Raw genomic sequence first — 72,089 nt, forward strand, 5'->3', positions numbered from 1 at the left:
TACGATAACACAAAAACTTTTCTTTCATGTTTGGCTGAAGCCATTTATTATCAATGAAACTACCCAACTACCCAAATGACCATGATCAAAAGTTTACATACCCCAGTTCCTAATACAGTGGGGGTTATTTACGAAAGGCAAATCCACTTTGCACTACAAGTGCAAACTACAAGTGCAAAGTGCACTTGAAATTGCACTGAAAGTGCACTTGGAAGTGCAGTGACTGTAGATCTGAGGGGGACATGCAAGGAAAATAAAAAAACTGAATTTTAGCTTGCACATGATTGGATGATAAAATCAGCAGAGCTTCCACTCATTTCATATCTATCCCCCTTTACAGCGACTGCACTTCCAAGTGCATTTTCAGTGCAATTTCAAGTGCACTTTGCACTTGTAGTTTGCACTTGTAGTGCAAAGTGGATTTGCCTTTCGTAACCCCCAGTGTGCTGCTCCCTTTAACATCAATCACAGCTTGAAGTTCCTGGAAATTCTTGGGCTGTTTTGCATGAACTGCACTTTTGAGATCTCCCCAGAGTGGCTCAATGATATTGAGGTTAGAAGACTGAGCTGGCCACTCCAGAACCTTTTTTTTTTTCTGCTGTAGCCAATGACAGGTCGACTTGGCCTTGTGTTTTGGAACATTGTCATGGTGGAATGTCCAAGTACATTCCATGCGCAGCTTCCTGGCTAATGAATGCAAATGTTCCTCCAGTATTTTTTGATTTGATAAATTTTTACCAAATTTCTTGTGCCTTTGTAGCTCACACATCCCCAAAACATCAGCGATTCGCATCAGTATTTCACAGTAGGACTGGTGTACCTTTCATCATAGGCCTTGTTGACTCCTCTCCAAATGAAGCCTTTATAGTTGTGGCCAAAAAGCTCAATTCTGGTCTCATCACTCCAAATGACTTTGTGCCAGAAGGTTTGAGGCTTGTCTCTGTGCTGTTTGGCGTATTGTAGGCAGGATACTTTGTGGCATTTGCATAGTAATGGCTTTATTCTGGCAACTCGACCATGCAGCCCATCTTTCTTCAAGTGCCTCCTTATTGTGCATCTTGAAACATCCACACCCCATGTTTCCAGAGTCCTGTATTTTACCTGAAGTTATTTGTGGGTTTTTATTTGCATCCCAAACTAATTTCCTGGCAGTTGTGGCTGAAATTTTAGTTGGTCTACCTTACCGTGGCTTGGTTTCAACAGAACCCCTAATTTTCCACTTTTTGATTAGAGTTTGAACACTGCTAATTGGCATTCTCAATTGGATATCTTTTTACAGTAGGTGCCCGCAATATTGTGTCAATCTCGCTGCTTTTATCAGTGAGATTGACACCCTGGGAGCCCCGTCGCGGGAGCCAGTGCTGAGCCGGCTCTCTTCAGGAAAGGAAAATTTTTTATTTTATTTTCCCAATGAGTGACAAGCATTGCTGACATTGAGGCCGGGTTCACACTGGTGTGGGGATCCAACTTGGATTCCCGCCAATACCAGGCACTGTGTTTGGTATAAATCTTGAGGGAGAACTCCACGCCAAATTTTAAATAAAAAAAGTCAGGTCTGGTATGGATTTTAAGGGGAACCCCCCTATGCCAAAAAAACAGCGTGGGGGTCCCCCCAAAATCCATACTAAACCCCTCCTGAACCGTACCAGGCCGCATGCCCTCAACATGGGGGGGTGGGTGCTTTGGGGAAGGGGGGTGCCCCCACCTTAAAGCACTTTGTCCCCATGTTGGTGTGGACAAGGGCCTCTTCCCGACAACCCTGGCTGTTGGTTGTCGGGGTCTGCAGGCAGGGGGCTTATCGGAATCCAGGAGCCCCCTTTAATCCCCAGATCCTGGCCCCCCACCCTATGTGAATGAGTATGGGGTAGGTCATACCCCTACCCATTCACCTGGGGAAAGAGTGTCAATAAAAAAAAACACAACACAGGTTTTCAAAGTAATTTATTAGGCAGCTCCAGGGGTCTTCTTCCAACTCCGGGGGTCTTCTTCCGATTTCGGGGGTCTTCTTCCATGCTCCGATTCTTCTGCCGGCTCCTCCGCTATCTTCTTCCAGCTATTTTGCTAGCGGTGGCCCAGTCTTCTGCATGCTTCTTCCCTGTTCTCTTCTTCTCTTCTTCCCTCTTCTCTTCTTCTGATGTTGACACTCTCTCCCACTGTAATGCCGTGTGAGCGCTGCACGATCACTTATATAGGAATGGGGCATGGTCACTGGGTGATGTCACATGGTGGCCCCACCCCTTATGACATCACAGTCCCAGCAAGCCCTGTCCCCACCCCCTTTTCTGACCAGCTGGGCTGCATGCTCGGATAGGGGTCTGGTATGGATTTTGGGGGGACCCTCACGTCGTTTTTTTAGCGTAGGGGGGATCCCCTTATAATCCATACCAGACCTAAGGGCCTGGTATGCCCCTGGAGGGAAAGCCATGCCGGCTCAACTAGAGAGGCGACATTGTCGCTTCTCTCTCATACTGGCAGATCGCTCTTGAAACACAATCTTGCGGTCAGGTACTGTATATCCCTTTTCTGTTTTATACAGTTCAACTACCTTTTCCCAAGGATCCTTTGACAATTCTTTTGCTTTCCCCATGACTCAGAATCCAAGAAACATCAGTGCAGCACTGAATGAAAGATGCAAGGGTTTGTCAGGAGTCCAGAAACTCATTGACCTTTTATATACACACACACACACTAATTACAAGCAAACAGATCACAGGTGAGGATGGTGACCGTTAAAGCGGTGTTCCACCCATAAAATTTACAGAAATAAACATCATGATCCTTCAGCAACAATAATTGGACATTTTTTTTTTTTTGTACTCACCCCTCCATCACTGTTGCTATGGGATCTTTGTATTCCGCCTCTTCAGCTCTGTGGCGATTTACGTCATTTCCCTTGGTGCCTGTGCTCACTAGGGCTCCTGGAAGATGTGTGTCATTCTTTCCCAGGAGTCAGTGGGCAGGGCCGAGGGCTCTCCTTGATGCGATGTGTGCTTACTGCGCATGCACGAGAACGGGCGGTGCATGCTGGTTATTCAGCAGCACCGTAAACCCAGAAATTTATACTTGTGGGCTTCACCTGCCCACAAGCAAGGTGGGAATGCCCAAGCAGGAGAAATATAAGGTTAGTTTTTCAATAAAATAGATACAAAATAGGCACAATTTACCAGCCTAATGAATGCAAAATTAGCATACTATGATTGTAACAGATGGATTTAAAAAAATAAATGATATATGTGGTTGGAACTCTGCTTTAATAACCATTCAAACCCCTTTGTGTCAACTTGTGTGCACATTATCAGGCCAAAATCACCAAGGTATGTAAACTTTTGATTAGAGTCATTTGGGTATTTTCTGTTGTGATTATGATTTGAAAATAGTAAACATAGTTGATTGATAATAAATGGCTTCAACCAAACACTAACCACGAGTGAAAGAAATGTTTTTTTTGTTATCATTAATTTTCTCTGAAAAATGGCCAAGAAATCATAAATTCTGCCAGGGTATATAAACTTATGAGCACAACTGTATCTACAGTGGAGATCTAATCACAAATTGTATCTATCAGATTTTTGAAGTGATTGGTAATCTCCTAGGCAGTGAGTCAATTAGTGAGTGGAGGCATTGGAGGACGAAGTAGAGGTTAAAGGTAGAGAAGAGTTGACGAGGACTCGATGACAGGCTGTTAATAAGAGATAAAATATGTCTGACAACTAATATGATCCATTCACAAGCTTAATACATGCAATTATTCTATTAGTATGTTTTATATTCTGTTTTAATTCACTAAAATTATTACAGCTTGGATCTGCTGACTGCACATACGATGTTTGGTAAGTTCTATCGTATTTTCTATGTAACCATCAATTCAAAAAAGTATTGCATGGTTTGCTGTGTTAGCTTCAGGTCAAATGGCTGTAATTTTCCATTTTATTGAGGAGAATAAGCAAAATGAGTGTTAAAAAAACCCCAAAAACAATTTATGAGATAAAATTACAATTAATAATAAAATTAGGCCCATAAGAAAATTAGGATTTCAATCGTTAAATGGCCAAAAACATTCATGAACTGAACACTTTAGTGAGACATTATGTTGAGATAAAAACATTCAAAGATATATTCAAGTTAAAATATTGGCCTAAGACTAGCAAAATCCCTTTAACTTTCAATTAAAATGTTATTTTACTAATGTTTTTTCATTTAATAAAAAATACTACAGAGTGTATCCTCTTCATTTTCAGTTGATTTTAATTTACCACTCTCTCATGCAACTTTTACTGCATTCTCTGCTTTATTTTTACCGATCTTTGTGTTTGTCAATATAACCTAATTTACTTTATTTGTTTTTTTTTACTTATAGATCTAACCTATATGAAACTTTTTTTTCTCTACAGGGCTCAATGCTTTAGATTAACCAAGGTGAAAAACAATTCTACATGGAAGATAGTAAACCATGCTAACGACATCCAATAAAGCAATGTACACATAACAGTAATGGCTTCATTACAACGCTATGTAGAATGCATCATAAAGGAAAGTCTTACCTTGTCTATAGAGAGAGAAGATTATGTTTGCCCAACCTAACCATTTAAGGCGATTTCCAGGGACCTTCATATGAAAATAAGGTCTTCCTAACTGTGGAAGACATCTTCAGGCCAAGTCTTCTCAGACTATATCAGACAGCTTTGCCTTTGCTTATTACTACATGCCCCCAAGGATCAGACCAATGATCTTTTGATAGAGGAAATGTGCATGCATGACTTGCCTTTCATATCCCCTAGCTGCTTTTCTGTATACAGTATTTGTTGCCAAAAAAACAACACATAGCAGTCCACCTAGGCTACAGATACACTAGTAGTTTTAAGTAACTAAATTTTTATACTACTGTATGCCCTCTACTTTAATAGAAATTCAAATTGTAGTAAAGTCTTCTTATATACTTGTAGCTATTAGTAAGCTTATAATAAGGCTTACCTGTAGGTACTGTGAATATCTTCTAAACTTAGAAAACATTCACAGTGTCTGCAGCAGGTGATGTCACCTTTCAATCAATGCAGAGAGCACTGTGCCACAATCATGACTCTTGTGTCCATGCGATCTGGCCATTCAAATCCTTGGAAAGCTCTAGACCAGAAGGAAGACCAGTGAAGATAGAAGCACTGGGAATGGTCACAGATCAGCACTGGGTGGCGGCACATGACAGGTAAGTTTGCACCATGCTGTGCATACAGTGCCTTGAAAAAGTATTCCATACCCCTTGAAATTTCCACATTTTGTCATGTTACAATCAAAAACTTAATTTTATTTGGATTTTATGGGATAGGCCAACACAAAGTGGCACATCATTTTGAAGTGGAAGAAAAATTATGAATGGTTTTCAATTTTTTTTACAAATAAATATCTAAAAAGTGTGGCGTGCATTTGTATTCAGCCCCCTTTACTCTGATACCCCTAACTAAAATCTAGTGGAACTAAGTGCTTTCAGAAGTCACCTAATTAGTAAATAGAGTCCACCTGTGTGTAATTTAATCTCAGTATAAATGTGGCTGTTCTGTGAAGCCTTCAGAGGTTTGTTAGAGAACCTTAGTGAACAACCAGCCTCATGAAGGCCAAGGAACACACCAGACAGGTCAGGAATAAAGTTGTGGAGAAGTTTAAAGCAGGGTTAGGTTATACAAAAATATCCCAAACTTTGAAAATCTCACAGAGCACTGTTCAATACATCATCGGGAAAATGGAAAGAGTATGGCACATCTGCAAACCTACCAAGAAATGGCCATCCACCTAAACTGACAAGCCAGGCAAGGAGAGCATTATTTAGAGAAGCAGCCAAGAGGCCCATGGTAATGCTGGAGATGCTGCAGAGATCTACAGCTCAGGTGGGAAAATCTGTCCACAGGACAACTATTAGTCATGCACTCCACAAATCTGGCCTTTATGGAAGAGTGGCAAGAAGAAAGCAATCAGTGAAAGAAGGGCATAAGAAGTCCAGCTTGCAAGAGGCCATGTGGGGGACACAGCAAACACGTGGAAGAAGGTGCTCTGGTCAGATGAAACCAAAATTAATCTTTTTATCCTAAAAGAAAAATGCTATGTGTGGCGAAAAACTAACATTGCACATGGCCCTGAAAACACCATCCCCACAGTGAAACATGGTGGTGGCAGCATCATGTTGTGGGGATGTTTTTCTTCAGCGAGGACAGGGAAGCTGGTCAGAGTTGATGGCATGATGGATGGAGCCAAATACAGGGCAACCTTAGAAGAAAACCTGTTAGAGTCTGCAAAAGACATGAGACTGGGGTGGAGCTTCCAGCAGGACAACGACTCTAAACATACAGCCAGAGCTACAATGGAATGGTTTTGATCAAAACAAATTTATGTGTTAGAATGGCCCAGTCAATGTCCAGACCTAAATTCTATTGGGAATGGCAACACTTGAAAATTGCTCTCCATCCAATCTGACAGAGCTTGAGCTATTTTGCAAAGAGGAATGGGCAAAAAATTTCATTCTCTAGACAGATAAAAAAGCTGGTAGAGACATCCCCCAAAAGACTTGCCGCTGTAATTTCAGAAAAAGGTGGTTCTAAAAGTATGGACGCAGGGTGCTGAATACAAATGTACACCACACTTTTCACATATTTATTTGTAAAAAAAATTGAAAACCCTTTATAATTTTCCTCCCACTTCACAATAATGTGCCACTTTGTGTTGGCCTATCACATAAAATCCCAATAACATACATTTATATTTTAGGTTGTAACATGACAAAATGTGGAAAATTCCAAGGGATGTGAATACTTTTTCAAGGAACTGTGCTAGCATATAATGGCAAAAACATGCAGGGGTCCATTAAAAAAAAAAAAAAAACACAAAGAAGAGTTCACTACTGCTTTAATAACTGCATGTGTTATGTTTCTTTTTTTTTCATTCAACCTAGCAGGCTGAACAAAAAAAACTGAGAGCTCACTGTACTAACTGTGATGCAAGTGTGGCGATCTTCTCCACCAAGCTATTGTGTTCTGACAGGGGGACTGACCGCCATTACACACAAATCAACGCTCACAGGCATTGGCTGCCAGCATCTGCACCGGTTGATACTCAGATAGTGTGTACCCAGTTTAAGATTAGTGACTGTTCACTGACAAATGATCCCTACTACAAACTTGGAGCTTACATCCTAGGGAGACCTTTTTTCTATCTGTTCAGATTCACATATGATTACAGTGTATCATCAGTGTGTTTTCTGTATTTATTTATTTTTAAGGATCAAGACAAATTACTAACCAAAACTCTTTTTTAAATATACTGATATAAACGGGTGTATCCCACTTGAAAGTTGGCTAAAGGCCATACCTAAGGGCCAATTTCAACGTATTCAGCAAATAAATTGCTCTAGAAAAGAGGACTTTACATTGCATAGAGAAATCTTAAAAGAGTGTTTTGTTGAGAAAGGTAATAATCAGGATAATTTAGGACATGAATAACAAAAAGTTTCAGCCATTGATAGAAACCTATTATTAGTTCCTAAAGTTAAGGAATAAAACCGCGTACACACGTAGCCGTCTGTCCGACGTACTTAGTCTGGCGGACTTCCCCACACACGGCACCCCCCATGTTGAGGGCACGCGGCCTGGTACGGCTCAGGGGGGGGGCACTCGCTCGCCCCTCCTTTCCTGGCCAGCCGGGTAGCGTGCTCGGACAAGGGTCTGTTGTGGACTTTGGGGGGACCCCCACGCCGTTTTTTTCTGGCGTTGGGGTTCCCCTTTAAGTCCATACCAGGTGGCGGGGCCGGCGGCGTCTCCTTGGCGGGCCCTGCCTACCTGGAGACCTGCTCGAACTGAGCGGACTTTTCTCCGGGTGGGAAAAGTCTGCTCATTTCAAAAGTACGGCGGACTGGCATACACACGGCCGGATTGTCCGCCGAAATGCGAGTCCGGCGGGAAGATTGGAGTGTAACACGACATTCTAAGTCCGCCGTACTTTCGGGTCAAAAAAGTATGCCGGAGGCTACACACGGGGGGATTGTCCGGCGGACTTGAGTTTGCCGGACTTTTCCACCCGCTTGTTTGATCGTGTGTACGCGGCATTAGGGGAAGTATATTGAATTGAATGGGCGTTCATTACCACTTTTTCATCCCAATATTGGTGGGTTAATAAAATAATGAAGAAACACTGGCAGGTTCTCAAGAATGATAGAGTTTTAGGTCTTAGCCCTTGTACATACGGTCGGAGATTCCGTCGGAATGTTTCCTATCGGAGCGTTTTGTCTGATATTCCGACTGTGTGTGGTTTGCATCGGACTGTTTCCATCGGAATATCCGTCGGACCAACTTTTCCAACTTGCCGGAAATATTTTCCGACAAAATGCTCCGATCGGACATATTCCGATCATGTGTAGCCTACTCCGACGGACAAGGTGCCACGCGTGCTAAGATCAAATTCGTAGACCAAAGCTATTGGCTACTAGTCTGAACGTAGTCCAGTCCTAACGAAATAACGCCATCACGTTATGCACAATTGGATTTTCCGACAACTTAGTCCGACCGTGTGTATGCAACATCACTTCCGGACCTCTTCCGGAATTAATCCGTTGGAATTACTCAGACGGATTTGATAGTCGGAATCTCCGACCGTGTGTACAATGGCTTACACTTCCAGATAAAACTAATGTTATTTTCAGAAGACATAACACACTTAACCACTTAAGGACCGCCGCATGGCAATGTACGTCGGTGCAATGGCACCGACAGGCACAAGCACATGCACATGTACGTGCTCGCCTTCCAGCGGGTGGGGGGTCCGATCGGACCCACACCCGCTGGATGCAGCGGTCCGTTTCGCTGCAGGAGCGATCCGGGATGAGGGGATGGCCGTTGGTTTCTGGCCATCCCCTCTCAATCGCTCCTGGCCAATGAGAAGCTTCCCCCGCTGTGTATAGTAAACACAGGCAGGGAGGAAGTGATGTCATTCTCCTCGGGGCGGTCTTTTTGACTGGACTACGAGGAGAACAGTGAAAGTAAGTGTGCACCAACACTACACTGACATGTAGGCACACATAGGCACACAAACCCCCCACCCCCCCCCCCGATCGCGCCCAGCTCCCCCTCCCAGTCACAGTGTCACTGATTGCAGTGATCATTTATTTTCTGATCACTGCATTTAGTGTCAGTTGTGACAGTAAAAACTGTCAGGGCAGTTAGTGTTAGGTCCAGGGTAGCCCCATACCCCCCCAATAAAGGTTTAACCCCCTGATTGCCCCTAGAGTTAACCCTTTCACCCCCTTTTGCCAGTGTCACTAAGCGATCGTTTTTCTGATCGCTGCATTAGTGTCACTGGTGCCGCTAAGTAGCTAGTTATTTTTTTAGATTCACTGCAAGGTTTTTATAGCGCTAGGTACCCCGATATACTACCCAATAATGGTTTTAACCTCCTGATTGCCCCTAGTTAACCCTTTCACCCCCTTTTGCCAGTGTCACTAAGCGATCGTTTTTCTGATCGCTGCATTAGTGTCACTGGTGCCGCTAAGTAGCTAGTTATTTTTTAGATTCACCGCCAGGTTTTTATAGCGCTAGGTACCCCGATATACTACCCAATAATGGTTTTAACCTCCTGATTGCCCCTAGTTAACCCTTTCACCCCCTTTTGCCAGTGTCACTAAGCATCACCGTATAAGTGTCACTGGTGACGCTGCTTAGCCAGTTAGTTATTTAGGTTCCCCGTCAGGTTTTTATATAGCGTCAGGGACCCCCATATACTACCTAATAAAAATTTGAACCCCCTGATTGCCCCTAGTTAACCCTTTCACCAGTGATCACCGTATAAGTGTTACAGGTGACTCTGGTTAGTTAGTTTGCTTTTTATAGCATCAGGGCACCCGCCATTTATTACCCAATAAAGGTTTAACCCCCTGATCACCCGGCGGGTGATATCAATTCGGTTTTAGGGTCAGAGACTGCGTCGCCCCAGGCAGCGCTAGGTTAGTGCCAGTACCGCTAACACCCACGCGCAAAGCATACACCTCCCATAGTGGTATAGAATCTGAACAGATCAATATCTGATCTGATCAGATCTATACTAGCGTCCCCAGCAGTTTAGGGTTCCAAAAAAACGCATTGTTAGCGGGATAAGCCCAGATACCTGCTAGCACCTGCGTTTTGCCCCTCCGCCCAGCCCACCCAAGTGCAGTTTCGATCGATCACTGTCACTTACAAAACACTAAACACATAACTGCAGCGTTCGCAGAGTCAGGCCTGATCCCTGCGATCGCTCACACTTTTTTTGGTAGCGTTTTATATTTAAATCCGGAAGGCAGTGCTTAGATTTCGGGGTCCCGTAAGTGGCTAGGCTGCCAAAAAGTCCCCCACATGTGGTATCCCTGTACTCGGGAGAAGTAGCAGAATTTATTTTGGGGTGTAATTTCACTTATGCCCATAGCATGTGTGAGCAATATATCATTTAGTGACAACGTTGTGCAAAAAAAAAAAAATTTTTAATATTCCTGCAACTTGTGGCAAAATATAAAATATTTCATGGACTCAACATGCCTCTCAGTAAATAGCTTGGGGTGCCTACTTTCCAAAATGGGGTCATTTGGGGGGGTTTTGTGCTATTTTGGCATTTTATGGCCTTCGAAACTGGGACAAAAAAATAAATATTCAATGGGCTCAACATGCCCCTCAGCAATTTCCTTGGGGTGTCTACTTTCCAAAATGGGGTCATTTGGGGGGGGGGGTTTGTGTTATTTTGGCATTTTATGGCTTTCGAAACTGTGATAGGTAGTGAGGAGTGAAATCAAAAATTTGCACTCTTAGAAATCCTAAAGGCAGTGATTGGTTTTTGGGGTGCCGTACGCGGCTAGACTCCCAAAAAGTCCCACATATGTGGTATCCCCGTACTCAGGGGAAGCAGCAGCAATTCCACATATAACTATGGCATGTGTGAGCAATATATCATTTAGTGACAACTTTTTGTAAACTTTTTTTTTTCTGTCATTATTCAATCACTTGGGACAAAAAAAAAATATAGGCTCAACATGCCCCTCAGCAATTTCCTTGGGGTGTCTACTTTCCAAAATGGGGTCATTTGGGGGGGTTTGTACTGCCCTGCCATTTTAGCACCTCAAGAAATGAGATGGCAGTCATAAATTAAAAGCTGTGTAAATTCCAGAAAATGTACTCTAGTTTGTAGACGCTATAACTTTTGCGCAAACCAATAAATATACGCTTATTGACATTTTTTTACTAAAGACATGTGGCTGAATAAATTTTGCCCTAAATGTATGACTAAAATTGAGTTTATTCAATTTTTCTTATAACAAAAATTAGAAAATATATTTTTTTCTCAAAATTTTCGGTCTTTTTCCATTTATATCGCAAAAAATAAAAATCGCAGAGGCAATCAAATACCATCAAAAGAAAGCTCTATTTGTGGGAAGAAAAGGACGCAAATTTTGTTTGGGTACAACATTGCATGACCGTGCAATTACCAGTTAAAGCAGTGCAGTGTGAAATTGTAAAAAGACCTCTGGTCCTTAGGCTGATAATTGGTCCGGGGCTGAAGTGGTTAAAGATGCTTTGGCACCCAGTGCAGTAAATCCCCATCCCCTGAGTGAGCATGTTTGGGAATCTAAAAATATTTTTTTCCATGTAAAAGATGTAATGTTTGTAAAAACTCTAGTGCTATTAGAACTTCATCCTTCTCTTCAAATGCTATGTCCAAGGTATATGAGATCCAAGATCTCATTATCTGTGGGATGATAGGTGTTATTTACTTGCTGACATGTCTGTGTGGTTTCCAATATGTGGAGAGACCCACACAGGCAATTAAGGTAAGAATTGGGGAACACTTGGCTAATATTCTCAAAGGATTCTTTGGACACAGTGGGGGTTATTTACGAAAGGCAAATCCACGTTGCACTGAAAGTGCACTTGGAAGTGCAGTTGCTCTAAATCTATGGGCTAGATCTGAAATGAGTGGAAGCTCTGCTGATTTTATCATCCAATCATGTGCAAGCTAAAATGCTGTTTTTTATTTTACTTGCATGTCCCCCTCGGATCTACAGCGACTTTACTTCCAAGTGCACTTTCAAGTGCACTTGCAGTACAAAGTGGATTTTCCTTTAGTAAATAACCCGCAGTGTGTCCAGACATTTTTGTGAACATCATGGCAGAAATCTCTTTGTTGAAATTAGTGGCCATTGAAAAATATACTGCCAATTGGAGGGGTAGCAAAATCCTAAAAGACACCTCTCAGGTGGAGAAACCTGGTGGATTTTTTACCTTCAGTCATATAGTTCCCTGGGACTCAACATGGGATGGGATATACATTTTCTACATTAATAACAACTGACTATGTTTAATTTTTCTTTGCCTTTCTCATTGGGTTTGAAACATACAATAATAAAAAATAGGATGTTGATTGTGAATATTTGATGTTCAGGTGACAACAGAGAAGTATGATTGCTTTTGATACTTCCAGTGTCCCTCCTGCCCATTCAGGTATGCTATATGTGGTAAGCGACTTCTCAGGAGAACCTCCATTCCCAGCCGATGCGTTACAGGGAAACGTGTCGGGTGGAGCTACATTCTGCGACATCACTGCGCACCAGCCAGCAGGACGATCTGCTTATTTGAGTATCTTCTATTGTTTCCATTTTTGTAAGTCCAAAGAGACTTTTTAAATAAATGCCTACTTTTACATACTTTACTATGAAGTTTCTCCTTCCTTGATATCTTCACATGCTGGAGAGCATTTACAGCGGGATTATCTGTAGAGCTAGGAATTTGAGAGATAAAATTCCCATATCTAGGCAAAGTTAATACTGCAACTAAAGGGAGCCTTCTTGCTGAAGACTGAGGAATGGAACATCGCAGGTGGTTTTAACCACTTGCCGACCGCCTCACGCCGATGTACGTCGGCAGAATGGCACGGGCAGGCATAAGCACGTACATGTACGTGATTTGCCTCCCGCGGGTCGGGGGCCCGATCGGGCCCCCGCCCGGTGCCTGCGGCGGTCGGTTTTCGTTCGGGAGCGATCCCGGACGAGGGGACGGCCATTCATTCATGGCCACCCCCTCGCGATCGCTCCCGACGAATGGAAATCCCCGGTGACATCACTTCCTCTCCTGTAATGTAAACACAGGAGAGGAAGTGATGTATTCTCTCCTCCGTGTCGGTATTTTTCGTTCCGACACGGAGGAGAGCGGATCAGTGAGTTGCACCAACACATCCCACACACAGTAGAACATGCCAGGCACACTCACACCCCCCCTTTACCCCCCGATCACCCCCCCAATTACCCCTGCCCCCCCAGTCACAGTGACACCAATGTCATTTTTTTTTTTTTTTTTTTTTTTTTTGCATTGGTGTCATTTGTGACTGTAATAACTGTTAGGGCAGTTAGGGTTAGCCCCCTTTAGTTCTAATGTACCCCCCTAACCCCCCCAATAAAGGTTTAACCCCGTGATCACCCCCCGTCGCCAGTGTCACTAAGGCTGGGTTCACATTGCAGCGGTTTATGAGAACGAATGTGATTCGCACCGCACTGCAGTGCAAATCACATCCGATCTCTGTGCGATTCGAGTTCAGCCATTCGCCGCACCCGCCGCACCCGCCACACCCGCCGCACCCGCCGCAAATTCGCACGGGACCCTTTTTTTGGCCCGCAGCAGAATCGGATCGCATGGGTGTTCACACCATGCGATCCGAGTTTGCAGATCGCACTGCGATATGCGAACTGATCTGGGGGTGTCAGTAACATTTCACTGACACTCCCAGCAGTTCGCATAGGGCAGTGTGAACTGCCGCCGGGAGGCATGCGATGCGGGAACCCGCCGCGGATTCGCGGCGTTTCCGCATCGCTCCAGTGTGAACCCAGCCTAATAAGCGATCATTTTTCTGATCGCCGTATTAGTGTCACAGGTGACGCTAGTTAGGCAGGTAGGTATTTAGGTTCGCCGCAGCTTTTTATAGCGCTAGGGACCCCCATATACTACCGCATAAAGCCCCCTGATTGCCCCCTAGTTAACCCTTTCACCAGTGATCACCATATAACTGTTACAGGTGACGCTGGTTGGTTAGTTATTTTTTTATAGTTTCAGGGCACCCGCCATTTATTACCTAATAAAGGTTTAACCCCCTGATCACCCGGCAGGTGTCATTTGTGACTAATAACTGTTAGGGCAGTTAGGGTTAGCCCCCTTTAGTTCTAAGGTACCCCCCTAACCCCCCCAATAAAGGTTTAACCCCGTGATCACCCCCCGTCGCCAGTGTCACTAAGGCTGGGTTCACATTGCAGCGGTTTATGAGAACGGATGTGATTCGCACCGCACTGCAGTGCAAATCACATCCGATCTCTGTGCGATTCGAGTTCAGCTATACAGATAGTATGGCTGAATTCGTGTCGCACCCGCCGCACCCGCCGCAAACTCGCACGGGACCCTTTTTTTGGTCCGCAGCAGAATCGGATCGCATGGGTGTTCACACCATGCGATCCAAGTTTGCAGATCGCACTGCGATATGCGAACTGATCTGGGGGTGTCATTAACATTTCACTGACACTCCCAGCAGTTCGCATAGGGCAGTGTGAACTGCCGCCGGGAGGCATGCGATGCGGGAACCCGCCGCGCATTCGTGGCGTTCCCGCATCGCTCCAGTGTGAACCCAGCCTAATAAGCGATCGTTTTTCTGATCGCTGTATTAGTGTCACAGGTGACGCTAGTTAGGCAGGTAGGTATTTAGGTTCGCCGCAGCTTTTTATAGCGCCAGGGACCCCCATATACTACCGCATAAAGCCCCCTGATTGCCCCCTAGTTAACCCTTTCACCAGTGATCACCATATAACTGTTACAGGTGACGCTGGTTGGTTAGTTATTTTTTTATAGTTTCAGGGCACCCGCCATTTATTACCTAGTCTCACTAGTGTACCCCTAAATTTAGGGGTGTCTACTTTCTAAAATGGGGTCATTTGGGGGGGGGGGTTTGTGCCATCTTGGCATTTTATGGCCTTCAAAACTGTAACGCCCTTAGAAAGCCTGAAGGCGGTGCTTGGTTTTTGGGGCCCCGTACGCGGCTAGGCTCCCAAAAAGTCCCACATATGTGGTATCCCCGTACTCAGGAGAAGCAGCAGAATTTATTTTGGGGTGTCATTTCACATATGCCCATGGCATGCGTGAGCAATATATCATTTAGTGACAACTTTGTGAAAAAAAAAAAAAGTTTGTAATTTTCCCGCAACTTGTGGCAAAATATAAAATATTCCATGGACTCAACATGCCTCTCAGCAAATAGCTTGGGGTGTCTACTTTCTAAAATGGGGTCATTTGTGGGGGTTTTGTGCCATCTTGGCATTTTATGGCCTTCAAAACTGTAATAGGTAGTGAGAAGTGAACTCAAAAAATTACGCCCTTAGAAAGCCTGAAGGCGGTGCTTGGTTTTCGGGGCCCCGTACGCGGCTAGGCTCCCAAAAAGTCCCACATATGTGGTATCCCCGTACTCAGGAGAAGCAGCAGAATTTATTTTGGGGTGTCATTTCACATATGCCCATGGCATGCATGAGCAATATATCATTTAGTGACAACTTTGTGAAAAAAAAAAAAAAAAAAAAAAAGTTTGTAATTTTCCCGCAACTTGTGGCAAAATATAAAATATTCCATGGACTCAACATGCCTCTCAGCAAATAGCTTGGGGTGTCTACTTTCTAAAATGGGGTCATTTGTGGGGGTTTTGTGCCATCTTGGCATTTTATGGCCTTCAAAACTGTAATAGGTAGTGAGGCGTGAAATCAAAAATTTACGCCCTTAGAAAGCCTGAAGGCGGTGCTTGGTTTTCGGGGCCCCGTACGCGGCTAGGCTCCCAAAAAGTCCCACATATGTGGTGTCCCCGTACTCAGGAGAAGCAGCAGAATTTATTTTGGGGTGTCATTTCACATACGCCCATAGCATGTGTGAGCAATATATCATTTAGTGACAACTTTGTGTAAAAAAAAAAAAAAAATTTTTTTTTTGTCATTATTCAATCGCTTGAGGCAAAAAAATAAAATATTCAATGGGCTCAACATGCCTCTTATCAATTTCCTTAGGGGGTCTACTTTCCAAAATGGGGTCATTTGGGGGGGTTTTGTACTGCCCTGTCATTTTAGCACCTCAAGAAATGAGATAGGCAGTCGTAAACTAAAAGCTGCGTAAATTCCAGAAAACGTACCTTAGTTTGTAGATGTGACAACTTTTGCGCAAACCAATAAATATACAATTATTGACTTTTTTTTTACCAAAGACATGTGGCTGAATACATTTTGGCCTAAATGTATGACTAAAATTGAGTTTATTGGATTTTTCTAATAACAAAAAGTAGAAAATATCATTTTTTTTCAAAATTTGCGGTCTTTTTACGTTTATATCGCAAAAAATAAAAATCGCAGAGGCAATCAAATACCATCAAAAGAAAGCTCTATTTGTGGGAAGAAAAGGACGCAAATTTTGTTTGGGTACAACATTGCATGACCGCGCAATTACCAGTTAAAGCAGCGCAGTGCCAAAGTGTAAAAAGACCTCTGGTCATTTACCAGCAAAATGGTCCGGTCTGAAAGTGGTTAAACACAACTAAGCGTGTTTGATCCCTGTCACCTGGGACCCATCTCTTCTGGTAAGAGGCTTATGATTCCTTTTTTCTAAGAGATAACACCATAGAAAAACATGGTTATTCATGAATCTGCATAAAGAGCACCTATGGACAATAAGTTTATTTGTTTTTTTGCCAATACTAGTTTGAACACTTCACTTTGAGCATTATATTTCAATATTGTTAGGATTGCGCAGCCATTTTGATTATCAATTGGTTTTAAGAGACATAATTTTTTTGATATAGTTGTAGCCTAATCAGCTATGGTAGTATGTTGTGGCAAAGTCTATCATTCTCCAAATTATCAATACAGTATCATGCAAAATTAATTTGGGGGACTTGCATTTTGAACAAGGTCACTGTTAGGGCCGGTTCACACAGCGAGGCGATGCGAGGCGACACGGCTCGCCTCGCCTCGCTCCCGCAAGTCGCCCCCGTTCTGTACAATGGAACCGTTCTGAGAGGAGCGACTCGAGTCGCTCCGACTCAGAAAAAAGGTTCCTGTACTACTTCTGGGCGACTTCGGGGGCGACTTGCATTGACTTCTATACAGAAGTTCTCTGCAAGTCGCCGCTGAGGTCCCCGCAGGTCGCGGCGAGGCAAGTCGGAGACGCCTCGCCGCGCCTCGCTGTGTGAACCGGCCCTTATGCATTCATGACCATCTTTCTGTTTTGTGTTAGAAGTTCAAATAAAAAGCAAAAAAAAAAGACCAAAACAAAACACACAGATTTCCCATGTTGATTACTCTGAAACTGCAGCTCAAACAAAAAGGGGATTGCTGTGATGGAAATATTGGCGTGCAAATGATTTACTTATTGAAACATTCTTTGAAAACAAAATTTTAGATGTAAACCTTTTTTTTCAAGCTGGCAATATATGCCAACATACAGGTCTTACCATCACAAATATAACAAAATCAATTCACTAATAATAATAATATCAAATCGCCACATGCATATTGATTAGGGAAACACATTTATAATATGCACATATACCACCTGAGGCAGAAAAAAATTATCACTATAAGACTGAATCTTGCTGTATTTTTTTCTAACCCACATAAATGAAAAACACATCAGCAAACAGCTAATGCTGTCTTGGAAACACTACATCTGTGCTTACTTCAGATGACTCAGTTGGATTTAAAGGAGGCTTTGCACTGTGGAAGCTGTGCCCAAAATAAGCAAGTATTGGACCAAAGACTAGTCACCAGTCACGCCTGTGGACCAAGGACTAGTCACAAGTCATGCCTGTGGTCCTCCTGTAGCTGATCTTTTCCCATTTACTTACTTGACTCACAATGTCTTGTTCTGCACTCTATCTGTGTGGAGGCAACCATCTTGGTACAGGAAAGAGGTTTGCTACCCCATGTCAGACCCGCCCCCTTGGTGACTAGTGATCTGATAACTGATAGTAAAATAATCAAGAAGAGGCAGAAAAGGTGGAGAAAGTACAGATAAATAGAATTAAAGTAGCATTTGCAGAGACATCCTTGCACTGCAGGTCATCAGGTAAAGCTTTCTCTCCAGTAAGGAAGATAATGAGCAGCACAAACATTACCAGATTCCTTCAAAGCCCTGTACACATGATCGCACATTTCAACAACAAAATCTATCAGATTTTTTCTGATGGATGTTGGCTCAAACTTGTCTTGCATACACACGGTCGCACAAAGGTGTTGGAATTTCCGAACGCCAAGAACACGGTGCCGTACAACACGCATCTCGGACCCATTAAAGGTAAAGTTCAATACCCAGTGCACCACCCTCCTTCTGCTAATCTCGTGTTTATCTTGTGTTAGTAGAAGTTTGGTTACAGACAATTTGCGCTTTTCAGAGTTGTGCTTCAGATTGTTGCTGCTGTTCAGTTTGTGCTTGTGGGTTTGTATCTGGTTTTCAGTGCGTGTAGTCAATTTGCATTTGTTTGTCAGTGCGTGCTATTTATAGTACAGTATTTGATTTTCAGTGCATTCTTGTCTGCTCATTTCTGATTTTCAGCTCGTTCTTTCAGGCCTTGCGGTTTTTCAGTGCTTTCTCTTAGTTCGTTCCGACCAGCCAACCATTTTGAAGCCATGTTGCAGGTATGTACTCATCGTAGAGTTTATGCTGTGCAGGGGCTTGGTGTTGGGCTTCTAGCTTTGACACAAGCCCAGTCCACCAACAGGGCGAGGAGGAGTTCATTGCCCAAGAATGGGTTGCTCCAGCGTGACCAATTCTCGCACATGCCTTTGCTTCGTGAGATCCGGGAGAATAATCCTGATGATTTCAGGAACTTTCTCAGGATGACGGAGATGGCTTTGCTCACCCCTTATATCAGCAGGCAGGATACCTGCATGAGGCAAGCAATCACTCTGGAGCAGAGGCTAGTCACCACATTGCGGTACTTGGCGACTGGGAGAAGCCTACAGGACCTCAAGTTCTTGACAGACATCCCCCCCCCAGGCTCTGGGGATCATTATTCCAGAGACCTGTTCTGCCATTAATCAGGTCCTGCAGAAGGACTATATTAAGGTAAGTTTTATACTTTAATATCACATTCTAGCCTTCACTAACCTCCCCAGCATGCTCTCCTGGGCCCATATACAGGCATACCCCACTTTTAAGTACGCAATGGGGTTTATTTACTAAAGCTGGAGAGTGCAAAATCAGGCTGACGTCTGCATAGAAACCAATGAGCTTCCAGGTTTTATTACCAAAGCTTAATTAAACAAGCTGGGGTTAGAAGCTCATTGGTTTCTATGCAGCAGTGAGCCCGATTTTGGACTTTCCAGCTTTAGTAAATAAATCCCATTGTGTACTTAAAAGTGGAGTATGCCTAGTCACTTACAATGTATTTTGTCAGCTCCATAGTAGTGCTTACCCTAAACACCCCCTAAATGTGTCCAAATGTTACTTGTGTCCTTAAATTCATGCAGAGTGCCAGAGGCTTTTTTTGGTGGCCCAAACTCATTTGGGAACCCCCCCCCCCCCAACCGCTAAGTCGGCTGATAGCAATCAGATTTATGGATGAATTCACCAAAGCATGTAGTGGAAGGGCCTGCCTGAATACTTTCAAATGGTATTGTTTAAAGTTTGTTTCGCCTATTATTATCTTGATAGGTAATAGCAGAATGTAAAAATGTGCTTCCATTTGTTCAGTTTGTATTTTTTTTTTTTTTTATGACACTTCTTACCTGTCCAGTGGGCAGCCAATAGTGTAAGGAGGGGCTGGCCAAAGTTAACACACATTATTTATGCATTCAGCTCTCAATGAAGTGGAGAGGGTTACCTGTCCAAAACATCCCCCCCTTACATTTTTACAATGGGCCAGCAGATGGGGTGAGAAATCTCATAAGTGGACCTTATTCTTTTGTCTTTAAATACTCATTTCAATAAATGTTATACTTATGTTGGCCAAGAATGTTTGTGTCTAATCTGCTTGCAATATTTATGTGCAAACTGACAATTTTTTTTTCTTGCTTGACACCACAGTTTCCTTCAACGCCACAGGAATGGCAGACTGTGGCCTCCCACTTTGCCACCCATTGGGACTTTCCCAACTGTGGAGGGGAAATTGATGGGAAACATGTCCACATAGTTCCACCCCCCAACACGGGGTCATACTGTTATAATTACAAGGGGTTTAATAGTATTGTGATGTTGGGGGTGGTGTCAGTTACTTACGCATTCCTCTATGTGGAGGTGGGGAAAAATGGCCAGATGTCAGGTTATGGAGTCATTGCCCAGACAGAGTTTTACCAGTGGCTCCCGAATGGCAGTTTGGGCTTGCCACCTCCAGAAGATAATGTGGAAGGACTCCCGTTCCTCTTCGTTGCGGATGAAGCATTTGCATTGGGGGACCATCTTATATGGCCATTCCCTATGAGGACCCTCACCCCGGACCAGAGGGTTTTTAATTACCAGCTGGCCAGAGCCAGAAGAGTGGTGGAGAATGCTTTCAGGATAATAGCCAACCAGTTCCACCTATTTATGACACCAATCCACATGGCAGATTATAAACTGGACCATATTGTGCTTACCTGCTGCATTCTGCACATTTGTTTTTTTAGAAAAAATGCTACAAACTATGTGGCCTCAGTTTGGCCTGAGGCCAACTTTCCAGATCCTTCAACTCTGATGGCACTTGAAGCTGGCCGTCCTGGCTTGCCCCCCCAAAGCGAGGTTAGAATAAAATACATGGAATGTTTTGTGGGTAGGGGGGCCATTGATATGCCAGACAATGTCTGAGACATTTTTTAAATACATTTATTTTTGAAACTGGACTAATATTTGCTTTGATTTACTGCTTGAGTTTCTTTTAGCTGTCTCCTATCTTTTGTTTTATTTTTTGGGGCCTTTTTCTTCAACAGTGCAAACTAAATTTCTTTGACATGAGGTGACAATCTCTTCTTTGGCTAATATTATTATTTTTTTGTGGGTCTGCTACACACACACCTTGTTAACGATTATTTTCGGATTTTAGGTGCTAAAAGCGGTACAATTATTTTGCATGAAAATTTTGCGTTTTATATTGTAGTCCTGCAATTCTTAGGAATAACTCACTTAAATCTGTCCAAACCAGATTCTAGCAGACATCCCGGGTATGATAAAGTTTGAAAAATATAATTATAAATTATAATATAATAAATAACTATAAATAATTATACCAAATAATAATATAACAATAATAAAAATTATTCAATAATGTAATCAAATCAAAAACACTGAAATTTGCTCAGTTGCAGAATTGTCACTGTCATTACTTTTCAGTATTTGATGACGGATCTCCCCACAAATCGCTATCGCTCAATTCTGCGAGTGATTCTAATTTATTATCGCTGTTTTCTAGCTTTTTTTTCTAGCTCTTTCTTGATGTAAAGGGACAGTTTTGGTTGCTATGGACAATCTCCAGTTTCCAGGCATAAAGAACAGTTTTTATAATATAAAATTGCATGCAGGACACTGGACAGACCACTAGGGACAAAGGGGATGTGAAATAATTACATGCAGCAATATAATCTGTAAGATTACATTATACTGTATGTATACTGTGTGTTTCACTTTTTGAATTTGGCGCCGATTTCCATCCCGTGCGTGGCAACGCTCGCAGGGAACGGAGATCGGCTCCGTGATAAATTGAGCGAAGGACGAGCCGCTCGTACAGCGCGGGGACATCGCTGGATCCGAGGGAGAGGGTAAGTAAACCTCCTCTTGGGTTCAGCGATGCGGTCCCGAGTCTGGCTCGGGGTTACCGCTTTTGGTGTAAAACTTCCACCCCGAGCCAGACTCAGGAATACCGCCAGGGGGGTTAATGTATGTAATTCATTACTGACAAAAATATTCATCATTTTCAGCACCATGACAGAAATTTGGGGAGTCATGAAAATGGCGTGATTGGGGCAAATTATAAAGCACTGTGGGTGTTATTTACTAAAGGCAAATCCACTTTGCACTACAAGTGCACTGCAAAAGTGCACTTGAAACTGCACTTGTAGTGCAAAGTGGATTTTCCTTTAGTAAATAAATCCCATTGCCACGGACAACACCAACTTTATTACAAAAACTGCTTTTGAGCATTAAAAGAAGAAGCCACACATTGTTGATGATAAAACTTTTTACTCAAAGCACATTCACATGTGCTTTTATAAAAGGGTCTTTGAACAAACCAACATCTTTGGTGTATAACATTATTTTTTGTCACATTAATTGTAACTAACCTTTTTAGTTAAAACAGGCATGTTTCAAAGCATAACATACACAACTCAGGAACTTACAAAGTTCAATTTTGAAAAGTGAAGGCGATATCAGACATTAGTATGTCAAAACTGTGTTGATATTGCCTTCATCAGATGGGGTGATGTCACCCCTGTAAAAGCCAAATTTTGAAGACGCACACAAATTGGGATTCAAACTGGGGATTTCCCTCCTGATCCCATGCCTAATGTCAACATGTGCTATCTCCCATCATGGGGGATCAATGGTCGTGTTTTGGGGGTGCAACCCCTTCATCTCAGCCACTTTAGTAGCGAGGAAGGGGTTGCACCCACAAAACATGTACATTGATCTACCGTGATGGCAGATAGCACATGTTGACACACTGTGTGCATCTTCAAAATCAGTTTTTTAAAAAACTTTTAAACTTGTTTTTAAAAACATAAATCGATGCTTAAAAATGTAGGTATTTTTGTGTGTTTTATATTCTCCCTAAAACATCAATGATGTTCTTCATTTTTTGTTGAACATCATTGATGTTTTTCTTTAGATTTTCTAAATCGCAATTGCACCCCATTATCTCCCCGGTGAGGATCTGGGCACTTTCACTTATGAAATGAGATTCTTCTTCCACAACATCCACATCACCTAAAAATAAACAAAAAACACACCATGTATTATAAAAATGGAGGCATACATCTATTACCTGAAGCTGTAATTTCAAAAACCTCTCCTTCCTTCTCTTCCTCTGCTTGTGGTTTTGGGATTTCCCCTTCTTTCAGAGGTGTGGGGTTCCTGGTGTGCTCAGACGTCCTGAGTCTTTTCTCCCCTATGAGAATTAAAAAAAGGTATACTTAGCACACCGATATATGAGGGCAGAAATAGGAATATGAAACATTGCTTGGGAGTGTCGTACAATTTTTTTGGCAGAGTTCCAAGCTGAAAACATTATTTTTTACACTTTCTAAAGCTGGAATACTTACCTGTTTTATGCAAGTTTCACAGATGGAGACACCCCTATAGTATCCACTGTAATAAAAAAAAAATTCTGGCATCCCACACTAGTGCTCCGGAGTCCAGATGTGTAAACAGTTGCTGAGTGTCCTCTCCCTTACACGGAATGAAGTTTGCATTTCATTCTAGTTACAAACCCATCTAGACAACAAACTTCTTTTAATAGAAATAGGCCTGAACAAATGTAGTTAACTGCAACTTCCCAAAACATTGTATTTTAGTAGGCAAACAAACAATGTTTCCTACGACAAATTGAACCCATGAACATGAAAGTTGCAATTTTAAATTGTACAACAGTAAAGAAAAGCACATGGAGCAGTATACACGTAATAATAATAATATTGATCTTTCAGTACTGATCGTGCTCCCTCAATTTCAGGTCTGACCAGTGTTTCCTCAATTGATCCTTGGATCGTCGTACCCCAAAATTCTTCTTCAGACTCTTCACAACTTTAGCCATGATCTTGGCCTTTCTCACATTTGGGTTTGGGTAAAGTCCATACTTCCCATCATGGTCGGCCCTCTTCAAGATGTCCACCATCTCTACGAAGGACATATTAAATCTCCTCTGGGATCGGGACGTTTCTGGCACCGTTGATGAAATTATCAAGCACCTGCCATGTGCTCTTCCCACTGTGCCAAAAGAGAAGGGGCGGGGAATAGACTAGAAAGAACATCAGAGGCGGGCGGAGTTTCACGCATGCGCAGTGTATATAAAACCTAACACGCGTGCATCGTACGTACGATCTGTGAGCGGAGGACGGGGTATCGGAATCGACGATCATTATAATGAAGGTACAATTTAAACTTGGTGCATCACTGGCCTATACAGCTTATAGATTGAGGCCTATATTGGGTCAAGATTAGCAGAGTTTAGCCTGACATTAGGGTCTGTCTTGTGTTGTGTCTTGCAGAAAAAATGGATGGGTTCATAAACCACAGTTTTCTCCCAATTTTCATAGACAACTACAGGGAGCTGCTCTGTCTGTGACAGGTGAAATAATAACAAATTAAAGAGGCAGGCAGCGCTGGAGAAACTGCTGGAGTTGGTGAAGCCGCAGGTCCCCACGGAAACCATCCACCATTTAAAAGCCAAATTGGTGGCCTGAAGAGCACATATCTTAGGGAGCACAAGAAGGTCCAGGATTCCATGAGATCAGGAGCTGCAACAGATGACATTTATGTCCTCAGGCTGTGGTACTATGACAGACTGCATTTTCTGTCAGCCTGAAGTTAGGGAATCCCTCTCAACCCTTCCCTCCACGCTTCCTTCTACCGCAGCTGAGGCTTCTGATGCCCACCCTGGGCCTTCCAGCCAGGAAGAAGAGGAGGTGGGGGAACCCAGCTTGAGCTCGGTATAGTATTGTTCTACATATTTTTTTGTAAAAATGAATGATGTTAACTAGATGTGTTTATTGATCACTAATTGCTGATTTAATAAAGTGTTTTACATATGAATAGACAGTAGTAGCCAAAAATAATTGGGAAAAAAGTAAAAATTCTGGGGTCAGAATGATAGTCTTTTCTATTTGTTAACATTCAATTTGCAACAGTCATGAGCTGAAAAATGTGTGTGATTGATGAACCAAAAACTAAAAGTATGTCCCTTTTTCATACACAGGAAGACCTCAGCCAGGAGAAGGCAGTGTAATGTGGCAGCAAGGAGGTGGCTGTGGAATGTGTTAGCCAGGGAGTGGGCAGGCCTAGGAGCCTTACAAAATACCAGGTCCCTCCCCTCTGCCTTCCAACCAAAAGGCCCAGGAAGGGGAGGAATGTGGAGGAGTCAGCACTCAGGTCGATTGGGGATGCTTCTGCGGCTCTTAGAACCACCCCCACTCATCAAGAGGCCTTTGCCTCCATGGCTGCATGCAAACTGCAGGACATGGATGAGGGGCAACGCCTCTTCTGTGAGGAAATCATGTACCACACACTAAAGGGGTTGAGGGGACAACTCACCAAGAAAACCTGTTTGACCATCCTCCTCCTACCCCACCTCCAACACCACAGCCATAGCCTGGAAGGAAGCATGGAAGGAAAACAAGATAGTGATGGCCTGCGTTCAGTCTGGTCTAATAAAAGATGCAGGCTCTTGTATGACCACAGCCTGGGGACATATATGTCATCTGCTGCTGTTCCTGATCTCTTGGACTTCTGGACCAGATTGTACTCCCTTATAAAAATAAACTCCTCTGGCCACCAATTTTTCCTTAAAAGAGTTGATGACGTTGAAGTCGGAAGAAGACCCCTGGAGCTGTGCAATAAACAATTTTAACCCTTGTGTGTTGTTGTTTTTTTACATTTTTTCACAGGTGAATGGGTAGGGGTACATTGTACCCCATACTCATTCACATAGGGTGGGGGGCCGGGATCCGGGGGCCTCCTTATTAAAGGGGGCTCACGGATTCCAATAAGCCCCCCGCCCACAGACCCCGACAACCAACGTCCAGGGTTGTCGGGAAGAGGCCCTTGTCCTCATCAACATGGGGACAAGGTGCTTTGGGGTGGGGGGCCCGAGCAGCCCCTCTTCCCCAAGGCACCCCCCATGTTGAGGGCACTTGGCATGGTACGGCTCAGTAGGGGGGGGTGGCGCTCTCTCGTCCCCCCCTTTCCTGGCCGGCCGGGTAGCGTGCTCGCATAAGGGTCTGATATGGACCTAGGGCGTAGGAATTCCCCTTTAAGTCCATACCATGTGACGAGGCCAGCGACGCTCCCTTCGCTGGTCCCGGCTACCTGGAGCCGCGCTCAAAATGAGCGGACTTTTCTCTGAGCGGGAAAAGTCCGTTAATTTCAAAGGTACGGTGGACTGGCACACACACGGCCGTACTGTCTGCCGAAATGCGAGTCTGGCGGACAGATTGATGTCTTAGTCCGCCAGACTTTTGGGTAAAAAAAGTCAGCCGGAGCCTACACACGGGCAGATTGTCCGGCGGACTTGAGTCCGCTGGACTTTTCCACCGGATTGTTTGATCGTGTATACACAGCATAAGTCTGGAGGGACGCATCCTAGTCCCAGAGACACTGGGCGTACAGACCTGAGAGAAGAAACTTAGTTACTGTGGCTGCTATTTATCCCCTGGCGCACTGATACTAAGGCTTGCCTGGCCTGGAGCACAACTTATGGTGCTGTCCAATTTTGCCCTGCTGCTGAAGGGACTTTGCTAGAAAATAGCTGTGCAGAGAAGAGTGTCCTCTCAATGTTGCTCAGTGTTCTAGTATCCTGCAGATTCCCTAAGCCCCATCCAAGTTATTCTGCAATAAACCTAAAAATGGCAACCTCTAAACTGAGCCAGAGAAGTGAATATTGCTGTTTGCCTTGCTGTCATTGCACTGGTGGGAAAAGAACCTGGGACAAATCATAACCCTTTTGAGGGTTAGAACTACATTAACATTTTATATATTCCCCAAAAAAGGAAATCTTTCATTTTATATAGATCTGCTTTAACCAAGCTTTGATTCTGTGAGATCACCCCATGCTCCATGGTGAGACTTAAGGTGGAGTTCTGACAAAAAAAAAAAAAAAACTAGAAGTCAGCACCTACAAAACACTGCAGCTGCTATCTTTTAATATTTGGCCAGTTACCTGTCCCAGGATCCAGTGATGTGGGATAACAATGCCCCACTCATCTCCCCCTCCTCAATGCGGTGTCGGCACTGCCACTGTGGGCGCCCGGCTACGTTCACATCCAGGCACGCACTGCGCATGCGTGAGCCGTGCTGCACGCTGTGACTGGCCGGGCAATCATCTGGGACCTGAGGGTTTATGCTCCCCCCCAAATAAAATGACATGCCAAATGTGGCATGTCAGAGGGTCACCTTCCCTTAAAGCGGAAGTTCAATTTTTGGGTGGATCTCTGCTTTAAGCTTCTTGTCATATGATTCTTTGCAGGGGAACTTCCTAAAGAACCCTCCTTGTGTTTGTCATTAAGGATCTCAAGGTGAGCAAAGCTGAAAATACCTGCCATGTAAATGTAATCAATTCAGCAACACATGTTTCCAGATAAATACATTAATTACCAGCAACAAGGTGATACTAAGCAGTTTGGTGTACTGGTGTTGCACGGATAGTACCTAATGTAAGTGGTCCTAGGCAACTTGGTTGTATTTTCTGTCTGTTCTAAAGGCTTATTTTCCATTTGTGAAGGAGTATTGTATTTATGGGGAAATTACATATTTTCCTTTTATATTTTCATAAATAAAACAGATGACATTTTCTTCATCATCATTTTAATTTTTTCTTGTACATTCACAATCAATATTTAGGTAAGAATAGAAGAAAATATAAATATGATTATGAAAAATATACAGTAAAAGCTCCCAAAATATATCTGTAATTTACAAAAAAAAAATCAAGTTCCACAGTTAGTATTAAAACATTATCATGACCTCAAAAATCTTATTGTAGTGGTAGTAGTAGTATTTGTGGTTGTTCAACTATTCTATAATAAAAATAAAGAATGCATGTTTGTTATTCACATACATACTAGCTGTAATAAATCACAGGGAAAAACATGTCTGCCCACCATGTAGCACTAGTGCTTGTCTGACAGTGCATTCTGTCATCTCCTAATTATTCCTCAATGGGGGAGAACACATGGGTATGCATTATTCAAAAGAGAGCAATCTTCTTCTACAGATAAATATATAGTTCTGTGTGTCTGTGAAGGTTCTCATTTATCCAGGTCATCATGGTATAGCTAGCAATAGTTAGTCACATTCAACCAGACTTTTTCTATAACGTTGAAGATGTTTTCCAGCTAATCCAAACCACTGAAGAAGTAGCTTGGATAAGCTACGAAACATCTTCAACATTAAGGAACAGGTTCAGTTGACTGTGACTAACTACTATTAGATATAGTTCAGTGGGAGCTACAGAAAATATCTGCACAGTAAAATTGTGAAAATAAAGTTACTGGTTTGCAACCTGCCCATATCCACTGTTTTATTAAAATGATTGTAAAGGTTCACTTTAAAAAAACAAAAACAAACATGTTACACTTACTGCTTACTACTCTGTGCAAGGGTTTTGCACAGAGCAGCCCTGATCATCCTCTTCTGGGTTACCCCGCCGGTGCTCCTGGCTCCTCCCCTTCATCAGGTGCCCCCCGTGGAAAGCCGCTTCCCATGGGGGGAACCCGTGTGGGCTCCCTCCCGAGTCCCGCTGCTGTATCCATTGACATAGACCGTGGGACTAGGCCCCTATTATGCCCTCTATTCCTTTTCAGTCTGTCCGGATGCAGGCGGGCTTTTAATTACAGTGCATGGGGGCTCTGGCACACATATGTGGGTACCATGCTGCAAAATTCTGAAAATTTAAGGAAAGAGAAAGTGTGGGCTGCACAGTAAAGATCTGGAAGGTGCAGACTCCTGGTATTTTGTTTTCATTAATTAAAGCTCAGTTGTAATTTCTCTATAAAGTATAGAAAATAGGCTAGGTTGGATGAAAAAGCAAAGTATGAATGTCATTTTTTTTTATTTGTTGATAAATTTTGTATTTTTTTATGACTTCCCTAATTAAGAACTCCCATAGCTGGCATGTAGCTAAAGACCGCTGCACTCTATACAGTGGTCTGACACAACTATTACCCCCTTACCCGTACCTTGTTACTGCTACAGTGCTGCAATCAGCAGGGAGTGGGGGCTTTGCCAAACAATGATAACATGGCAGGCATATGTACCACTGTACAGAAAATGCTGCACACCCCTACCAGGAATAAGAGTTTTCTGCTGGGACAGGGAAACATACTAATACAATTAGGGGGAAATTTACAAAAACTGGAGCACACAGAATCTGGTGCAGCTGTGCATAGTAACCTAGCTTTTATGTTTAAGCCCTCGTTCACACTGAACACAGCTTTGAAATTGTGCGAGTTCATCTGAACTCGCACGATTTCAAAGTAGCATTACAGTCCGAATTCTGGGGTAACTTAACCACTTTCAAACCGGACCATTTTGCTGGCTTAAGACCAGACCACTTTTTGCGATTCGGCACTGCGTCTTTTTAACTGACAATTGCGCAGTCGTGCAACGTGGCTCCCAAACAAAATTGACGTCCTTTTTTTTCCACAAACAGAGCTTTCTTTTGGTGGTATTTGATCACCCCTGCGGTTTTTATTTTTTGCGCTATAAACAAAAATAGAGCGACAATTTTGAAAAAAATGCATTATTTTTTTACTTTTATTCAATAATAAATATCCCCCAAAAATATATAAAAAAAATTTTTTCCCTCAGTTTAGGCTGATACGTATTCTTCTACATATTTTTGGTAAAAAAATCGCAATAAGTGATTATTGATTGGTTTGCGCAAAAGTTATAGCGTTAACAAAATAGGGGATAGTTTTATGGCATTTTTATTAATAATTTTTTTTTACTAGTAATGGCGGCGATCAGCAATTTTTATTGTGACTGCGACATTATGGTGGACACATCGGACATTTTTGACACATTTTTGGGACCATTGTCATTTATACAGCAATCAGTGCTATACAAATGCACTGATTCCTGTGTAAATGACACTGGCATTTTAAGCGGGAGTCCACCGGGACTCCGCGTTTTTTTTTTTTTAAAAGCCAGCAGCTACAAATACTGCAGCTGCTGACTTTTAAAATAGTGACACTTACCTGTCCAGCGCGCCTGCGATGTCGGCACCGATCTCTAGGTCGTCTGTCGGGTCCTGCCGCCGCCATCTTGGGTATGGGAATCAGGAAATGGAGCCTTTCGGCTTCATTTCCCGGTTCCCTACTGCGCATGCGCGAATCGCGCTGCGCAATAAGGACGCTCCCCGCTGCCTCTGGGATCTGTGTGTTTCCCAGCAGGCAGCGGGGCACTTGCGGGAAGGGGCGGGCACTTGCGGAAAGGGGCGTAAGTTACGCCCCTTTGCGCAGAGAGCTATCCCGGAAGTGGGTGCAGTTACCTGGATTATCCAGGTAACTGCACCCCCCTCCCCCCTGAAAGGTGCCGATTGTGGCACCGGAGGGGGGGAGGGTTCCGATGAGCGGAAGGTCCACTTTAGGGTGGACCTCCGCTTTAAGGGGTTAACCAGTGGGTGGCAGTGTAGGGGTTAAGTGTTCCTAGGGGCGTGTTACTAACTGTGGGGGGCTGGGCTTTGTGTTAGTGAACACTGATCTCTGCTCCAATCACATGGAGCAGAGATCAGCGTCACTTGTTGCTAGGCAGGACAGGGAGATGCTGTTTACAGCGTTCAGCCGCCCCGTGAGGCGATCATGGGTATCCCCACGGCGATCGAGTCCACGGGACCCACGACCAGACTCATGGGGGTCCCGACTGGCACGAGAGTGTGCCGCCGGTGGCGCACACGTCATGGCAGGGCGGCATATTAAAATGGTCGTACCTGTACGCCAATATGCCTGCCCGTGCCATTCTGCAGACGTACATCGGCGCGCGCCGGTCGGGAACTGGTTAAAAGACATCTGTGTGGGTTTATGCACAGATGTCTATTGAAATCATCCCCGAAGTCACCAAAAGTAGTGCAGGAACGTCGCAAAGTTGGCATCACACCAATTGGGGCGCTCCTATTGCCGGCAATAGGCTCCAACTTGACCTGTCAAATTGCACCAATGTGAACGGGGGGCTTATTGTCAAAGCTCAATTGAACAAGCTGAAATTAGAAGCTGATTGGTTTATACGCACAGCTGCACCAGATTTTTTGTTCACCCGTTTTAGTAAATCTCCCCCTTAGTATTTTGCTTTTTGATCTAACCTGATTTCATTACAGTACTTTATAGGCAAAGAACACAAAATAATGTGCAGTCACAAAAACCTTACACAGGGTTCTTAAGCACCTAGAACTTTTAAAAATACTACATGTGATTTTAAGTTGTATTAAAGGTACAACTTAAAACAAAAAAAAAAAACATGTTATACTTACCTGCTCTGTGCAATGGTTTTGCACAGAGCAGCCCTGATCCTCTTCTTCTCTGGTTCCCCACGGAAACTCCTGGCCCCTCCCCCTTGACCAGTGTCCTGGATAGCAAGCCGCTTGCTATGGGGGCACTGGTGCGAACTCACTCCCAAGCCCTGCTCTATGCATCCATAAGACACCTTGAGTTGCAGCTCAGCCCTACCCCCTGCTCTCTCCTCATTGGCATATTGCCTGTGATTGACAATGGGAGGAGAGGGAGTATGGGAACCGGATCGCTGGATCAAGAGGAGGCTCAGGGGAGTATTAGGGGGGCTGTTGGGGGAGAAGCACATATAAGGTTTTTTACCTTCATGCATAGATTGCATGAATGTAAAAAAGCTTCAGCCTTTACAACCACTTAAAATGTAAATATATTAGCATATATTGAACTAGATTTGAATACAGTTGAGTTGATTAGGCAATAAGGCAATACATTGTAGTTTTTTGGGGGTAGAGCAGGTGCAGGTAAACACAGCCCTCCATGGGGGCATGCCCCATGTGAATGATGCCATAGAGTGGAAGTCTTGGAGTTTAGTTTACATCTGGGCTTTAAACTACTGGAAGGAAGGGAGGCTACAGTCAGTCTCTGAGTCACTGACCTGGAACAGGATTAATAGTTCTGAATTTTACTTACTGCATGTCTGTTCTGGGTCTATGACTCAAAAAGTATTGATACTTGAGTGAGACAGGCAACTAGCAACATGAAAATGAGGTCAGGAGTTACAACTCACCTATTTATGTCAGTACAGGTATTTATTTATTTTTTAAACATATCAGGGTTAAATATATTGCAATCATAGAGCCTGATACGGTTTGATCCACTAAAGGCAAAAAGGCTGTTCACTTTGCAAGGGAAGTTTAATTTTGCATGAAGATTTTCCTCAGAGCTTAGTGAATGTGGTGAAATTTCACAAAAAACAGCACTTTTGCTTGAAATTTCCCATGCAAAGTGGACAGTCTATTTGCCTACAGCAAATCAACCCTATAAAGTCTAATATGTACCTAAATTCTTTTTTAATGAAATAATCAAAGTTGAAGTCCAATCAAATCCTAACTATACTTAAATCTATTCCCACGCCCATTCTAAAGCCTCATACGCTCTACTAGTTTTTTTCAGGGTGAACGAAAAAAACTGATAGCTCAGGTCAGAGCCGCTGTATTAACAATGTTAACCTCCCTGGTGGTATGATTATTTCAGATTTTAGGTGCTGAAAGCGGTACAATTATTTTGCATGAAAATTTGGCGTTTTATATTGTAGTCCTGCAATTCTTAGGAATAACTCTCTTAAATCTGTTCAAAGTCTAGCAGACATCCCGGGTATAATAAAGTTTGAAAAATGAAATCATAAATTATAATATAATAAATAACTATAAATAATTACACCAAATAATAATATAACAATAATAAAAATTATTCAATAATGTAATCAAATCAAAAACACTGAAGTTTGCTCAGTTGCAGAATTGTCACTGTCATTACTTTTCAATATTTGATGACGGATCTCCTCACAAATCACTATCCCTCAATTCTGCGAGTGATTCCAATTTATTATCGCTGTTTTCTAGCTGGTCTAAAATCATTTTTGATGTAAAGTGACAGTTTTGATTGCTATGGACAATCTCCAGTTTCCTGGCATAAAGAACAGTTTTATATTATAAAACTGCATGCAGGGCACTGGACAGACCACTAGGGACAAAGGGGATGTGAAATATTTACATACAGCAATGTAATCTGTAAGATTACATTATACTGTATGTATACTATGTGTTTCACTTTTTGAATTTGGTGCCGATCTCCGTCCCCGTGCGTCGCAACGCTCGCAAGGAACGGAGCTCGGCTCCGTGATGAATCGAGCGGAGGACGAGCCGGTCGTACAGCGCGGGGACATCGCTGGATCCAAGGGAGAAGGTAAGTAAACCTCCTCCTGCATACAGCGATGCGGTCCCGAGTCTGGCTGGGGTTACCGCTTTTGGTACAAAACTTCCACCCCGAGCCAGACTTGGGAACACCGCCAGGGAGGTTAATATAGTGATATCCCCTGCTATGCCATTGTGTTCTGACACCAAAACACTCCGGTCAGCGCTCTCAGCCACTGGCAGAGAGCGCTGATCTGGAGCCATTCAGCAGACCTTTTCTAGTCATGACCCTTCAACAGAAGTTTGCCAAACAGCCATCTTCTGTTGATCCAGCTGCCGTACTCATGGTCCGAAGGTGTACCATCGGCCCCTTTGTACTAGGCTTTAGGCTAACTATAGGGCATCTGTTGTCGGCTGTGTCTCCTCTACACTGAAGCGGGTGCTGGGAGCTGATGTGACCAGACCAAAGCGCCCTCAGCATAGGTAAGCATAGACATTTTTCCTTTGCACCGTAGTTAAAAATGGCTTAGAATAGGAGTGGGAGCTGATTTGGGTATAATTAGTATTTGACTGGACTTCCACTTTAAGATCTTCTATGGTATAAACCATGGGTGCCTGTGGCCCTCCAGCTGTTGCGGAACTGCAAGTCCCATCATGCCTCTCTGTTTAAGAGTCATGCTTGTAACTGTCAGCCTTGCAACGCATCATGGGACTTGTAGTTCTGCAACAGCTGGAGGCCCACAGGTTTAGCACCTATGGTATAAACAATGGGCAGGGTAAAAAAGATATTCCTTGTTAGAATCTTACCAAAAGCTGGTAGGATATATACCCTATTGCCTACTGCTGCACGGATTACTTATTATTCTACCAATGGGCTCGATAGGCCAAAATAATGAGGCAACAGATTTACTTGTTACTGTATTATTGTAATACAGTGGGCCATGTCATCTAACCCAATGAAGCTGTGCATTTATTGCATAAATAGATGTTCACATCAAGGCTCTAAAACTTACAACATATTCTAATAAAGATGTTTTTCTTTATTGTTAAAAACATTTGATAACTTATTAAATCTAGTCTTTGTATGAAATCAATGTACCAATGCAAGAAAAATAATGAGAAAAGAAAACACTGTATACATCATTAAATATAAGCGCACTGAGATAAATTAATAGTTAATTAGAATTTGAGGAAACGCAAAGCCTAAAGTGTTGCTGATATCTGTTTGTAACTCTCAAACAACCCAGATCAATGATAAATCCTTTAATCTTCTATTATTTATATTCTCTTGACATGTGTAATTAGTATGTATTGCCCATGTACTCACTTCCATAACTCACCAGTAGTGATTTTATATCACAGCTTCTGTTGAAGGGGACAAAAGAGCATATGTGATTTCGCAAGGACAAATTATGTATCTCTATGAAATGGTTGAGCTCACATATCCATTAAAGGTACCATTAAAATGCAATAATCATTATGTACGGTATATATTTTTTATGAAATTAGTAGAATCACACCAAGCAATACAGTAAGAAATTATAGGGTATTAGAAGCATTATAGGACACAAAAAATCGAATATATCCTAATATATAGGTAGGCCTATGCAATAAACAGTGCAAGCTGCAAAGCAGACTAACATATAGTATTAACTAATCGGAATTCACATTACTATTGCCAAGTTGGATTGAAATTGGTTCTGTTTTCCTAAAAATAAATCTATTTGGTTCATGTAAGAAAAGTTATCAGAAGTCATCATTAACATTTTATCACAACATTTTCTATAGATTTGCTTAAAGGGTAACTCCACTTTTGTGGGGAAAAAGAATAGCAAATAAAGAAATAAATAATATAGCGCATATAATTGCAACACTAATCATATTGTAATTGAATGTTATAAAAACTGACCCTTCCTTTTCAGGCTCCATGCACACTGGACGTTAAAATAACATTATAAAAACGGCAGTAGCTTTGCAGTGAGTCTTTCAAAGTTTTTTAACGTTTTTCAATAGCGTTTATTAGTGTTTTTTAGCGTTTTTTAGCGTTTTTTCTGCGTTAGCTTTGTTTTAGTGGGGTTTTTTTTACATTTTTTATATTCAATGGATCAAAAATGTTAAAAAAAAAACACAGTGGAGCCACGTTTTTGATCTTTTATCAACGTTCATCAGCATTTATCAGCCTTTGGCGTTTTTTTGTGCTCAGAAAAAATGACTCCTGAACACGATTTTATGGCCTTCAGAAAACAGCCCATAAACTCCACTGCTGATAAAAGTTCAAAAACATCCATGTGTACATGGACACATAGGATAACATAAAGTGGAGTTTAAAAATGCCCAAACTATGAGCTTGAGTGTGCATGGGCTCCATGCACACTCAAGCTCATAAATGGGCATTTTTTGGAGTTTGGGCATTTTTTTTTTAACAGTCCATAAGCTCCACTCAATCTGCAGATCTGTAATTTCCGGAGAATGCATTTCGATATGACTACCTGGGGCTGTTCTGTGCGCATAGTGTGTACTGACCCCTCCCCAGAAACATAATTTCCTGCTTGTGTGAATGGCTCACCAATTTTCCCAGAAATCTGCACTAAGATGCAAGTCAGATTTTAGGCATCCTCTGCAACAAAAATTCATTTGTGGAGAGTTACTTTCAATAGGAACACGTCTAAAGGGATGGATGCCCAGCAGATTTTCTCATTAGTGCCCTGCAGCTGCACAGCTGACAGTTAATTATAAAACCACTCCCATTAGACCAACTCAAGACAGAGGCAGAAAGAAACATACAGGGATTATTTCAGAATAACAAAAGGTAGGAATCTGCAACAGAACTTGTTATACTCCTTGCAATGTACATAGATCACTCAGAGGGGAATGTTTTTTCTTAACAAAAGTGGAGTTACACATTAATATTTCATAGCAAGACACCCATTAGGGAACTAATTGTACTTGGGAATCTATCTATCTATTTATATTCTTTATGCCAGGAAACTAGAGATTGTCTATAGCAACCAAAAAATGTCAGTTTACGTCAAAAGTGCTTTTATACCAGCTAGAAAACAGCGATAATAAATTAGAATTGAGCGATAGTGATTTGTGGGGAAATCCGTCATGAAACCTTAAAAGTAATGACAGCGACAATTCTGCAGCTGAGCAAATTTCTTTGTTTTTGGTTACATTATTGAATAATTTTTATTATTATTATATTATTATTTGTTATAATTATTTATAGTTATTATATATATATATATATATATATATATATATATATATATATATATATATATGTATGTGTGTGTGTGTGTGTGTGTGTGTGTGTGTGTGTGTGTGTGTGTGTATATATATATATATATATATATATATATATATATATTAAATGATAATAATGGGCTGATGGCGCTACCTCAGACCTATTGTTATATATTTATATCCAACTAATTCTTTCTATTGTTACCAAATTTAACCAAGTGCCACTACAAATCTGTTATATTCCTTACCCTAAAAAGGGTAAGTGCACACAGATCCTTACTAACGTGAACGAACACTCAATCAAAATCCCAAAGGGATAAAGAAAAAATGTGTTAAACCCTAAAAGGCCCCCACAACCACACATAAAATCCAAAGATCCCAAACAATATTCAAACTATATTTTTTGTGATAGTAATTCTTGTGATCTCAAAAAATATATATTACTATACTACATAGCCGACTACCACACACAATATACAAAACCCCTATTCGGGGGAAAAAGTTACACTTATAATCGCACTGCGTTTGTGCAATTCCTGTGCAATTCCTATACCTATGCACAATTTATATTACCACTATACTCCCCGTGGGTGAAAAAATATATTACAATGAAGAAATAAAACCCACCAAAACCATGAAAAATACAAACAATAAAGAAAAAAGTCAAAAAGCTAGAAAAAAATAATAATAATAAAAAAATAAATAATGAATGTGCGGGGTGATTCCTAACCCCCTTGCGAGTGTGCAAAAGCCTGAAAAAAAGTGTAAATAGAATCCAAAACGTATCAATAGGTTTATATATCTATTCATATAAGGTCCACAAAAAGTCTCATAAATGTGCTTTCAACCATACGATTATTCCTTTTCAAATAACAGGAAGGTGACTTTTGTGATTAAGCCTGCTTATTGGTGACTTCCGTGCTCGTTCCCCCTCAAGGGTCCCCACTCACCGAATCCACGCACCCCCTAGGGGGTATATTGCCTGTAATCTGTGCTCCACTAGGTTGAGGATTCTTCTAATTAGCGCTGTCTTCAGCTGATCTTCCCCAAGGTTGGTTGGAAATGATGAACGAAGGAGGCTTTGTTATCCGCCAATAGGTCCTCAAGAAAGAAAAAGTCTACTCATGGTGTAGTATTCTCAATAACTGACCACTTGAGAGAAAGGGAAACGGGCTACAAAAAAGGGTTCTTCAAAAATAGGCTTTCACAGGAAAATAGCTTCTGCAATAATTTATACCTTATTAGTGTGTATATAGCAGAGGACTAATGATCACTTAAAATGCTTTATTACAAAAATTACAAAAAATACAAATTTTTTTGTATTTTTTGTATTTTTTGTAATAGTAATATAATATAATATAGTATATAGTAATATAAATTGTGCATAGGTATAGGAATTGCACAGGAATTGCACAAACGCAGTGCGATTATAAGTGTAACTTTTTCCCCCGAATAGGGGTTTTGTATATTGTGTGTGGTAGTCGGCTATGTAGTATAGTAATATATATTTTTTGAGATCACAAGAATTACTATCACAAAAAATATAGTTTGAATATTGTTTGGGATCTTTGGATTTTATGTGTGGTTGTGGGGGCCTTTTAGGGTTTAACACATTTTTTCTTTATCCCTTTGGGATTTTGATTGAGTGTTCGTTCACGTTAGTAAGGATCTGTGTGCACTTACCCTTTTTAGGGTAAGGAATATAACAGATTTGTAGTGGCACTTGGTTAAATTTGGTAACAATAGAAAGAATTAGTTGGATATAAATATATAACAATAGGTCTGAGGTAGCGCCATCAGCCCATTATTATCATTTAACATTTAAACATAACCTGGGTTTCAGATTGTGTTCGTAGGGAGGCAGCAACCTCATAGTGACTAATACAAATAGGTTTAACTTTTATATATGTATTGTCTACACTGCCATACCCCATAAAAATTGCAACCAGTAACATATTATCAATAGAGGCAGGGGGTGATATAGGTACTCACATATACCCCTGTGAGACTGTGACCTGTTCCATAAGCGCGGCCTTTCGTGTACAGTTGATTTATATATATATATATATATATATATATACATATATTTTAATATTTAATATTATAATTTATGATTTTGTATTTCAAACCTTATCATACCCAGGATGTCTACTAGACTCTTGTTTGGACGGATTTAAGTGAGTTATTTATAAGAATTACAGGCCTACAATATAAAACGCCAAATTTACAGGCAAAATAATTGTACCGCTTTCAGCACCTAAAATCTCAAATAATCATACTGCCAGGGAGGTTAACAGTACTTCTATCATTGCATGGGTTTCCCTACACACTATAATGTGATTTTATGTCTATAAACAATTGTTACTAATTTTTTAAGCAAAATGCACAAAATGTCGAGGAATGTTGGGCTAATGTGTCCAGTGTTCAATATGACAATGTTAGCATGACCACTGTTTCTTATCCACAAAAGACCAATAAATGGATTCCTAAAAAGCGGTGTGTGTATCCAGACGAATCGAATTGCTGATGTCTTTTGGGACGTGAATAGTCAAGGTGAGTTATTCAAGGTCAGACAATGCTAACTGAGGGACATAAACCACAGCTTTGCAGCAAACCAGAGGAACAATGCTTATATCATTAGGACCTTATAACAAAGAGTGATTACAGAAACACAAGGGTTCCTGTAAATAAAATACTCAACATTCTGAAATACAATAGAAACAATAAACAAAACAATAGATGTCATCCTAGAAACACAATGTGCAATTAAAATATATTTAATTGTATGAACAATATAATTTACAATTAGGAATGATTAAGCTCCGAGAGCAAATGTATCAAGCAGCGATAGCAACTGACAGTGATATAATTCCCTACGTAAACTTTTGTACATACCCTGAATAATACTCTACCTTCATTGTAAAACAGATTCAGTAAGAAAATTGAAGAGTTAGTGCCAATTCCATATTTACTGATATGAAAATGTTCAGTATTTGAATTAGTGAAAATGCTGAACTGCAGCTGTTCTGTTCACCAGTCACAGATACTATATAATTATTTCTACAACATTGCCCATTTAGCTATGGCATAGAATCCTAATAGCATTGCTAAAAAAATAGCCACTATTAACTTAAAGTCACCTTTAGTAATTTTTTCAACTTTCCATCAATTAAATCTTCTGCCCTTGTTGTTTTAACTTTGGATAGTAAAACATTTTTTTTCTGCCAGTAAATACATTAACCACTTTCAGACCGGACCATTTTGCTGGCTTAAGACCAGACCACTTTTTGCGATTTAGCACTGCGTCGCTTTAACTGACAATTGAGCGGTCGTGCGACGTGGTTATGTGCGCTATAAACAAAAATAAAGCTGCAATTTTGAAAAAAAAACACATTATTTTTTACTTTTTGTTATAATAAATATCCCCCAAAAATATATAAAAAACGTTTTTTTTTCCCTCAGTTTAAGCCGATACATATTCTTCTACATATTTTTGGTAAAAAAAAAAGGCAATAAGCGATTATTGATTGGTTTGCGCAAAAGTTATAGCGTTTACAAAATAGGGGATAGTATTATGACATTTTTATTAATAATTTTTTTTTTTACTAGTAATGGCGACGATCAGCGATTTTTATTGTGACTGCAACATTATGGTGGACACATCGGACATTTTTGACACATTTTTGGGACCATTGTAATTTATACAGAAATCAGTGCTATACAAATGCACTGAATCCTGTGTAAATTACACTGGCAGTGAAGGGGTTAACCGGGGGGTGGCAGTGTAGGGGTTAAGTGTTCCTAGGGGCGTGTACTAACTGTGGGGGGCTGGGCTTTGTGTTAGTGAACACTGATCTCTGCTCCAATCACATTGAGCAGAGATCAGTGTCACTTGTTGCTAGGCAGAACGGGGAGATACTGTTTACAATGGCATCTCCCCGTTCAGCCTCCCCGTTAGGCGATCACGTGTATCCCCGCGGCGGTCAAGTCCGCGGGACCCGCGACCGGACTCACGGGGGTCCCGACTGCCACGCGAGCGCGCCGCCGGTGGCGCGCATCGCGATGGCAGGGCGGCATATAGAAATGGACGTACCTGTATGCCAATATGCCTGCCTGTGCCATTCTGCCAATGTACATCGGCGTGCGCCGGTCGGGAAGTGGTTATACAGCCTACTTCTCTTTTCTTGTCTGGTAATAAGGCTTATGACATCATGCACACTTCTCTCTCACTCTTGTGAGAGTTTTCCAGGAAGGGAAGGGGATGAGTCATAAGAGGGCCAATGAAAGCTGCAGAGCTGGAGGCATGCTTCTGTGTAAATCCAGGAATTGAACAGGCAGCAGCTTCAGCTGCCCACAGTTAAAATAGCTGCATCCAGACTTAATGGAGGGAGATTTCTGCAGCATATTTGGTAAGTACAGAGTCACAGTATATATAAAATAAAATGCAGGTTGGAGGGAAGCTTCAGAATGGCAAAGTTGATTTTATTACAAATGATGTGAGCAGACTGCTGTTCCTCTTTAATAGAAAACAAATTGATATACATCAATATATAGTACTTGCTTTTGCAAAGATTTCATATTTAAGCAGAGGGGATATTTTATCAATAACTTAACCACTTTCCGTCCGCCTATATGAAGGGCTCGTACAGGCAAACTAACGTACCTGTACGTTGCCCTTTAAGAGGCAGCCAGCGAGCGAGCTCCGTGAGTCGGAACACAGGTCCCGTGGACTCGATCGCCACGGGGATACCCACGATTGTCTCATGGAGAGGAAGAACGGGGTGATGCTAATGTAAACAAGCACCGTTCTGCCTAGTGACTGTGTCTTTTTATTGTTTTCTACAATGGGTACATACATTTAACAAAAGATTTTATGTTCACAGAAAAAGCAAAAACACCCACAATATGACATCAAGTGACCTGTGTGGCTTGTTTACTGGGACAAAACAGCCCACACATATGTCTGAATCTAAAACATGTCAGATCATATGTTTTGTTTTCATGTTTTTTTTCCCGTACATGACATGGATTGCCTTAGGGATTATAGATCTGTATATTCGGTGATTTTCAAGAGTAGTAATGTTTAAATCAATAAATTGCATTGTTGTAAAAAAAAAAAACATGTGCTTTCCACACAAAAGATACTATAAAGAGAAAGAGAAATAGATACAGTAGATAGAAAGAAAGACACATTGATCTGCACCTATCATCTGCAATTTACTATTACTTGGCATCTTCTAGGACCCGTCTTCCAATAATTGGCTTCTTCTATTATAATGATCCCCATACTGTTATGTATTCTTTATAATGTAGTGTCTTTACAGATTAGTATCTTGATCACAATCAGAACTATACTAGTGTCCCCAGTAGTATTGTGTCCCCTCAACAAGTACAGTGTCAGTATAATTTTTCTGATCACTGCCACCTCTGATACATTGTCTGCAAAACCACTGTATTCACAGGATCGGGCCTGATCTCTGCTAGCACTAGCAGTTCATTTTATTTCTAGTGCACAAGCAGTCACTGATTGCTAGCCAGGAGCACTTTTAGTTAGTGCTCAAAATGTCCAAAGAAATGTACACTAGTGAGGAGGCGTAGAGGAATCTGAGCATGACAGATGAGAGCACAGAAGAAGCCTCACTGTCAGAATCAGGCTCAGATTATGAACCTGTAGAAAGCAGTGGCACCTGGCAGCTAGCTCGGATAATAATGAAGATGAAGGTCCCTGCTAAAATCAGGCATACCAGACCCCATGTTGCGGAAGTGTTAGTAATGCATAACTCTGTTCATATGCAGCAGGGTGCAAGTACTAGCGATGCACTACATTTTGGTGATCTGGCAAGCACCAGTAGCGTAATACAAGCTGGTGAGGTGGTTAGCTCTAGTTGCCTAAAGTAACTGCAGCCACCAAGGATTCCAGCACACCCACTAAAAATTTTAGCTCTTATACCCTGTACACACGACCGGACTTAACCGCAGACTAGGGTCCGACGGACTTCCGGCAGAAATTTGGCAGAGTTACGGCGGACTTTCCGAACGATCGGACTTGTTCACACATGATCAGACTTTCCGGCAGACTAGGTCCGCCGGACTTTCCGGCGGAATTCCGATGGAGTTCTGGTGGACTTCCAAATGAACGGACTTGCCCACACATGGACTAAAGTCCGTTCATTTTGAACGTGATGAGTTACGACGGGACTAGAAAAGGAAGTCAAGCTTGCCTCTTTTATCAGCAAGATTGACAACTTGCTAGCCCCGTCGCCTGGTATGGATTTTAAGGGGAAGCCCCTATGCCTAAAAAATGGTGTGGGGTTCCCCCCAAAATCGATACCAGTCTCTTATCTGAGCACATATCCCGGTCAGTCAGGAAAGGGGGTGGGGACGAGCGAGCAGGTTTCCTGCTAGGAACTGAGTCCGGCGTAGTTCTGGAGGGAAAAATTAAAACATGTTCTGTTTCTAAAGTCCGTCGGATTTTTGGCATGCAGCGGTCCGATGGAGCCCACACACGATCGGAATGTCCGACGGATTCGTTTTGTCGGACCTTTGCTGTCAAAAATTCCGGTCCTGTGTACAAGGCATTAGAATACATATGTAAATGCCTACAGCACGGCGGGAAAAGATGTCTCCACCTGCAGTTAGAAAATAAGAACATGTATGCCCAGCATTGGGGTGGTCAGCGGCAGTAATTCCTATGCTTCAGCATTCTCTTTTTTTACGTTTTTTTTAGCAGAGATTTTTCATCCACGTCGATCGATGTAAATAGAGGAAACCTGGTTGAAAAAAAAAAAAACATTAAATATGCACTCACCAGCCACTTTATTAGGTACACCTGTTCAATTGCTTGGTAACACAAATTGCTAATCAGCCAATCACATGGCAGCAACTCAATGCATTTAGGCATCTAGATGTGGTAAAGACGACTTTCTGAAGTTCAAACCAAACATCAGAATGAGGAAGAAAGGGGATTTATGTGACTTTGAATCTGGCATGGTTGTTGGTGCCAGACGGGCTGGTCAGAGTATTTCAAAACCTGCTGATCTCCTGTTATTTTCACACACAACCATTTCTAGGGTTTACAGAGAATGATCTGAAAAAGAGAAAATATCCAGTGAGTGGCAGTTGTGTCGGGGAAATGCCTTGTTGATGTCAGAGGTCAGAGGAGAATGGGCAGACTGGTTCTAGATGATAGAAAGGCAACAGTAACTCAAATAACCACTCGTTACAACCAAGGTATGCAGATTACCATCTCTAAATGTACAACACATCGAACCTTGAAGCAGATGGGCTACAGCAGCAGAAGACCACACTAGGTGCCACTCCTGTCAGCTAAGAACAGGAAGCTGAGGCTACAATTTGCACAGGTTCACCAAATTTGGACATTAGAAGATTAGAAAAATGTTGCTTAGTCTGATGAGTCTCGATTTCAGCTACAACATTCAGGAGATAGGGTCAGAATTTGGTGCATGGATCCATCCTGCCTTGTATCAACGGTTCAGGATGGTGGCGTAATGGTAATGGCACACTTTGGGCCCCTTAGTACCAATTGAGCATCCTTTTAAACACCACAGACTACCTGAATATTGTTGCTGACCATCCTTTATGACTACGGTGTACCCATCTTATGATGGCTACGTCCAGCAGGATAATGCACCATGTCACAAAGCTCAAATAATCTTAAACTGGTTTCTTGAACATGACAATGAGTTCACTGTACTCCAATGGCCTCCACAGTCACCTGATCTCAATCCATTGTGTCATTTCCACTGTAGGACTGCTGAAAGAGAAACATTCAGCAGTCCTACAGTGGCCCGACCCTTGGGTTTACATCCTCTGCAGCATTTTCTTAGCTTTGCCATCTATTATCGGAAGTTTATTCGTAACGTCTCATCTCTGGTCAAGCACTTGACTGATATGACCAGAAAGGACGGTAACCAACAGAGTTGGTCTACGAAGTCCATTAAGGCCTTTGAGAGTCTGAAGGCTGCCTTTGTTTTTACTCCTGTGTTGGCACATCCTGATCCTACGTTACGTTTTATCCTCAAGGTTGATGCTTCTGAGACTGAAGTTGGCGCCCTTCTGTCTCAACGTCCTACCTCTGAGAGCGCTGTGCATCCTTGTGGCTATTTTTCCAAGAAATTGTCACCTGTGGAGTGCAATTACGAGATTGGTGACAGAGAACTGTTAGCGATCATTTTAGCCCTGAAAGAATGGAGACATCTCCTCAAAGGTACCACTGTGCAGGTTCTCATTCTTACTGCCCATCAGAATCTCACATTCTTGTCTGCGGCTAAACACCTCTCTCCCAGAAGTAGTTTCAATTACATTGTCTCATTATTACCTGGTACTAAGAATGTAAGGGCTGACGCTTTGTCACAACAATTTTCCTCCACTTTTAAGATGGAGTCAGTTCCGGTTCCCTGTGATTCCTCCTGATCGTATTCTCGCTACGGTTCGCACCAGTCTCACTTCTCCTTTGGGGACAAAAGTCCACGCACCTTCTGAGAAACTTTGTGACCACTGCTTTGTCCCAGAGAATCTCCGTACTGCTGTGCTCCAGACTTACCATTCTCCCAAGGCTGCTGGCCACCCTGGGAAGAATCATACCTTTTGGGCCATTCCCCAACAATTCTAGTGGCCTAGGCTATGTGCTGATGTAACCACCTTCATAGCTGCCTGTTCTGTGTGGGCTCAGAGTAAGACTTCCTACAACCCATACCCAATGGAGAGAGGCCCTGGACCCACCTGTCTATGGATTTCGTTATGGAGTTACCCAACACCCAGGGCAAAACAGTTATCCTTATCCATGGTGGTTGATCGGTTCTCTAAAATGTCCCATTGTATTCCACTTAAAGCGGAGGTCCACCCTAAAGTGGACCTTCCGCTCATCGGAACCCTCCCCCCCTCCGGCGCCACAATTGGCACCTTTCAGGGGGGAGGGGGGTGCAGATACCTGTACAGTACAGGTATCTGCACCCACTTCCGGGATAGCTCTCTGCGGAAAGGGGCGTATATTACGCCCCTTTCCGCAAGTGCCCCGCTGCCTGCTGGGAAAACACACAGATCCCAGAGGCAGCGGGGACCGTCCTTATTGCGCAGCGCGGCTCGCGCATGCGCAGTAGGGAACCGGGAAATGAAGCCGAAAGGCTCCATTTCCTAATTCCCAAACCCAAGATGGCGGCGGCAGCACCCGAGAGACGATCTACAGATCGGCTTCGGGTGCCGACATCGCGGGCGCGCTGGACAGGTAAGTGTCACTATTTTAAAAGTCAGCAGCTGCAGTATTTGTAGCTGCTGGCTTTTAAAAAAAAAAAAAAAACGCTGAGTCCCGGCGGACTCCCGCTTTAAGAAATTGCCCACTTCTAAAGCAACTGGCTTCCATTTTTGTTCGGGAGATTTTTCGTTTACATGGACTACCCAAGGTGATTGTCTCGGGACAGGGGTAGTCAGTTTGTGTCCCGGTTCTGGCAAACCTTTTATGCGCAGGTGGGAATCCAGCTTGCTTTCTCCTCTGCGTATTACCCACAGTCTAATGGGAAGGAGCCAATCAGTCCTTGGAGCAATTCCTATATTGCTATATTTCTGACCAGTATAACAACTGGTCAGACCTCTTACCGTGGGTGGAGTTTGATCACAATAATGCCTTGAATTCTGCTTCCCGATTGTCCTCATTTATGGCAGACTATGGTTTCCAACCTTCCATGTTGTCTGTTCGTTTGTTCCACAGAGTATTCTTTCATTAGAGGAGCATCTCTGTGGTCTTCGTTACAGTTGGGCACAAGTCCAGGGGGCTTTGCGACATACTAATGATAGGTGCAGACTCCATGCTGACCACAGACACCTGCCTGCGACTCCCTACCAGGTTTGGGACAGGGTCCGGCTGTCATCTCACAGCCTCCGACTTCGTATTCCCTCTTTGAAGCTTGCACCTTGGTTTATTGGGCCTGTCCATATTCTTTGCAGGATTAACTCAGTGGCTTACGCATTAGACCTTCTTTCTAATATGCGTATCTCAAATGTATTTCATGCCTCCTTTATTAAAACCTTTGGTCTGCAACCGCTTTACCACCTCAGTGCCTTGTCCTCACCTGTACAGGTTGAGAACCATGAGGAGTATGAAGTACAGTCCATTATTGACTCCGTGTGCACATACAGTACCTGGTGTATTGGAAAGGGTACATTCCAGAGGAACGCCTTTCCGTCTCATCCTCGGACATACATGCCCCTGTCCTCCTCCATGATTTCCATAGACGTTTTCCCCTCAAGCCTGGTGGTCTTCTGAGGGGGAGGGGCCATTGAGGAGGGGGCACTGTCAGGACTGGGCTCAACTTTTCCTTATAAAGCTCAGCTGTCAGCTAATTGCTAGCTCCCTTCTCTCCACAGTGATTCACATGTTGATGATATCCTGCTTGTCAGTCCTGCCTACTTAACTGCTTAACCACTTCCCGACCAGCGCACGACGATGTATGTCGACAGAATGGCACGGGCAGGCATATTGGCGTACAGGTACGTCCAATATTCGATGCCGCCCTGCCATCGGGAGTGCGCCGCCGGCGGCGCGCTCCCGCGCTGGTCAGGACCCCCGTGAGTCCGGTCGCGGGACCCGCGGACTCGATCGCCACGGGCGACCCCGCAATCGTCTCACGGAGCGGCCGAATGGAGGAAATGCTGTGTAAACAACATTTTTCCATTCTGCCTAGCAACTAGTGACGCTGATCTCTGCTCCATGTGATTGGAGCAGAGATCAGTGTACACTAAATGAAAGCCCAACCCCCCCACAGTTAGTAACACACCCCTAGGAACACTTAACCCCTACACTGCCACCCACTGGTTAACCCTTTCACTGCCAGTGTCATTTACACAGGAATCACTGCATTTATATAGCAATGATTACTGTATAAATGACAATGGTCCCAAAAATATGTCAAAAATGTCCGATGGGTCCCCGACAATGTCGCAGTCACAATAAAAATCGCAGATCGCCGCCATTACTAGTAAAAAAAAAAATAATAAAAAATTATTAATAAAAATGCTATAAAACTATCCCTATTTTGTAAACGCTATAACTTTTGCGCAACCAATCAATAATCGCTTATTGCGATTTTTTTTACCAAAAATATGTAGAAGAATACGTATCGGCCTAAACTGAGGGAAAAAAATGTTTTTTTATATATTTTTGGGGGATATTTATTATAACAAAAAGTAAAAAATAATGTGTTTTTTTCAAAATTGTCGCTCTATTTTTGTTTATAGCGCAAAAAATAAAAACCGCAGGGGTGATCAAATACCACCAAAAGAAAGCTCTATTTGTGGGAAAAAAAGGACGTCAATTTTGTGTGGGAGCCATGTCGCACGACCGCGCAATTGTCAGTTAAAGCGACACAGTGCCGAATCGCAAAAAGTGGTCTGGTCTTTGACCAGCAAATTGGTCCGGTCTGAAAGTGGTTAAGGACCTCCTCACACCGATATACGTCAGCAGAATGGCACGGCTGGGCACAATCACGTACCTGTACCTGTGCATTTAAATAGCACTGATTGCTGTATAAATGGCAATGGTCCCAAAAATGTGTCAAAAATGTCCGATGTGTCTGCCATAATGTTGCAGTCACAATAAAAATTGCTGATCACCACTATTACTAGTAGAAAAAAAAAAATTATAAAAATGCTATAAAACTATCCCCTATTTTGTAAACGCTATAACTTTTGCGCAAACCAATCAATAATCGCTAATTGCGATTTTTTTTTACCAAAAATATGTAGAAGAATACATATCGGCCTAAACTGAAGGAAAAAAATGTTTTTATATATATTTTTTGGGGATATTTATTATAGCAAAAAGTTAAAAATATTGCATTTTTTTCAAAATTGTCGCTCAATTTTTGTTTATAGCGCAAAAAATAAAAAACGCAGAGGTGATCAAATACCACCAAAAGAAAGCTCTATTTGTGGGAAAAACAGGATGCCAATTTTGTTTGGGAGCCACTTCGCAGGACCGCGCAATTGTCAGTTAAAGCGACGCAGTGCCGAATTGCAAAAAGGGGCCTGGTCCTTTGGCTGCAAATTGGTCCGGGGCTTAAGTGGTTAAGCCGTCCAGCCCAAATGATCTCGGCCTTCGCCTTGGTCACATCTCTAGAGATGCTCTCTTGTGTTCTTGCTTGGCTGACATTCCTTCTGAACTCTAGCTATGTTTTGACTATGTTTACTCTGTTTACCTTTTTATTATTATTACTATTATTAAACAAGTATGATTTAACTGTACTTTTGTCTCATTCTGATTCATGGTTTCTGACATAGGGCAATCTGAGGTCAGGATGGGAGACATCAGCTAAGTCAGCAGAGGTGGGTCAAATACAGATAATCAGACAGCAGGTACAGGTTTCAGGACATAGCAAAGCTGCAGATCAAACAGCAATACACAAGTGCAGCTGCGGTTCTTTTAAAGGCCCATTGGCGCCAAGCAGCATCTAGCACGCGCATATGTGGCGCATGTCCCCGCACATACACATGTTGCTGCCCAGCTCGTTGGACTGGAACTCCTGTGCGCAAGCACACACCTCCATCTTGCTGCAGTAAGTCCCTGACATTGCCCCCTCCCAATGGGCATACTCTGGATGCCTAACTAGCCTTTCTTTTCTGGATGGGCAAGAAAAAAAGCATGAATCAACCTTCTTGCATTGATGTTAGATTTGGGTTCCCAGGAATTGTCTTCTGGACCATACCCTTTCCACTTTATTAGGTACTTGCTATTCCTTACTTCCGTTAACCAGAACAGGTTCAGGTGATTTAGACCCTCTGTCAGGGAAGGGATCAGGTCAGGTACTGCAAGTTTTAACAATGAAACGTGAAATACAGCATTAATTCTTAGTGAGTTAGGTAAAGATAGTACTTTACCTGAGTAAAAGTTCATACGATACCTCATTTATTTTCCTCTTCACTGGGAATGGTCCTGGGGAATGGTCCTATGAACTTGGGTGCCAATTTTCTTGATGGACATGCCAATCTGAGGTTAGTCGTGGAGAGACATGCCTGGTCGCCCAACTGTAGATTCAGTTCCCCTCTTCTCCTTCTATCAAAAGCCTTTTTGCTGTCAGCCTGGGCCTTTGTCACTGCCTTCTGTAAGACCTAGTTATTGCTAGTGAGGAAATCCACGGGGCTCTGGACTGTTGAAATTGAAGATTCTGGAAAAAAGTCAGGTAGAAATGACAGCTGAAAGCCATAATTAGCAAAGAAAGGGGATTGCCCTGAAGCTGAATGACTGGCATTGTTGTAGGCAAATTCTGCTGGGGGCAGTAAAGACACCCAATCGTCTTGAACAAAGGACGTGAAACATCTGTTCAAGGGTCTGATTAGTCATCTCTGTCTGCCCATTTGTTTGAGGATGGTAAGCTGAGGACAAAGCTAATTCAATCTTCAAGGTTTCATATAAGGCTCCTATATCCGACATGACGTTTGCAGGGACTCAATGTAATTTGCCAATTTCTTTGATAAATACTTGGGCAGTTCCCATAGCAGATGGGGTGCCTTTTAACAGCAGTAAATGGGCCATTTTAAAAAATTAGTCCACAACTATAAAGATTGCAGTACATCCTTTAGAAGACAGGAGCTCTAATATAAAATCCATGGAGATCATCCTCCGTGGTCTGTCAGGTATAGATAAGGGTTTCAATAGCCCCCAGGCCTGACTTCTTGCTGTTTTGTTTTGAGTGCAGACAGGGCATGAGTTTACATACCCCTACTAGTACATCTTCTGGAACAAAAATTTGACTCCCCCTCCAAAGTAAGCAATCCCTAGATGTCAGAGTGTCCCCAGGGGGCTTAGAAAAGTCAGTGGAGCCTTCTTTGGTTCAGGAGAGGAGATCTGTTTGCAGAAGCAGGAAGTTACCTGCAGGTAAGATATTGTCTGGAACAGATAGATCCTTGGGGTCATCGTACATGCGAGATAAGGCATCTGGTTTAATATTCTTTGATCCAGGTCCATAGGTAATGTGGAAGAAGAAATGTGAAAAGAACAGGGCCCTTTGAGCTTGCCATGGTTTCAGCCACCTAGTAGATCTCAAGTACTCTAGGTTCTTTTGATCAGTGTATATTAGTACTGGATGGGGGCGGTGCCCTCCAACAAGTATCTCCACTCTTCCAAAGCTACCTTGATGGCAAGTAATTCCCAATCCCCTACATCATAATTTCTTTCTGCAGGGGAAAGCTTCTATGAGAAAAATGCCACAGGGTGCATTAAATCCTTGATACCATGATGCTGGGAAATTACCTCCCCTGCTGCTATTTCAGATGCATCCAGTTCAAGGATGTAGGGCAACGATGAATCAGGATGACTGAGGATCGGGGCTGAGGTAGAAAGTCTCGAGTGTCTCAAAAGCACCTTGGGCCTCCAGATTCCAGTGGAACCACAGGTTTTGCTTGGTCAGCTCTATGATGGGAGTGATTATGGTGAAGAATCCCTTAATGAACTTCCTGTAAAAGTTTGCAAAGCCCACAAAATGTTGCACTCCTTTCTTTTCCACAGGCACAGGCCAATCTAGTATGGCAGACACCTTTTGGGGGCCCATCTTAATTTCAGACGTGGAAATCTCCAATCCTAGAAACTGAATGCTCTGCTGTTCAAACTCACATTTTTCTGCCTTTGCATACAATCTGTGTTGGCAAAGCCGAAATAACACTCTGCAGACATGTTCTCGATGGCGGTCAAGCAATCCTGAGAAAATCAAGATATCGACCAAGTAGACGATTACAAAAATGTCTAAAGAGTCTTTGTCATTGATAAAATGCTGAAAGGTGGCAGGGGCATTGCAGAGTCCAAATGGCATGACCAAATGTTCATAGTGACCAAATCAGGTACAAAAGGCTGTCTTCCACTTGTCCCCAGCTCGAATGCAAACCAGGTTATAGGCTCCCCTCAGATCTAATTTGGTAAAGATAGTGGAAGACCTTAATCTTTGAAACAGCTCAGGCATCAAGGGCAAAAGGTACAGTTTTTTAACCATGATTTTGTTTAATTCACGATAGTCCACACATGGAAGAAGAGTCTAATCCTTCTTTGTTACGAAGAATATTCTGGCACCTGCTGAAGAGGTAGAAGGGTGGATAAACCCCTTTTCCGGATTTTCATTGATGTACCCCTTCAATGCCTCCTGCTCCCGTTCTGACAGTGGAAAAATGCGCTCAAAAGGAATCTCACGGAGAAGCTCGATCGGGCATTCATAGGGGCGATGAGATGGAAATGTGTCTGCCCCTCGTTTACTGAAGACATTGATAAATTCTTGATATGGTTCAGGCACTGACTGGAGTATGTTTTGATCAGAGTCCATGCATAGCAATGTAGTTGGTGGATCAGGCTTTGATATAAAATGTTTCTGGCAGTAAGAAGACAAGAACTTGACCTCTCCTGATATCCGGTTGATTTGGGGATTGTGGGCCTGAAGCCAGGGTAGGCCCAAGATCACAGGGAACAATGAGGAAGAGATGGCGTCCAGGCTCAGTAGTTCTTTATGTTGGGAGAAGATGGTAACAGGCAATGGAGGTGTCTCCTGGGTTACTCATCCAGACTTTATGCAAGAGCCATCAGCCATTTAGACAGAAAGTCCATGTGTTTTTTGTTGCAGGGGAATATGTAGCTGGATGGGGAAGGTTAAATCAATAAAGCAGCTACATGCTCCAGAGTCAATGATAGCGTTGACTGAGATTGTTCTTTCCGGAAGCTGGAATGAGAGTGGAAGAGCAAGGTGAGTTGCATTGGCAGACACCGTTTACAGGTTAGCAGGAACAGAAAATGGGCGCTTACGAGTTTTTGCAGGCCACGCAATGGCCGGCCTCTCCACAGTAGAGGCAAAGGTTGTCATGCCAGCGATGTTCTCTCTCTTCAGGGGACAGGGTTGGTGGCATCAGTCCTAATAGCATGGGCTCGGAAGTGTCAGGTAGGTGTTGAACTGGCAGGGCTTGAACTGGCAGGTGCCAGGTAGCGTGAGTCAGGAACTGGAGCTCTTGGTGTCATCCATACTGGATGGCCCTGCTGGGTGGAAGGCTCTGAGCTACGCTCATGCGCAAGTTTACCCTTGAGTTTTTCGGAAAGACCCATGCAAAACTGATGTCGCAGAGCTGCGTCATTCCATTAGGTATCTGCACTCCAGTGTCTGAAGTCCTTAAAATAGTCCTCCTATTGCTGCAGCAATATAAAGCCACAAAAAAATGACATTTTCCCTGCAAGCTGCCTTTATCTTGTTAAGCAACAGCTGGGGACCCAGTGTGTATGATGAGGCCACAATGTAGTGCACTGGGAACAAGAGTCAAGATTTTTTGGATACGTTCTGGTATCACTTTGATTTTGTATAGAAGTAAAATCAACTACACTGCTGAGTGCATGAGCGTCATGGGAAATGTAGTTCCAAAACATCTGGGGTGCCAAGGTTCGCAATTACTGCTTTAGAGATAATCTTGATGAAAGCAAGAATTGGCCTTGCTGTAAAAAATTGCAATGATATGCACCTGTCAAACAGGTGCAGAAAAATTGGTCTTTGGGTGTCGGTGGCGCCTTCCCACCATAACCTTTTAGAGGTACTCTTGATGAAAGCAAAATTTGGCCTTGCTGTAAAAAATTGCAATGATATGCACCTGTCAAACAGGTGAAAAAAAATTACTCTTTGGGTGTCGGGGGCACTTTCCCACCGTAACCCTATAGAGGTGCTCTTGATGGAGGCAAAAAAAATTGTAATGATATGTACCTGTCAAACAGGTGCTGAAAAATTGGTCTATGGGTGTTAATTGTGCCCATGAAACCTATACCAAAAACATTCTTCCAGAATAAATGATTGAACACCCTCAAAGATAGGCAGCCTCGAAGTCCTGCAGAGATTCCACATCCCAAAATGACTTAATCAGTGACATCGGCATCAGAGGCTTCATAGCTGGAAATCCAGGACTGATTCATTTTTATAAAAGTCAAACGGTCTATGGAGTCTGTGGACAGACGCGTTCTATGATCAGCAACAAAACCTCCTGCAGCACTGAATTCCTGTTCTGAAAGCATGCTGGATGCAGGGCAGCCAAACAGCTCAACAGCATACTGGGAAAGTTCTGGCCAGTGGTCTATTCTCATGACCCAGTAAGTCAGTGGATCGTCAGCTGGAAAGCTCTCAGTCTCTGTTTTAGCCCTGAGGTAATCATCCACCATTTGATGCAGATGCTGGCGATGGGATGTGGAAGCTGACAGCCCTGGAGGCGAGGACTAAAAAAATTTCTGAATGCCTCACTTAGGCAGACACCTTCTCTAAGCCTCCTGTCTTGACTAGGGATGAGCTTCGAGTTCGAGTTGAACTCATGTTCGACTCGAACATTGCCTGTTCGCCTGTTCAGCGAACAGTGAGCAATTTGGGGCGTTCGCGGCAAATTCAAAAAGCCGCGGAACACCGTGTACAAGACTATGGGAGAAATCTAAAGTGCTAATTTTAAAGGCTAATATGCAAGTTACTGTCCTAAAAAGTGTTTGGGGACCTGGGTCCTGCCCCAGGGGACATGTATCAATGCAAAAAAAAGTTTTAAAAACGTCCGTTTTTTCGGGAGCAGTGATTTTAATAATGATTAAAGTGAAACAATAAAAGTGTAATATTCCTTTAAATGTTGTACCTGGGGGGTGTCTATAGTATGCCTGTGAAGGGGCACATGTTTCCCGTGCTTAAAACTGTCCCTGCACAAAGTGTCATTTCTGCAGGAAAAAAGTCATTTAAAATCACTTGCGGCTATAATGAATTGTCGGCTCCCGTAATACAGAGAACACTAATTGAAAGTCATTGATAAAAGTGATTGATTTTTTAAAAAATTGACGTGGGGGTCCCCCTAAAAATCCATACCAGATCCTTTATCCGAGCACGCAACCTGGCAGGCCGCAGGAAAAGAGGGGGGATGAGAGAGCGGCCTGCTTCCTTGGCTTCCCTAGAGTAGAAGCGGTAAATATCTTAAGACTATAAAAAAACATTTTTGAAGTTTCCAGCAACCTCCAACTCTAACTTGAATTTAAAATGATTTATTGAAAGATTGAGAAACTCAGTGCCATCTAAATTGAATTATCCTAACTTAACCAAGTCCAGTGCAAGCTTTACCTAAATTACAGTCCAGATTGGAAATCACCATTAACCCCTTCCCGCCGAGCGTACGCAGATGTGCGTACTCGGCTTCCGGGGGGTATATCGGGATGATGCCCGCACCTGCAGGCATCATCCCGGTACTGTTTTGTTCAGCAGACGATTGGCTATCCAGCCATAACAATCGATGCGGCTAAAAGCCGCTCGGCTGTTATGCCGGAGGAGCGGGAGGGGACTTCCCCCTCCCTCCGCCTCCCGCCGCTGTTACCGGTGCTCCCGCTCGATCGGGAGCACCGATTCCACGTCTGATGCCTCCGGCTGCTGGGAAGGAACTGGAACGAAGCCGTAATCGGATTCGTTCCAGTCTCCTCATAGTAAACACGGAAGCGACGTCATGACGTCACTTCCCGTTTACTCGGCTGCCAATGGCGCCGGTTTTAAAAAGATATACGGTATACAGAATCGCTGTTTTCGGCTATCTGAATACATTGAAGTGTAATGGAGGGGTGGGAGGTCTTTTAAACCCCCGATCGCTGCGTAAAGAGTACCTGTCAGCACCTATTACTGTCACAAGGGATGTTTACATTCCTTGTGACAGCAATAAAAGTGATCAATTTTTTTTTTTTTTTTTAACAATTTAGTCATTTTAAAATAAATAAAAAAAAAATTAAAAATTTTTTTTAAAGCGCCCGCCGTCCCCGCGAGCTCGCAAAGCAAAGAAAACGCATACGGAAGTCGCGACCGCATATGTAACCGGTGTTCAAATCACACATGTGAGGTATCGCCGCGATCGTCAGAGCGAGAGCAATAATTCTAGCACCAGACCACCTCTGTGCCGCTAACCTGGTAACCGTAAAAAAAATTTAAAGCGTCGCCTATTGAGATTTTAAGGTACCGTACTTTGTCGTCAATCCACGAGTGCATGCAATTATAAAGTGTGACATGTTTGGTATCTATTTACTCGGCGTAACATTATCTTTCACATTATGCAAATAAATTGGGCTAATTTTACTGTTTTTTTTTTTTAATTCATGAAGGTGTCCCTTTTCCCAAAAAGTTGCGTTTAAAACACCGCTGTGCAAATACTGTGTAACATAAAATATTGCAACAATCTCCGTTTTATTCTCTAGAGTCTCTGCTAAAAAAATATATATAATGTTTGGGGGTTCCAAGTAATTTTCTAGCAAAAAATATGGATTTTAACTTGTAAACACCAAATTCCGAAAATAGGCTTAGTCATGAAAGGGTTAAACCCTTCAATAAACGAGGCAACATTATAATTATGACTGAAGAGGGTTATATTTCTATGTGCCAAATAATCCTGTTGAATAATCAATGGTATCGTAAAATATCTATGGTTGCAGTTTTGGATTTTCAAAAACAATTCTTTCGAATTGTTGATTGATCATTTGGGGATGGGCTCATCTACAAGGAGACTAAAGATTTGTATTATTACATTCTTACATACCTGCGTTTTATGTGCTCCTGAAAACATACAAAAATTTACATAACCCACTGGGGAGACCCATTATCTCCAGAACAGGTTCTTTGACGCATCAAGCGAGTCGTGTAATTGAGGATTACCTACATCCTCATGCGGAGAGTCCTCCATTGCATTTGAAAGACACCATTTATTTACTTACCATACTTGACAATATGTATGTCCATGTTGACACAATTATCACCTCTATTGACGCTGAGGCGGTATATTTGATTATACCCCATAAAAAGGGCATTTCAGTTGTGGCATCATTTCTTCAGGAGAGAAGCATTGAAATGGTATCTTACAACACATTTATCCTGCAGATGCTTTTGCTCATTTTGACTTATATTACATTTACATTCAATGGTTCACACTACTTCAAGGTGCAGAAAGTGGTGATGAGGACTACTTTTGCCCCAGTGTACGCAAATCTGTACCTGGGGTGTAAAATAAATTTTTTTTCCTCTGATGTCTTGTCTGTCTACCTGCGCCACATCTTTTTGTGGCGCAGGTATATCGACAACATACTTATTTTCTGAACAGGTCAGAGTGTTCTACTGTCCATGTTTATTGAACTCTAATGAATTCAACTTGACTTTCACATTATCATAGGACAAGAAATGTCTTACATTCTTGGATTTACATATTTTGAAAGATGATCAGAAGCATAAAAAGAAACAGAAAAGAAATAGCCGGCAATTCTCTCTTCCATTATAGGAGCGTCCACCCACCACATTTCAATAAATCAATACCTTAAGGTCAGTACCTAAGGGTCAGACGTAATGGCACTATATAAACATATTTTGACAAACAAGTAAACGTATTGAGAGAACAATTTTTAGATACTGTAGGGATTATAGTAATAGCATTTAGCATTTAGGGAAGCAAAGGCAAACCCTAGGTAGTTACTTATTTTTCAGGGGGAAAGTAATGATCCCACCAAAAAGATTAGACCCATCATGAAATTTAATAACAAGAATAATAATTTAAGGTGTATATTAAAATCTTCCTGACACTCTCCCCCAAATTTCCTCTAATGTTGAAAGCATGTGGCCTGGTAAGGTTCAGGAGGGGGATTGTTGTAAAACAAAACCAACATTTTTCCAGTGTGCACATGTCTATTATTAATCTACTTGTGTACAACCAGCCTGTTGTTCTTTTTCCAAATAATCAGTGCTACCGGTTATCCGGTTATTGTTGGCAACACTGATGATTGTATTCTGACAATGGGGAAGTCTCCCCGCCATTCCCCCATCCAACTTGAATGTGTGTATAGGGAGATTGAATCATTGCTTTTTGTTGAACTAAAAGAAATGCTTCAATGTATGGGCTGCTTAAGGCTTACCTTTCAGGACCTAGGTTTTTAAAAAGTGTTAAAGATTTTCTGAAGACAACTTATGAAGAATGGCCCTCACAAGAAGGACCAAGTATAACATATTATATGTTATACCCATAACAAGTAAAGCAGCAGCTCCGAAACCTCAAATTCCTCATTGTAACAGCTGTGCGGGGCTCCACCTACATAGCTACATCTTTAATTTACTCAGCTCTGTGAATGAATTAATTACAAATCCCATCTTCCAACGGCTTTTAGTTTTCTATGAACTGAAAGGGTGCTGGTGAGTACCACCATAGTTCATTTTCCTGCTCTTCAGTAACTGTCTGCCCATATGGGAGGTATGGGCAGATACATGTACTGAGGGTCTGCAGGAACCTGACATTCCACCCATGATTAGCAGATTAGCAGATGCTCTGCAGACCCTTGGGAAAATAAATAATAATTTCTATTTTTTACCTGCAAAAAATGTGCATTTATTATTTTATTCATATATTTATTTATTTTTACAAAAGAGAACTTTAAATGTAGGAAAGTGTGGTTGATTTGCTAAAGTAGTTGAAAATCTTCACTCAATAAAATGCAGCTGTGTTCATTTTGAATTTATTGGTGTGCAGATGAAAAAAACAAACAGGTATGCTTTTCACATATATGGATAATTGATGTGATGCCTAACTTCCTTATTGAGTGAAGCTTCTTAACTGTTTTAGCAAATCATTATCAACTTTGCTAAAGCAAAGCTAAAGCAAAAGCAAGTATGGCTCACCAAACAAGAAAGAACAGATGGCTTGAACTATATAGTGCTTCCTTACGTCTCACATTATTTCCTGCACGCCCTCCCCCCAACACAACCATAGTTTATTTGCTGAATTTTAGCCACACATGCTCACAGGTGAGCAAAAGAGAGAAATAAAACAATAAAAAAAGTAATTATAATTTCTAAGGCTTGGTATTCCCCCTTCTAACCCTGTCGCCCTATGCACTGACCGATGAGTGTCGATTATAATACCCGGCTTTTCCAATGTTGATAAAGAAAATTTATACTTGGGTGCATCTTATAGTCTGAAATATGCTCTTAGTACTTTGCAGTCTAATGGTTATATTCATGACTCTTTTATAGACAAAACCCTGCACATATTTGTAATAAAAAGGATTTTCTTGTGGGTAGACACATACTCACAAAATATTAATTAGAGCAGCTGAATAATTTCTGCTACAGGCTGGTGGAATTCACTAGAGGCATAGGTCATTGTGATTCTGAAGGTTTATATATTATTGAGCAGAACTCCATATGTTAACTTGTCTGAATCAACCTTAGGTTAGATGTTGCAAGGACTAGTGCTAGTATAACTGCAGAAGTGCAAAAGTATATATTTCTAAATTTCCTATAATGGCCTATTTCCTATAATTTTATTAAACAAAAAAAAAATGGAGAATAAAGCTGCCACCACTCAATTTGTGAAACCACATATTAAACATTTCTAAACATTTCTGTAGTGTTAAGTTCATACAATGCATGTGCTACAAAGTGCAGATTTAAATACATTCAAAAAAATCAACAAAAAAATTCAATAAATATTTAAATTAAATTCAAGCATTTCCAAAGTGCAAACATATATTGAGACAAATGTTTCCAAAAGGAAAAATGTAGTTCTTAATATAGCCCCTCTTATAAGTAATGTCTATATGCTGACTGGATTAAAAATCCATACAGCACTCCCAGCAGGTGAACCTCCACCGACACACAGTACAGACAGTAGGCCTCTTACCAGATGTTGTAGACGATTAAATTATAAATGGCAGAAATTGAATAGCCCTTTAATGGTGTTCAGAAGTTTTATCTCGGTCCTAATTGAAACCATCGGCATGTGCCTTTAATTTAAAAAACATATTATGCACTTACTGTACATCACATAACACCATAAATGCAATACTAAAATCCTGTAATCCAGTAAAGCAGGCAGATCCTATCATGCTGGACTCAGTCATTGTTTTCTTACACTTCAAAAGACTTGCTATTGTTGGAACCAAAATTGAATTGGATTCAACTTCCATGTCTTACTGAATAGTCAAATTGCATGTGGATGGGGCCAAGTCAGTAGAAGGCCATACTATCTGGGCAGAATGGGTCTAAAGAGGTATGCCAATGTATAAAGCTGCATTTAAAACAGAACAGTTACAGGACAGCTTGTACTCCCTTGTCTACATCTATCTGTCTTTCCATTCTCCTCAGTTACATACATAGTTACATAGCAGGTGAGGTCGTAAAAAGACACAAGTCCATCAAGTCCAAACTATGTGTGTGATTATATGTCAGTATTACCTTGTATATCCCTGTATGTTGTGGTCGCCAGGTGCTTATCTAATAGTTTCTTGACACTATCAATGCCTTCTTCTGAGACCACCGCCTGTGGAAGGGAATTCCACATCCTTGCCGCTCTTACAGTAAAGAAGCCTCTACGTAGTTTAAGGTTAAACATCTTTTCTTCTAATTTTAATGAGTGGCCACGTGTCTTGTTAAACTCCTTTCTGTGAAAAAGTTGTATCCCTATTGTGGGGTCACCACTACGGTATTTGTAAATTGAAATCGTATCCCCTCTCAAGCATCTCTTCTCCAGAGAGAATAAGTTCAGTGCTCGCAACCTTTCTTCATAACTAATATCCTCCAGACCCTTTATTAGCTTTGTTGCCCTTCTTTGTACTTGCTCCATTTCCAGTACATCCTTCCTGAAGACTGGGGCCCAGAACTGGACAGCATACTCTAAGTGCGGCCGGGCCAGAGTCTTGTAGAGGAGGAGAAGTATCATTTTATCTCTGGAATTAATCTCCTTTTGAATGCATGCCAATAACCTGTTTATGCTGTTGATGCTGTCTTCTCATGAGTTGGTGAGATCACAGTCCATTCTCCTGCATTGTGTTTAATCTCAAGCACTGCACTGTATTCTTATCTTACACATCATAAAGTTTAGCTCAGATATTACCTCATTCATTACATTCCTCTTTATAGCTCATATAGCATATAGAGTGGAAAGGTGTGTCATTACAAAATACACTTTTTGATACCACACACATATTTCATGGAAACCCAGAAGATGCTGTAGTGGCAGGCACAATACGCATGTTGTATGTTACCCTGCCTCACAAAAGTAGCTTTCGCAATTATTACAGAATATTGATAACTTTATTGATTGTGATTATGTCACACATGTCCAACAAGGCCATGTGACCCGCTGCATCTTCTTCCTCTTTGCCTCTTTTCTAGCCCAATGAGATCCTCTGTTGAGGGTGACAGAGGAGATGCTGTTGTCACTACTGGGTACATCCATTAAAATCTCAAAGGATGTCAATGGGCTACTTCTTCCTGCTTAATAGTTATCCTGAAAAGTTATTCAGCTTTACTATGATGTCTTTGACTCCCTGCTGGAGACACATGAATACAAACATGTGTAGAAGTTATCTGTCTGGTTACTGGTCATACTGAGGTATGTAAAATTATAGTGAGATAAGAGCAAGGACTGTTCGGGTGCACTTAGCGCAGGTAAGTATATACAAGCAGTCCAGTGGAAGAGGCACTCGTGTGTCTTTTATTGAAGTAACATAAACAGGTTTGAATATTTTAAATTATAATGGTAAAAGGCAAATCCATCTTTTTGTTTCTGTGGGCTGTTAGGTTGCTAACGTTATTTATTATAAATACCCAATACAATTTCTGGTTTACATGGAAATCCTTTTCAGAGAGACTTTAACCGTTATCTATTCTATACCAATACAACTGCTTTCTGAAAATAATTGCAAAAAATGTCCCAATTTCCCAAAGGTACAAAAATGGTCTAACGAGCTACCATCTAATGTCTTCTCTGTCCAGATATAATAATATAGTCAGCATATTTTATCTCTGCATTTCCTTCCTTCCACACCACACTACATACAAGCACTGTAGGTTGTAGGGAATAGCTTGTGTACAGTGTCTGAATATTTATTCCTAACAATACACCTATAAGATGGCTTTTTCAATATCTTTTCATTTAAAACCATATTGTTAATATAGATACACATAATACATGCTTAATATATGTTTATTGTGGGAAAAAAAAGTGGAATTAGGATTTAATATTGCCGGTGCTTTGGGCAATGTTTCTAGCAGCTGTATTGGGTGAGTTTTATTGTGCTAATCTGTTGTTCTCTCTCACAATAAGTCTCTCTTAAACTATATATATATATATATATATATATATATATATATATATATATATATATATATATATATATATTGTCAAAAGTATCGGGACGCCTGTCTTTACATGAACTTTAATGGAATCCCAGTTCCAATCCGTAGTGTTCAATAATGCGTTGGCCACCCTTTACAGCTATAAACAGCGTCAACTCTTCTGGGAAGGCTGTCCACAAAGTTTAGGAGTGTGTCTATGGCAGTGTTTCTCAAATCCAGTCCTCAGGCCCCCCCAACAGGTCATGTTTTCAGGTTTTCCATTATTTTTCACAGGTGATTTGATCAGTTTCACTGCCTTAGCAATTACCACAGCCGTTTCATCTGAGGGAAATCCTGAAAACATGACCTGTTGGGGGGGCCTGAGGACTGGATTTGAGAAACACTGGTCTATGGGAATGTTTGACCATTCTTCCAGAAGCGCATTTGTGAGATCAGGCACTGATGTGGACAAGAAGGCCTGGCTGGCAGTCTCCGCTGGAATTCATCCCTATGGACTAAGACTGTGATGACATTAAAGTTCATGTGCATATGAAGGCAGGCATCCCAATACTCACACATGCATATACAGTATATATATATATATATATATATATATATATATATATATATATATATATATATATATATATATATATATATATATATATATATATATATATATATATATATATATATTGTGTTTATTATCAATATACAGTATATATATAGAGAGAGAAAAAGATATGCTGTATACGTCAACATCATTTGAAATGTCAAAATGCAATAAAAATGATGTAGTAATATATTTAAACTTCCATTTTAAGTTCTTGGCCACAGGACAAAGTTTTGCAAGTTTTCATGATTACTTTCTGCATTGCATTTTTACAGAAGCCCAAATAACCCATGAAATGTGTACAATATTTTGGAAAGAGCTTGGAAACATAGTAATGCTGAAACCAAAAGAAAGCCCCCAACTCCATATTTCTCTATAGGTATGCTGCCATTGGCCAATGCCAACCAAAGTTTCATAGCCATTGGTGTTGGGGCTTTTGGTAGCACAGGGTTATCCAGAATCTTTCATAAATCTGCAGTGGGTCCCAAAAATGTACTGTAATTTTATTGAATAATTTAATATTCCATCTAGGAAATCCTTACTTGGCACTGCTGGCCCCCACTGCCTTTAGTCATTATTTCCAGTGAGGCATTTGGGGTCTCTGAAAATATTATGTGACCATACAGTGGCCAAAGTCTAACCAAGATCAAGCACATTTTCAACTACATTTTGAGTTGCACACAGAATGGTTGAGTATGCATTTGATATTTGTGAAATAGAGAATCTTGCATGCCACCATTAAGCTAGATATCAGTAATGCAGTAAAAGCTGTACTTGCATGCTGCATGCTATACAACAATGTCAAGAAAAAGGAGTCAATTGCCCTTGAAATTGCACCACAGTACTCTGAAGAAGATATAGTTTACTGACCCTATCCTCAGACCATGCATTTTACATATACGCAACACTTCTTCTTGTTTTATGTCACCTAATGATCAGTTGTATGACAGTCTGACTCCATAAAGATAAAGATAAATAATGTGTTCCATGTGTGTAATTAAAATACTTTTTGAAAATCTTTTTGTGTTTTCTTTTCAAATGTAGATGTATTACTAAGATCTAAAAGGAATACTTTCTCACACCTCACTGGTTGCAAAACTCAAACAAAGTATGTCTTTCTCACCATGGGGCACCTACACCTGTCCCGCTGTATGCTGGGACAACATGTGTGGCCAAGGTACATTGGACAGCTGTGAGTGCCCCAAATATGCACCAGGAGTGTAGTGGCTGCACTCCCCATATATGTGATACTGCTGTGAGATATCAGTTCCCCAGGCAGAACACAGAGCGGATATATACTTTTATCTTAGTAGATGTGCACCCCTTGCCTTTACTTTGGATGCCATTGTTGTGACTTTAAACATACTGTATGTAAAGTACATTTTTAATGGCATGTCTTACATGGTACATGTTAACAATGAAAGAGAATTTTTTTTAATTATGGTGGTGACATTAAACTTTGGTTAAAAAACAAATCTATTCAAGTATGCATTTTTAACACAAAAAGGACCCTTTACTGCTTTCAGACTAATTCCCTTTTTTTGTTGCTGTGATCTGACTTCTTGTTAGAGGGTGGATAGTTTGTTCCAGGGCTTTTTTTCAACGCAGTTCCGGAACCTCCAGCATTGTATGTATGTAATGGTAGGGGTGCTGGGATGTCTATTCTTGCTGGCTGCTGGGAGATCTCTTGTTGCAGGGGTGTCTATTGTGGCCAGTGGGGATCTAATGTTTCTGGGAGGGTCTTATGTTTCTGGGGATGGGGGGGGCAATTGTTGCTGGGAGTGATCTACCATTGATGGAGGGTCTATTGATGCTGGCTGCTGGGGAATCTATTGTTTCTGGCAGGGGTCTATTGCTGCTGGGGGGGGGGGGGGCTGTTGTTGCTGGCTGCAGGGGATCTATTTTATTGTTATCATTACCACATTCTATACAAATTACTATTTGGTTTCAAGGGCTGGTGCTCAGGGGTGGGTAGGAGATGAAGACAATGGGTGACTTGGAAGAAGGGAGTACCTGGCCCTATTCTCTGAGAAAAAAAGTCCTGGTTTGTTCTCCATGGTCCCACTGCAAGTAGTAATTAAGAACCTTCTCTTGGTATGGCTTTGGTATGAGCACAGCACAGACTGTTTCCTTATTGATAACAGAGGCAAGTGTTCAAAAATGGATGGACAAACTTGTGAATAAATCACCAGGACCAGTTGGCTTACACCTGAGAGTCTTCAAAAAACTTAGCCAGGTAAGGCCAGGCTACACTGTTATTCCTAATCTATAGGGACAGTTTACTGACTGGAAAGGTACCGGCTGATTGGCAAAAAGCTAACCGGGTACCAATATTCAAACAAGGTCTGAGATACATACCTGGAGACTATGTACCACTCAGTCTAATGCCAATAGTATGTAATCTATTGGAAGGGATAATAAGTGACTATATCCAAGAATTTGCTAATTAAAAAAAAAAAAAAACTCTTAAATGGGCTTCTTAGAGAATGCAATATACAGGTATATGGGAAATGGTAGAGAGATAAATACATACACACTCATACACCCACACACACACACTCAGGTTGAACTGGATTTACTGATGTCTTTATTCAACCTTACCAACTATGTGACTATGTAACTGCTGTATGTAAAAGCTGACCACTGCAAGCACCCCTATCGGTGGTAAATGATGTGTCTCAATTTTCTAAGTTCCACTTTTGTTGGACAGCTTGCTGGAAGATGAAAACCAACAGACTTACTGGCCCAGATCCCCTGGTGAAAATAAAGGAAAAAAAAGACTAAAAAAGGAAACAAATGTAGCCACCACATCTAAAGATTGGTAAGCTGCAACATAATAATGTGTGTTTTTGGGTTTATTACCGCTTTAACATAGGGAGCATGGTGTGAAGGCATATTCAAATCAGTGTCATTTCTGAACTCATTAATGTGCGAAACATCCAGACCTTATTGATTATCTATTATCTCCTAGAGCAGTAATGGCAAACCTTGGCACCCAAGATGTTTTGGAACTACATTTTCCATGATGCTCAACTACACTGCAGCGTGCATGAGAATCATGGGAAATGTAGTTCCAAAACATCTGGGGTGCCAAGGTTCGCCATCACTGTACCTAGAGCATATAGACAATCTTATGTAATATGATAGCTCTGAAAATTACATGCAAAAACATATTTATTAATGTTCTTTAACAATATTATATTTTACTAAAATTACTTTATCCAAAATGTCTTGCAAGACATTTTGGACAGCCTTTTGCTTCCAATTGTATGAGGACAGTTTGGGGAAGGACCTTTCTTGTAGTATTCCTGAAATAAGCACAAGAAAAAACATTTTATATACACCACAAAATATATAATTACCAACATATAATAAATACATAATACAGAGTGTATTTCCTAGAAGCATATACTGACATCCATATACATCACACGTCTTCCCCTAGAACTTGAGGGAGAAAAAAAAAGGTACCTATCCCCAGGTAATGGGAGGGGAAAAAAAGAAAAAACTGCTACAACAAGACACAGACCAAAAAAATGTGTAAACTATTTCTATGATTTAGACGAAACCATTAATGGCTACCTCCCTAATTCTACCCATCCCTTCCCACACTGTCCTCTTGTATCCATCCATCACCCCTTCCCACCCTCCTATGACCCATTCCAGCCCAATTTGGGCATTCTATTTCAGTGAACATATTCCTTATACCATATTACTATAGGTAAAGGAAAAACAAAACAAAAACAAAACTTTCACACCAATAGCTCTCCAACTAGTTAACCCCACGCAAAAACACCCCACAAAAAAAAGATACACAACCATTAAAAAAAAAAACATAAAAATATGTGAACTATTTATTGTTGATTAAGGGGAAGGACCAGAGGGAGCTACCCATAGCTACCACCTCGATTCTACCCTTGGCATATCGTGCTCCCATATTCATCCTTCCAATCGCACCCTCCTTCCCATATATTCACCCATTCAAATCCAATATGGGCATTCTATCTCAGAGAAATCGCTGTTTCAAATTTCTGTGAAAGAAGAAAACAAAGGGAAGGAAAAAGAAGAGAATAAGGTGGACAAAGGGAGCATCTTCAAGAGACATACAGACAGCCAGGGCTCATCCAATCAACCCTCCATCATCTTTTTACCTTATTATAAAGTTTCCTCCATCTCACCCTCCCTCCTCTCCTATATTACATTCTCATTACCCATACATCTTATTTAAACTGAGGATTGTTTGAACTCAAGCCAACTTCTCCAAGTTCTATGGAATTTTGAATAAGAGTCATTTTGCAGATATATTAATTCTTCCATTAGTCTAGTACTATCTACTTCTCTAAACCATTGTAGTTGGTATTTTCTTTGATTTCCATTATTTCAGGATTAGTATTTTTGCTGCATTCAGCAAGAAAGGGATAATAGACGCTCTGTATTTTTTTACCTGATTCACCAGTAGTTTGAAACAGACATTGCCAAGGGTCTTTCCCAACTTCAGAATTACTGATCATCTTGATTAAATTCAAGAATTTTTTCCAATATAACTAAATCAATGGAAAATGCCGCCATATGTGTTCCCTCACCCCCACACTCCCTCCAGCACTCAGATGACATATCTGGGTTGATCTTGTGTAATTTTGATGGAACATAGTACCACTTAGTTAGCAATTTATAATTAATTTCTTTTACCCTCGTATCCATTGAAGGAGGGGTTGATTCAATTTGTGTTCCCAGCCCACAAAAAGACATTAGAACCCAAGATCTGGGGGGCAAGATCAACATTCTATATATTTTCGATATACCTTGTCTATTTATCCCCCTGGACCACAAGACTTTCCCATGGATTGAGCTCACGAACAGAGTAGAGAGGTTTTGGCAGGGAATCCACAAAATGCTGGAGTTGCCTATATCTCCAGACAGCCAATGGTGAAGAACCGTACCTACCTTGTAGTTCTGATAGTGAGCAAAGGGCGGTCCCATTCAGAATGTCCTTTAATCTCAAACAATTTTAGGAGGTCCGTTTTAAATAAGTCTTATTCTCCTTCCCTGGCAGGAAGTAGTTTGTACCTGTGAGAGGCAGCAAAGGACTGTTACATTGCCAATGCATACCTTTGTATAGCTTGTCATAAGTTCTTAAAGTCTCCATCGTATTAGAGGCCACATCCATAGCCAGACCTCTGTATTTCCTTGACAGCCATATTATCTGGCCACTTATAGTTTCTTCCAATTGTACCTATTTTTTTTTAGGGAGTGTCATGTACCCAATCTATTATTCTCACCAACACTGCTGCTTTTTGATACTTCTCAAAGTCTGGGAGAGACAAGCTTCCAGTTGACATAGAGCTAATCAGTATTTTATAAGCATGGGGGCCTCTGTGTTTCTAAATTAATCTCTTCATCAATGATCTAAATGATCTAAGGGTTTTAAAATATGCCCCCGGTATGACTATTGGGAGAGCTTGAAAGATGTACAAAGCTTTCGGGAGGGTCACTATTTTGCTTAACCAAGACAGCCTACTGACAGGATAACCCTTCAGATCTTGTTTGATTTTATTGAGAAGAGGTAGGCAATTATCTTGGTATAAGCCTGTTACTTATTTTAGACCCTTCTGCTTCCATTCAAAAGGATACAGTGGTCTAAGGGCCGTACACTCCCCTAGAAGGACAGAGTAATTTAATATTTTGTTTTTTTCTACGTTGACCTTTAAATTTGAAATTTCCCCGTCAGTGGCAGCTGGTAAAATTTTAGGATGCTAGGGCGCCAGGCCCCACTCTTCCCTTTTGACCCCTCCCACTTGGTAAAAAGCAGGCGTGGGTTCAGTTAAATAGTGGGTGTGACTTAAATGGGGTATGGCTCTAAGGGGGTGTGGTTAGCGTCTGAGATGAACGAGGGATGGATGGAGAGGGAGGGAGAGAGGGAGAGAGAGATGGAGGGACAGCAGGCCCAGATCCTACACAACAATAGAAATAGGTATATTCCAGAAAGTTTTAACAATTAGCAGGTAAAGATACTCCAAACACCTGGTGTTAGCGCTTCAATCATCCAGACACCATGGTTGTTATGGTGTCAGGATGATTGAAGCGCATTATTGATATTATTACATTGTAATATAAAATGAAATCATTCAACTCACCATAATGCAGAATCAGTGAGAGCGTGTCACCTGCCACATTGCCTGCCAGATGCCATCAGGTGCCCCCAGCAGTGTCCGTCCTTACATCAGGTGCCCCCAGCAGACTCCCTCCTTACATCAGCTGCTCCCTGCAGAGTCCCTCCTTACATCAGGGGCCCCCAGCAGAGTCCATCCTTACATCAGGTGCCCCCAGCAGTGTCCGTCCTTACATCAGCTGCTCCCAGCAGAGTCCCTCCTTACATCAGGTGCCCCCAGCGGAGTCCATCCTTACATCAGTGTCCCCAGCGGAGCCCCTCCTTACATAAGGTGCCTCCAGCAGTGGAGCTCTCCTCACATCTGTGTCCCCAGCAGTGGAGTCCTCCTCACATCTGTGTCCCTATCAGCGAAGTCCCTCCTTACATCTGTGTCCCCATCAGCAGTCCCTCCTTACATCTGTGTCCCCTTCAGCGGAGTCCCTCCTTACATCAGTGTCCCCATCAGCAGAAGAGTCCTCCTCACATGTGTCCCCATCAGCAGCAGAGTCCTCCTCATGTGTCCTCATCAGCAGAGCAGTGTCCTCCTCACATGTGTCCCCGGCAGCACAGGCCCTCCTTCATGCTGTGTCTGTCTCTATCCCCTTCAACGGCAGCTAGTCACACTGAGAACAAAGCACCCAGCGTCGGTCCGAAGCTGTTCAGTGCAATGGACTTCGCCAAAAAGCAGCTCAATACCCCGCAAATGAAGCGCCTCGTCTGCAATCTAGTGATTGCATAGATGTGGCCCTTCCTATAGTGCACCGTGTAAGGTGCCCAAACACAGTGCACTTAAGGATTTTTTTTTTAAAGGGCCATGTGGACAGGCGCCACTGTTTCCCATATCTTTTCAATTTAGCTAGAATATTAGGGAGCATATGTCTAGGATTAGATACATGTTATATGCAAATGCAGATACCTTATGTTCCTGTCCAGCTACTTCTATACCCTCAGTTTCTTGATTAGCCCAGATGATTGTTTAAAGGGGTTCTAAAGACAACACAAAAAGCAGGTAGAAAGTGGGCCTCTAGCCCTTCGCAGTGTAGCTCTACGTACGTTTTACACAAATGCACGTCATCAGGAGGCAGCTCCTGATGACGTGCATGTGCGTGAAATGTGCGTGAAATATTAAAATACTACACTATGAGCAAAAATAGTGTTATTGTTTGATGACTCCCTGCTGATAAATCTGGTACTATCCCCTGGTGGTGTAGAATAGAGCAGTCTGGTCCTGCTATCTGTGGAGAGAGAGTGGCGATGCTGGATGCCATTTACACAAGGTGCTTATTGCTGTTCTAGTAATAGACAGCATATCCCTCTGGTGCATGTGTATTTCTACCATTGATGAAGGATTGGCATTACAGGTGTTTCCAAGCATTGGGTAAAGGCTGAAGTGGAAAAATTTTATATGTTTTACACCCATAACAATATGAATTATTTATTTTTGTTGTTCTGACAAACTTTAATTTATAGTCATATTTTTTCTGGAAACTTTTATTTTTTTGGCGCTGCATTTATGTCATAATATGGTTATTGTTGTACTGTATATCTACACTTATTGCATGTTGCTGTTTCAATTTCACTGAAAGAGCACTGACATTATTTTACTATTTTTACTTTCAAAAAGCTTAACTTAACAAGCAATAGAGACATTCCAAACTGTTCTTACCCATTATGTGTTTTATACTCTCTGGGAAATCCCTTGCAGTGGGGTTGCTCCTGCAGTGCAAGGGTTAATTGCTCATTTAAGTCTAGGGGACTCTGATAAGAAGATTTACTTACCCAATCCTCGGATTCTCTGCTCCTCTATGCTGCTACACTAGTCCCCACAGCATCTTCTCCTTCAGTCCATGGTACTGACTTCATCAAGACCAACAGAGAGTCCATAGCCCTGCACTGGACAAGATGATGCCATAGGACAGCGCCAACTGCAGAGGGAGTGGAGAATCAGGTAGGTAAGTGAAAGCACTTCTCCTTTTCCTTACACTAAACCAGCCAGCAGTCAGATACTTTTAAAATATTACGGAGTTGATTAGTACCCCTCTTTCTTTCCCCACCTGTTTCCAACTTCTCTGGTGCTCTTAGACAGTGGTGGCTGGTACTCGATCGCTCGCCTGTTGCCCATCAGGCCCCCCGCCAGCCCCGCACTTACCCCATCCAGGTTGCAGCTACGGTGGCTCCCCCCCCCCCCGTATCTCCTCCTGAGTCTTTGCGGTCATTTCTACTCCTGGCCAATCAGAAATTAGGACTCACTGCCAATTGGGTCTTTGGACCCGCTTCTTGATTGGCCAGGAGAAAAAACAGGAAGGCATTAGCGAATATTAATTTGCTAATGTCATACAACAGGGTGGGCTTGGGCGCAGTGCTCTGCACCCAGAACCCACCCTCTTTGAAGCCAATTAGAGCCTTCAGCTGTAATCATGTGCTTCGAAAAAAAAAACATCTGGAATCCATACATCCCGGCGCCCTGCATGGAGATTAGGGGCCAGACGCATGGATTAGTGGGGCAGTGCCCCTGTGCCCTGCATGAGCGGCCACCACTGCTCTTAGGCATCTTTTCCCTCCCCCATCTTTCTTTTCCCCTGCTTTTTAAAAAAAAAAAATTGTTACGTGTCCATCTGAGTGATTTCCGCAACGTTTGTTAGGGTTAGCCCCGGATTTTAGATGAGAGTTTACATTTTTCTTGTCAGGGAGCCTGATGTTTCACATATTCTATATCTCTCATTATGTGGCAATGTTGACTTTGTAATTTGCGAGCTACTGCAAATGGTTGTGTATTGTTGTGCTCTGTTGGATACTTTATTCTATAAATAAAGAGTTTAAAAAAAAAAAAGAGTTGGGCTTTAAGGGTAAAATGCATCAGAAGGAAAGAACAGGTTTGAGTATCTCTGCTGCTTGTTCAATAAAGCTTTTTGAAACATAGAAGGAAAAGTATTGAGTTTGCAGTGGTGCTGTGTGGCCTGCAGAAATGTTGTTAGATCATCTGTGGAGTGACGTGATTACAAATAGGAAATAAAACAGTGCCACACATTTTTCAACGGAACAGCACATGCCTTATACAACGCCATCGCACAGCTCAATAATGTTTTAAAACTAAGCGTTTCAGGGATTGCAATTTGTATACAACAAAAATGAACTTTTAACATGATCTTTCCTTAAGGCTGCAAGTATATATGATATTTTTCAGCATTTCTTTCTATTAGTCTTGTGACAGACTCACACAGAAATAAAACAGCTTTACACTATGAATAAAATGTGCAACTAAAATGAGTGGATCAAGAGTGACATCTTGTGGTTTATATGAAAAATGTGTATTTTTTCCTAATTTTCCAGAGTTCATTTACTGTGCCATGTCTACAACCAACATGCACCTTTTTTTTCCATTATGTATCTTTTTTAACCACTTCAGTCCCAAAGCTTTTTGACAGTTTTTCCCAATAAGCTTGTGTGTTTATCCTTTGGAGATGTGTGGCTGTCACATTTTTTGCTTTTAATGTTTAAAGAGTATCTTGATGTAGTGTACATATTTCTGAAGACAGATGGGGCTTTAATTTGGTAGCAGATTAAGATGTGTGTGTTATTATTTGATTAGGTATTAATTGGTTAGAAAAAGCTGCTAAACAGATTTGAGAGAGAGAGAGAGAGAATATTTTTTCCTGTAATGTTTACTAATGCAACTACAAAATGAGCACAGAGCAAGATGCACTTTGCCATCCTCTGTGCAGGAGCTTCCTGTAATAAAGAACAGTTATTGCTGTTCTCTCTCCTTGTGTAGTCCCATTAAAATTAGTAGCCAGGATTAGTTTGAATGATTTGCTGGTACCTAGAAGAATTCATCCCAGAGTTGGTAGTATTTATGAGGTAAATACCAAAACAGTCCATC

Source organism: Lithobates pipiens, unplaced genomic scaffold (assembly GCF_037356315.1).
Source record: "Lithobates pipiens isolate NorthernLeopardFrog02 unplaced genomic scaffold, aLitPip1_a1.2 Scaffold_13, whole genome shotgun sequence".
Taxonomy (NCBI): Eukaryota; Metazoa; Chordata; class Amphibia; order Anura; family Ranidae; genus Lithobates; species Lithobates pipiens.